The sequence below is a fragment of the Camelus bactrianus genome, chromosome 13 (assembly GCF_048773025.1).
Source record: "Camelus bactrianus isolate YW-2024 breed Bactrian camel chromosome 13, ASM4877302v1, whole genome shotgun sequence".
Lineage (NCBI taxonomy): Eukaryota > Metazoa > Chordata > Mammalia > Artiodactyla > Camelidae > Camelus > Camelus bactrianus.
Genome location: NC_133551.1, coordinates 52,899,080 through 52,969,640, shown reverse-complemented (window position 1 = coordinate 52,969,640; position 70,561 = coordinate 52,899,080). Strand labels below are relative to the sequence as shown.

Sequence of the window (70,561 nt, the reverse complement as noted above, 5' to 3'; positions counted from 1 at the left end):
TTTCTGGAATGGTCTTCCCAGAAGAAGCCAGGCCCAGAGTCCCTCCCCAGCCAGCAGTTCTAGAGCTGTGGCTTCTTTCACTCCCTTCTTAATTCTTCTGACAAGAACAGATGCCACTGCAGCTGACAGCCAGCCTGTCGGTGTGACCGGGAAGGCAGATGCAGCCCCTCATTTGTCTGGTAAGAAAATAGAATTGGACAAGGAGGCAAGTGAGCTCTGGGGAGACCTGGAGGCTCCAGGGGTAGTGGCGGGAACTGGAGGTCTCCCAACAGGCAGGGAAAGGATGCAGGGATGGGACGGCAGTTCTGAGATGCCTGCAGACCCTTGGGACCAGCCCTGCCCCTCATTCTGTCTTCCTCCCCGCCTCCCTCCCGTCCTCCCATCCAGACTTGGTGAACAGCTACCGCTCTGCCGGCTACTGGGAGCACAAGGACAAAGTGGTCACTATCGCCTTCAAGGAGGACAGTCTGGGGAATGGGCAAGGACAGACCATCAAGTCCTGGCATGGGGAGCACTTTGATGAGGCAGGACTCCGAGGCCCAGTTGTTGGGGTTCCCATCAGCCTTCGCCACGTCTAAGGGATCTGAATTACACGAGGTCCTGCAGTTCCACATCTGTCGAATGGGATGCTAACGACATGTGCTTCATTGTGTGCTAGAAGGATGAAGCAAGTTCACACCTGCAACTCATTTCCAACAGTGCCCAGCCCACAGCAAGCCCTTCTCCCACCTTCGGCACCCCTCACCAAACCCCAGGAGCCTCTTTGCTCTTCTGTTGTTCCCATACCCCTTCACAATCCAAAAGTGTCCCCAGAGCCCTAACCACCATCCGTCCTGTTACAAGTCTCTTCTTATCACCCAGGGCAGATACTTGCATGCACCACGCATAGTGCTCCCCTCTGAGCTCATCTCCTCTGCCTACGCCCACTAGAGGAGGGTCCCAGTGATTCTGAGACCCTCGTCTTGGAAGAGGGTAAGAATTCTGCTTGGGAGTGAAATAGCTCCCCGCTCCAAACCAGGTATGTCTGCCTCACCAAGGGCTGAGGACTGGGGTGGCGAATAGCACCCCTGACTAGAGAAAGCTGGCTTCTCCTGTGGACAGTTCTTCCTGACAGCTGACCTCAGGCTCTCCAGCTGCAGGGCTAAGGGTCATGTTCTGGCAGGTGACCTGCGGAGGACATTCTCCCTGACTCAGCCCCAGCCCTGCAGCCCACAGCCCCCAGAGTAGCAAGGCGGAGGAGTTGGGGCACACCTCTGGCCTGAGCAGGCCCTCCAAGGTGAGGCACTTCGGTGGATCTGGTGTGGTGGGTGTGTCCAGAGGTGCTCTTTGCCAGCCCGTTTCTGAGTGTACATGACTGTGTGTTTCTGTACATGGCTGAGGGAGGGGAGCAGTAACTGCATATGCTTCATGTGACTGTAGCTCACGCATCTGTGTATACCTGTGTCTCCAAGAACCTGCATGAGTGTGTCTGTCTGTCCCTGGGGCACTGTTCCTGGCTGAGCACTTTTTTTTCACCACCAATACCGGCATTGCCATCATCCACTGAATCTTTAACTCCCCATAAAAAATACTTCTTGACTCCAACCCTTTCCCAAGCCACATGCATAGGGGTCTCAGAGGCTAGGTCAAGCCCAGATTCCATGGTGTGATTTTTGAGCCCCTCACAATTTAGCCCAAAGTGATTTCTCTAGCTGTATCTTCCACCCTCCCTTCTCAGCCTAGACTCCTCCCTCCCCTCACATCCAGGAAACTACTACTCACCTTACAAGACCCAGAAAACATCGCTTCCTCTTGGAAGTCCTCCCTGATCACCCTGCCACCTCCTCTAGGAAGCCTTCCCAGACTTCCCAAGAGTTGGCACCTTTGGCCTGAGTGCTGCTCCTCTGATGCCCTCCTGGGGATGGTCATTACTTCTTACACATCCAGGTCTCAGTCTGACCAGGAGCCTGATTCCCCAGTGAATCTCCAGCCGGGCACACAGTAGGTGCTCAGGAAATGTTGGCAGAGGGTGTGATGCTTGGCGGGCTAGGGGGAAGGGAAGCAGGCAGGTGGCCCAGTTTCCATTCCCTGAGGCTCCTGCCAGCTTCACTCAAGGATGCAGCTCCGCTCTCTCCCCGGCTCAGCTGTAAGGGTCAAGGAGTTTGGTCCAAAGCAGACGGCGTGAAGCTGCCCACCTGGGAGCTCCACAGGACTGAGCCCAGAGCAGCCCAGTCCTCTGCTTGGGATCGAACTCTCCTCTGCTTTCCCCAGCTACTCCCTCTGCCCCCGAAGCCAAACTGAAGCCGATGCCTGAGATCAGCCAGGCCACTGCCCACCCCACCCCCATCCCTGCAGTCACTGCATTTGCATCAGAGGGGTTGGTGCAGAGGGAAGAGGAGGGAAGTGGGATGGGGGAAGGGGGGCAGTGGGTGAAAGGCCAAAGGAACCTTGCAATAGCCTATAATGAAAAAGAATATGAAAAGGAATATATGGGAGGAGGGTATAGCTCAGTGACAGAGTGCATGCTTAGCATGCACAAAGTTCTGGGTTCAATCCCCAGTATTTCCTCTAAAAATACAGGAATAAATAAACCTAATAACCTACTCCCCCCAAAAAACTAAAAAATTTTAAGTAAATCACTCTTAAAAAAATTTTTTAACAATCTGTTAAAAAAAATAATAAAAGGAATATACACACACACACGTATGTATAACTGAACCGCTGTGCCGTGTACCAGAGACTAACAAAACATTGTAAACTGACTATACTTCAAGTAAAAAAAAAATTTTTTTTCAGTCCAAAAGAGTAGAAGGGAAGGGAGGGAAAGAGGGGAGAGAGGAGGAAGGGGGACTGACCATTTGTTTCTCTCTGTCTTTGCAGCCTGCTGCTTCCCCCTAGTTAACAATTGCTGTCCAAGCACGGGCCCCAGCCCCTCCTAATTACCATGATTAGCACTGAGCAAACTGCCACATTTTATGACTCTCCGAAACAAAAAAAATAATTGAAGCAATTACTGTCATTAGCACGGTGCCCTCTGCACCACCTTCTCTGGGAATGAGCAACGAGCATGCCTCAGGGAGTCAGGACTGGGTGCCTTCCTCTCCCGGCTCCATTCTGCACCCTCAGCACCATCACTGCTACCTGCCACCTCCAGGGGCACCAGCCTGGACAGCTCAAGCCACCAGCAAGGCTGAGGCCTCAGGAAGAGCTTCAGTGGGACCCCTGGCAGACCCCCAGCATGCCTGGAAAAGCCAGAACCAGGTCTCCAGGAAACTGCAGAGAGGGGGCCACTCCTGGGTCAGGAGCCCGCCAGGCTGTCACCCTAAGACCTGGCCTTGTCCCTCTGCAACTCCTCTATGCCGGGCCCCCAAACCCACCAGCAGAACACCCCAAGCCCTGCTCTCTCTGGCTCCCCGACTTCCCATCACAGCCCAGACCTATGTTCTGCCACTCCCCAGCTAAAGGACCTGGTCACCTAAACCTCAGGCTTCAGTTTCCTTGTCTGTAAAATGGGCCGTCTTAGCTTGGGCTGCTGTAACAAAATACCACCGAGTCGGTGGCTTAAACAGCAGACATTTATTTCTCACATTTCCAGTGGCTGGAAGTCCAAGATCAGATGCCATTCCTGGGGAGAATCCTCTTCCTGGCTTGCAGTGTGTGCTCACATATCTTTCCTTGGTTCATCCTGGGGGGTGAGGGGGTTGAGGGAGTGGAGAAGAGAGAGGGAAAGAGAAAGGAAAGCAATTTCCCTGGTGTGTTTTCTTCTAAGGGCACCAGTCACATCCTGGGAGCCCCACCCTCACATCCTCACCTAATCCTAATTATCTCCCAAAGTCTCCATCTACAGATACCACTACATTGGGGCTTAGAACTTCAACACATGAATTTGGGGTTGGGAAGACACATTTCAGTCCAGAGCATGAGCTTTGAAGTATCTGTGGAGCAATCCCTTCCTCATGAGTGCCTTTGAAGATTGAGTGAGACAATCACCAGGAAGCACCTTAAGCCAAGCCGGCCCTCAATAGTAGGCCCTCAATCACCAGTGGGTCTCTCTTTTTTTTTTTAATTGAAGTATAGTCAGTTTACAATGTTGTGTCAATTTCTGGTGTACATAGAGCATAATGTTTCAGTCATACATGTACATACATATATTCCTTTTCATATTTTTTCATTATAGGTTACTACAAGATATTGAATAGAGTTCCCTGTGCTATACAGAAGAAACTTGTTTATCTATTTTATATATAGTCCCTAGTATCTGCAAATCTCGAACTCCCAATTTATCTCTTCCCACCCCCTTCTCCCCCTGATAACCATAAGTTTGTTTTCTATGTCTGAGTCTTTCTGATTTGTGAATAAGTTCCTTTGTGTCTGTTTGTTTGTTTGTTTGTTTTAGATTCCACGTATTAGTGATATCATATGGTATTTTTCTTTCTCTTTCCAGCTTACTTCACCAGTGTTTCTCTTCAATGCTGCCTTGAAGCGGAAAGAGGACTGGGGTCGAGCAAGAGGATTCGCTGAGGAGGCTGGGGAGAGGGCCAGGCTCTGGGCTGTGATGATTTTGTAAACCACAATGCCTGTGACCCAGGATGATTGCCATGGCCTCCTAACTGGTCTCCCTACTTCTGTCCCTGCCCCTTACCCTTCAATTTATTCTCAACACATAAACCAAAGAGAATCTTTTAAAACATAAGTCACAGAGCACAGAGGATTTTCAGGGCAGTGAAAATGCTCTGTGTGGTCCTATAAAGATGGATATCCATCATTATACACCTGTTCAGACCCATCGAACGTGCAACACCAAGAGTGAACCGTAACGTGAACCACGGACTCTGGGTGATAATGACGTGTCACTGTAGGTTCATCAGTTGTAATGAATGTACCACTCTAGGGGGGATGTTGATAGTGGGGGAGGCTGTGCATGCGTGGGGACAGAGGTATGTGAGAAATCTCTGTACCTTCCTTTCAAATTTGCTGTGAACCTAAAACTGCTCTAAAAAATAGTCTTTAAATCGTCCCCTAAAAGATAATAAATACTTATTAAAAAAAAAAAAAAGTATGAGTCAGATCATGTCACATCTCTGCTCAGAAGCCTGCAATGGATCCTCATCTTACTCAAGAGTGAAAACCAAAGTCCTTACGATGGTCTCCAAGGCCATGTGCCTCTCCTGCTCCTGTCCCCCTCACTCGCTCTGACCTCAAACCTATCCTGCATACTCCGGCCTTAGGCTGGCCATCTACCTGGAACTCTTCCTCCAGGAACAACTCACCTCATTCAAGTCTTCACAGTGATGGAGCTCTCACTCACATCCCAGCACATATCCCAGCCCCCACACCCTCTTTTAGTCTTTCATCCTCCCATTGTGCTTAACATCTTTTAACATGCTTTGTAATTTACTGATGTACTGTGGTCGTTGTTCACTGTCTAGCCCCCAAAGGGCCAGGGATCGTTGTCTACTTTGTTCTGATGTTTTCCCAGGACCCTAGATCAACGCCTGGCACATAGTAGGGACTCAGTCAATATCTGTCTAATTTAGTTGAGGTACTGTAATTGTAGCCAAGGTCTCTTGTTTCCTCTGGAAGATCCAATAGCACCTTCAGAAGAACCGCAACCAACAGAGACGTCAGTATAGCCACAGATGAGCGATGTCCATCAGACTGTGCAGGGTAAGTCTTTCAACAGCGACACCATGTGGCAGGAAGAAGCAACAGCAGCAGCGGGCTTTCTTACCTCTTGGAGGAGAGGTCCTGGAAGCGAGCGGGATTGACCTCATTGTGACCGCATTACCACGGAGATCCCCGGTCAGTTGGAGAGGGAGAGAATCTCAATCAGACTTTCTTCTAATAACCACTGACACCGAGCAATTATTTAAAAACTAAAAGTTTTCACTTCACATCCATTAGGATGGCTATTATTTAAAACAACAACAAAGTAAGTGTTGGCAAGGATGTGGAGAAATTAGAACCTTGTGCATTGCTGGTGGAAGTGTAAAATGATGCAGCTGTGGAAATCAGTATGGTGGTTTCTCAAAAAATTAAACACAGAATTCCCATATGATCCAGTAATTCCACCTCTAGGTATGTGCCCCAAAGAACTGAAAGCAGGGATTTAAACAGATATTTATGTTCATAGCAGCATTACTCACAATTGTCAAAAGATGGAAGTAACCCAAGTGTCCATCAATGGATGAAACAATAAGCAAAATAGGGTATATACGTACAATAGAATATTACTCAGCCTTACAAAGGAGTGAAGTCCTGATACATTGCCACAATAGGGATGAACCTTGACACTACACTAAGTGAAATAAATCACTCACAAAAAGACAAATACTCTATGATTCCATTTAAATCAGGTGTCTAGAATCGTCAAATTCAGAGAGACAAAAAGTAGAAGAGTCGTCGCCAGGAAGTTGGAGGAGGAGACAACAGGGAGTTGGTGTTTAACAGGTACAGAGTTTGGGGTGATGAAAAAGTCCTGGAGATGGAGGGTGGTGATGGTTGTACCACAGCATGAATGTACTTAATGCCACTGACCTGTACACTTTTTTATTTTTTTTAATTTTATTACTTTTTTGTTTAGGGTTTTTTTTATTTTTGGTTGCGGGGGGGTAATTAGGTTTGTTTATTTATTTGTTTATTTTTAACAGAGGTGCTGGAGATTGAACCCAGGACCTTGTGCATGCTAAGCACATGCTCTACCACTGAGCTATATACCCTCCCCACCTTAAATGATTGAAATGGGAATTTTATGTTATGTATATGCATGTTTTACCACAATTTTAAAAATTTTAATTAAAAAAAAAAAAAAACAGGAAAAAACCTCCAGAAAATAAAAAGGTTAGTGTAACTCTGAGTCCAAGGAGAGTTGCTTTAAAGCACAGCACAGACAGCACAGGAGTGGGTACAGGCCATCTTCCCACCCCCACATGGAGCCCACCACGCCACTGGCCCTCCTCTTACATGCCCCACTTCACCATATTGGAATCCAAGTTGGGCTCATATTTCTTTTCAGGGTCCAGCTATAATAACTCTGAGCCCTCGAAACTCAAACTCAAACTGTACAAAGCACGTTCCTCTGTGAGGCTCCCTTCCGCCAGTCCTATTCACAGCTTGGAAATAGGCAAAAAGATGGCTGAGTCCTCTCCCCGTCCTGAGACCTGGCCAACAAGCCCATGTAGACTCAGCTGACACTCAAGGGCCTACAGTTTGTTTGACATCCTAATGACTATTGATCAGGGCCCCCGCTCTGGGAAATCAGATGTTCATTTGTAGAAAACTGATAAGGTGCGAATGATTTCCATCCAGAAGAGAAAATAATTGCAAAGGTTATGGTTCTATTGCCTTACAGGATATTAACTAATTTTGTATCTAATTGAGTCATCATATTCCATCATGGTTTTTCATGGTTCCTCACATCCTCCTTTGAATCAGCTTTGCTCAACTCTCATTGAGTTAAATAATATTTTGATGGTGCTCACTATATATTGCCTGAGAATTACATTTATAACATTTTAAGAATTGTACCTCGGCACCTGGGGAAGCTAGATAGGAGCTCACATGCTCCACACACAGACCCAGGGGGCTGTTTGTCACTTCACTGTCTGACTGCTCCTTCCCCTGGCTCCCCTGCCATCTTTCCTCTTCCTCTTCCTCTTCCTCCTTTTCTTTTTTCTCGTCTTCTTCTCCTCCTCCTCCTTTTTTTTCCCTCTCCCTCCCTCCCTCCCTCCTCTCTCTCTGCCCACCCCCTTCTCTCTCTCTTTCTGTCTCCATCTGAAAATCCTTAGTGTCCTCTGCTCCCACCCCAGGCAATAAACCCAGGTCACATCTATAGCAAACTGCTTAAATGCAGTCATCACAAAACAGAATATTTACCATCTCAATTTGCCTTCTTGCACCTAGATTCCTTCTTCCAGGCCTCCTCCTAGAAAAACAAGTAGTGTTTGCTTGTTTGTCTACAGGACACATCCTGGGTGGGGGAGGGATCTAATTCAAGGTCATATGTATCTCCATCTCTGGAAACCAACAGTTTCCAGAAACCAACGATCCCCAAGTGAGCATCTTCATTAAGTTAAAAAAAAAAAAAAAAAAAGCAAAAACCCTCTTCTCCAGATAACCTACCACAATAGTTTAAAACTGAATTATTGTTGTTACAGAAGAGAACTTTTTTCTTTTTATTATTTTGTTTCTGACACCTCACTAAACTCCTTTATTTGCCATAATTAATTGTTTTGAGTTAATTTTATTGGGTTTTCTGGTGATAAAATTGGGTCTCTGGAAAACGATGATAATCTTCCCATAGCTAAATTTTGCAATCATGCTTTCTGTCTTATCACAACGGCTGTAATATGTGTTCTTTGTATGATTAAAAGTGTCGAGCTTTTGAGCAGCTACCAAGAAAAATTCACTGGCAAGCAAAGAGGCTAGGGACTGAGTAAGCATCTGAAAAAAAAAAACCAAAAACCCTGCAATGTGGGGTGATGGGACAAGGCCTGGACCAGCATCTTGCCTGCAAAGGAAGAGGTGCAGGGAAGAGAGAGTTTAGATGCTGAAATCAGCAATGAGGCCAGAAACTGACCACGACTCCAGGTCTGCATGCCTGGAGCCCAGTGGTCCACAGGAGTGACCAGGGGTGATGGGTGCCCGTGCTTGTACCACAATGATTGTTTTAGGGATGGACACTTGATCCAGACCTAAGCCAAACAAGCCCTGGCATTCCCCATCCACATGACCTAAGTTACTCCAATCAGAAGTGAAGCTCAGGAATTCTGTTGGATGGTTGGCCAAAGGGAACCCCAAGATCTGGAGGAGCTTTTGGCATCCGACATAGAGAAGCAGGCCTGAGCGTCAGAGTAATGAACTCTAGATCCAGCCTACCTTGAGGTTTATGCTACCTTTGGACTTTCAAATCACATAAAAACTACACGTTCCTTTTACTGGGCAAGCCAGTTGGCGCTCGGTCTTCTGCTACTTGTTATATAAAGAGTCCCAACTGATCTACCAGGAAATTGACAATATTTTTAATAGCTACTATAACTCTCTTACAGTGTACTCATCTGAAAAGAGGTGCGAGGGACAAAAGTAATTAGAATTCTCAGTTTATAAACATTTCCTAAAATGTGAATTCAAGAGAGAAATTAGCAGATATTTTAATTGTCTACTCCATCTCCACATCCTCACGCTTAATCTACCTACTCTCTAAATACATTAACATTTTCATAAATACTTTCCAGTTTACAATGCAACTTCACACGCTTCGACTCATTTGGTTCCCGTGACAAAAGACGAGAGATGGGTGGTAACAGCAATGCCTCATTTTGTGTAGCACTCTACAGTTTGCAAAGCCCTCTCTCTTAATTTATTTTGTGTGATACTGGTCGGCCTATCTCTTGCAAGGAAAACTGACATACTTGTAGCTCTCTTGGCCTACAGAGAACTGTTTCACATTTCTGTGTCTTCACCAATGTCACTCAGCCGATATGGTCCTTACCACTTGGTTCATTCATACTCAAAAACCCATTTTAGATAGGACACATGCTGTCTTTCTCCCCAGTAAGAAAGACAGGTGGTGTGATGCTCAAGCACTGTGTTGCTTTTGCCAGATTGGTCAAAGTCAGCCTGCTGGTTGTTGGGATAGAGTGGGGGCTCTGGCCAAGTGTTTTGTGGTTTGGGTAAACTTCATCTATCATTAAAGAAAAGACACCAGCCTCTCCACCAGCCTCTCCACCAGCCTCTCCACCAGCCCCCTGGCCATAAGAACCTACTTCAAGCTTGGCCAGGTTTACTCTGTTATCCAGAGGGAGAAGGTCAATGTCAGACTTAGCCTTGGGCCATTTTTCTGGTTTTATGCTATTGGCCCTCGGGCCAACCCAGTCTTTAGGCCTTCAAACAGGCCTCAAAGAGACTTACAAATAAACCAGAGACATCTCAAATTGGTCTCAAAGAGACCTTCACCAGGATCCTCAGACTGGACCCAGGGGAACCCTTCGACGGGCACAGGTCAGAGCACTGACTCACACCAGGAAAGCCCTTCCTCCGACCTCAGATGTTCCCTCAAAGATACCCTCCCAAGAGAGCCAGGATTCGGTACCCACTGTCCACACCCCTCCTGGAGGACTGTCTGGGGCCTGCAGGACTCTGTCCAGGAGTTCATTTGTGGGTCTGAAGCCCTGACTGGGGAAGACTAAGGATGCTGGCGGTGGCCATGGAAACTAGCTGGATTTCTTGACTCCAAGCAGGTGGGGACACTCAGTTTTCCCCATAGCTCTGGGGATTCCAGTAACCAGAGTGACCCTCGCCACAGACTCAGGGATCAGAGGGCAGAAAGGGTGGGGAGAAAGCTGCCCCAGGGGAGGAGGGAGATGAAGGGAGCCAAAGAGTTGGCCCAGGCCCTTTCTCTGAAGCTGTAAATCCTGTTTTCCTGGGGGTTTCCTGGACGCTGTGGCATCAGGGCCCAGTACTAACAGGACTGGGCTGTAACTGTCAGTGTGAATCTACTTCCTGGGTCCTCAGCACAATCAGGTCCACATTCAGAGTGGGCGTTTGTGGCCACACTGAATACTTCCACTTTTTTAACCTGCTCCTCTGCCAGGACTCCCCAGCTTAGAGTAGGGCCCCACCATTCCCTGGGCCCCCAGCCTGAGGTCCTCAGCTCAGCCTGGACCAAGTCTACCACACCAGGCTGGATTCTTCCCTCCCCTCCCACAGGCCACCAGAAGCAGTCTCCCGGAAACCACCTCTGAGCACATACCAATCTGCTTTGGAACCTGCAAGGGAGCCCTACTGCCCACAAGATAAAGTAAAATGAACTTCCTCATCCCACACATCACAACCTGGCTGCCTCCGACCTCCCCGGATTCCTCGGCTTGCACACATCCTACTTTCTAGCCAGATTCAGCCACATCCACGTCTCACCTCTAGTCCTTTGCTCCTGCCAGACCACTGGCCTGGCTGCCTTCTTCTCTGGTGCAATTCACTCTGCCTTTGCTGGTTTCACAAAATCCTTCCCACACGGTGGTCCCACCATGACTGGCCCCTCCCTCCCCAGAACCTGTGACATTTTCATCTTTTCTACCCACCCCCCACCAAAAAAGAAAGATCTGCGCTGGGCGATAAGAATTCTGAGTGATTCACTGCTGAGCTCCCTTAATACTGTTTGCCCAAATGAAGTCATTCGTTCAGTCATCGTGTGTGTTTGGAGCACCTACCACTCCTGGTTCTGTCTGGGCCCTGGGGCACAGCCATGATCAAGACAGGATAGGACTCATATTGTCCCCGGGGGGCGGTTAATTCCCTAGTGATTCCTGGCCTTTGCAGAAGTCTTAGCTACTTTCACGGATGCCTCTCCAGACTCCAGTGTCCAGGACCCCAGGAATCCAAAGCAGCTATCCCTCTGTTTGCTCCTCGCCGTGATCTCCTGCCATCTGAATGTACAGAGCAGGTGTCCGGGCAAGGAGTGGAGGGGGCGAGGTCTTCACGTACGTGTGCAGATCCATCCCCAGTGCACAGAGGTGCTGGGAGGCCACCACCCTCCAGGCCACCTGTGTGCGTACCTCCCCCAGCCCCCCACAAACGGCTGGCTCACAGCACACCGCGCTCCTGCTGCTTAATTTTGCTGAACACCAAGTCCCAACCCCGTGTTAATTGGTTTTACTCCAGCCTTTTGTGCCTCCCATTAAATGAGGAAATGCCACCCATAAAATTTTAATTTTAAAAGCCAACTTGTTTGTTTTATATTGAAATTCCCCAGGCAGCTCCAGCAGAGGGAAACAGACACATTTTCGTTTCATTAAAGCAACTTGAGTGAAGATAAAAAAGCAGCTGAAAAATTAGATTTAAAAACAGAGCAAGAAGCATTTAAAGAAAATGAATGAAAATGAGCTGCCGCAGAGGGCGGCGGCGATCAGGTTCCTTCTCTGCCCGCCTGCGCCCCCTGCAGGGAGACGGCGGAGCAGCAGGGGGAATCGGTGGACCCTGATGGCTAGTAACCCAAGAAGGCTGGACCTTGGACTCTCTCTTCCCTGAAAGTTGTAAAGTGTTACTCACTGTCTGAGAGTACCCTTAGGAGGTCAGTGACATCTGCTTCAGCCACCAAAGCAGAATTTGCTGGTTCTGTTTTAGAGGAAGTAGGCTGGAGGGACTCCACCACTGGTCTAGCAGCTTCCTCTTCCTCAAGGACAAACTGCATGATGGTGAAGCCACCTGGGTGGTCCTGGCTCTCCCACTGACCAGCTGTGAAATGGAGAGCAAGTGGCCTCAGTTTTTTCATCTATAAAGTGGGAATCATGTTACTTAGTTTAGAGAGTCGTTGTCAGGAGTAAGTAGGTTAATACCTTGACATGGTTTAAAAGAGTGTGGTATACAGTAAGTGCCTAATTAATGTTAGCTTTTACTACTCTCATCCTGCCACTACTCTTCTACTCCCTGCTCCTAACACATTGCCTTCTGCTGAGTGCACCTGACTCCCTCCTTCATCTATACATCCCCTCACCACTCAGAAGGCCTTTTAATGATGTCCCTGAGCTAAGACAGCTAAGAGAGACTGAGGGGGAGGTCTGATGAAAGACTGGGGAACCCTCATTCCATGGTACAATTCTTGTGGGCCAAACCAATTCATTAAAATTTTATTATAATCCTCCCCAAGAAAGCCAGACCCCCTGGATTCAAATCCCAGCTCCACGACTTACCAGCTGCCTGTTCTTGGGCAAGAGTCTTCCGGGCCTCAGTCTCCCCACTAATAAAATGGGAACAGTAAGTGGATCTGCCACCCGTTGCCATGGAGATCTAATACAACAAGCCCGGCTCCACTCAGTGCCCAGTGAATGGCCACTGATCGGCACCAGGTCTAGGGGTCTGAGGCTGTGGAGGCGGAGAAGGGGCTGGGCAGGTGGGACCATAACAGAGTGACCTCAGCTCCCTGTTCACGGCTGTTGCCATGGAGTAATTATTAATAGCGCTTTCATTCTCAAAAGTGTCCTAATCTGGATGACTAATTATGTGCTCATCCTACTTCAAATCCCCCTTTCCAATGAGGGGACCTCAGAGCTTGCCCCCAGGTTTTGAGGAAAATGTCCTGACCCCTTGACTTGTTTTCTGCCTGACTACAGAGTCCTAACCCTAAGCCCTAACCTCAAGCTTGGCTTGGGCTAAAGAAGCTCATTACCTCAAACAGCGTGATGAAGAGACGGGGTGGGGAGAGACCGGGAAAGGCCAAGGGTGCCCAGAAGGTGCTGGGAAAGGAGTCTGGGATTCCGGGCCTCCTCTTTGCCTCTGAGGGCAATTTACGTAACTCCTGATCCTTAACTTCCTCTTCTCTCTGGGGAAGTGGGGGGGCAGAGGGATTAGCAACAATACTATCTTACTAACAGTTGCAAAGATCAAGTCAAACCAGCGAATGGATGTGAAACTGCTCTGTAAACTGTAAAGTGTTGCTCATATTCTGGTGAGTACCCTCAAGAGGTCAAGTGACATCTGCTTCAGCCACCAAAGTAGAATTTCCAGAATCTATTCCTGGAGGTGACCAGGGTTGGGGACACAGAGAGTCACCAAGGGGCCCGGATGGGGAAAGGATGGTCTGCCCTGTGCCTCGGAACACAAAAGTCCTATAACTCACAGCCTGTGTCCTGCAGACCCTGAACCTCTTCCCACAGGCCCCCAACACCTGCCCAGCAGCTACGGCTGCCCCCAGGCTCCATCCCTCCGTCTGTGGGAGCTACCTTCTCAGAAAAGCTCAGAGAGGGCATCTTAGTGGCTGCAAAGCGGCACCCTTTTTATTCGAGGCAGAATTCTTTACCAGGTTCCCAAATTGTACACCAATGAACCTCCCTGTCCCCAAGATTTAGCGACAGTTCTGAGAAAGTGGGACCAAGTGGGTGGGGCACTCTCACCCCTCCCCCTCCACACCCTCTCCCTTCTCTCTTCAGCCAGAGCAGCTCTATTTTTTTTTTAATTTTGGAGAGGAGGTAATTAGGTTTATTCACTTATTTATTTTTAGAGGAGGTGCTGAGAATTGAACCCAGGACTTCGTGCATGCTAAGAATGCACTCTACCACTTGAGCTATACCCTTCCCCACCCAGAGCAGTTCTATTTTATATATTCTTTTCAAAGTTTTACTTGCACAAGAACTTCTACCGTCAAAATATTTTTCCTGCTTCTCCTCTCTTCCTTTCTTCCTGAACCATTCAGTTCTAAAACCATCAGGGCAGCAGAGCAAGGGAGACATCTGCGTTGGGGAGGGGGAACCACGGAGGACAAGAGGGGGCGTCACAGCGTGTGAGAAGGGGTCCGTGGAGGGGAGGTCAGGGTGAGAGCCCCCGCAGAGTGAGGAGTGCGTCTATTACAGGGGGACAGCCTGGCCTGGGATGTCGGAGCACAAACGGTGTGAAGTGGCATCCGCACGTGAGGGCAGCCCGGTGCGGGTGTCAGAGCTGGATCAGGGTGAGTAGGGCAGCCACGATGGGGAATGGGCTCAGCGTGGGAAATCAGAGGCCAAGCTGGATGAAGATGGGGCCAGGCTGAGAGATGGGTGTGGGAGCCTAAGGTGGAGTCAAGAGGGGGTCTAAATGGAGGGAGGGAGTACCCTGCCTGGGGAATCAGAGCCTCAGAGGAGCCGGAGCAGAGAAAGGAAGGGTGACCCAGATTGCCTGCCACTCAAACCGGTGGAGGTGGCAGGGGGCAGGGAGGGGAGCGGGTGCTCGGCCTCCTTCGCCTGCCAGATCCTTCCTAAAGCCAAGGAGGACCTGGAGCCCTTCCCAAATCAATTGAAGTCATCAGATATTCACTAAGCACCAGTGATGTGCTGGGCAGCATGCTGGGCGCTAAGAAGAGAACTGGGATGGAGCACAACAGCCCAGTGGGGAGAACCGCCCGGAGCCAAGGGAGCACCTTGGGGACAGCATGACCTCTTAGAGCGTATCAGGAACTATCCAGAGAAGAGGCAAGCTGAGAGGTGAAGGAAGATGAGTTTGCCAAGGGTGGCAGGATGGGGGCAGCAATGACTCTGGACCTCGATTTCTCCCCCTGCCCAGCCTCACCTGCCCAGGGGCACCCCATCCCTGAAGGCCAGAGCCACCAAGAGCCTCCTCAGAGGCCTTTCCATCCTGGGACCCCAGGGACTATCTCCTAGACCGGACCACTCAGGACAGACAGGGAGCTTCAGGGGCCACCTCACTTTTGTCCAGACCCCACTCCACCTGGGGGCTTGTCCAGATAGCAAGGCCTCCTCCGCTTCCCTTTCTGAGGTTCAGCATCTCTCATCATCAAGATATTCTGTTTGGCATTTAACTCGAATCCCTCTTGCATTTTCTTTTTCTTTTTTTATTTCTTGGGGGGGGTTGGGTTTGTTTGTTTATTTCACGGAGGTACTGGGGATTGAACCATGCTAAGCATGCACTCTACCACTGAGCTATACCCTCCCCACCCCTCGCTTTTCCTATTAAAAGAAATGGCTAGCTAGGCCCTTCCCCAGTAACCCTGAGCCAATTAAAATCTATCCCAGGAGGAGGTTGGGGGAAGCTGACGAGGCCAGTGAGTTGGGGGCCATACCAAAACCCTGCTTCAGGCAGAAGCTCCCCTCCCAGTCCTTATTTTTTTTTCTCACAAGCCCTAACCTACAATCCTTCCTTTGGTGGCCCCTCTGCCCTTCCCACACCCAGGTGAGAACCCTACTCATGCACATACACACACACCCCACACCCCAGCATGACAGTCCTCTGTCTTACTCCCCAAAGAGCCCTTTCAGCAGAGAAATGCTGGCCGGGTCCCACTCCAGGTGGTCCCTTCTATTCGGGCTTCAAGATGGCCCAGCCCAGCCTCGAAAAGGAACTGTTGGACTCCATACGACCTGACTTTCATGCTTCAAAGAGCCCCAGGAGAGGTCGAGGCTAGACCCCAGAAAGGACTTCCTTTGGTTGAGATGTGGCAATGGTGTCCCTGTGCCCCGCCTCTCTGCGGTCACCAGGAGGGGGCGCCACAGCCCATTCCAAGGGCAGTGTTTTCAGAGGCCGGGCCGTGTCGCCGAGGGGCGAGGGAGGGTCTGTGGGCCCCGGTAGCGATGGGGTGCGGGACAGTAGGGAAGCTGCCGGAGCAGCCAGGGCCACCTGGTAGGGGGCGACACGCCCGCGCGGCCGGGACACGGGAAAGGGAGTGGCATCGCGTTCTGCTTAGTCATCGCCTGCGAAGGCTCGCGTCACCTCTGATGTCAGGGCTTCCAGGGGCTTCGTTCCAGTTCCGGGCTCATGGAAAAGGCGTCGCGGGGCTCAGAGGTTACACAACTTCCCCTTAGGTCGCGTCGCAAGGGACCAATAGGGCCGGGATTCGAATCCGTGTCCATGGGTGCCTGCCCGCCAGCCTGGTCCGCAGGTGGCCAGGCTCCACGTAGCATCCTTCCCAAAACCACAGCATAGCCGGACCGGCCTTGGCCTGGCTTCCTTCTTTCTTGTCTCTAAAATGGTCTTTCATGGGAATATCTTGGCAGCTTTATTTAAAAAAAAAAAAGGGGGGGGGGGGCTCCTGAAACCACAAATGTTTTTAAATGAATTCAGGTCCCAAATTCCCGGAGTAGGGTGGGGAGGCGGAAGATGATGTAAAGCCTTTCAGTGTCAAAGTTAGACGCCAAGGGCGCGGGGAGCCCTCCCCCGACCTCCAGAACCCGCGCCGGCGGGGACCCAAGGGCCCTCGCGCTTCTCTGAAAGTGTCTCCTTTTGAAAAAGTACGAGTCCTTGTGCTCTGAGTGTTTTGAGTCCGGTCCATTATGAGAAATCTCCTTTTGAGGATGGACATATTCAAATCCAGATGTTGTCCTCGCAGAACAAAAAGCGCCCTCCAAACTCTCTTTATGAAGGTTCTCATCCTTTGAAGGAAAAACATCTCTTGATAAGTGGAATTCCCACCCACCCCCCACCTGCAGCCAAGAACCTGCTGCTCTGTATTTGTTAAAACCGGTTTAATAGCCTGTCTCTGTTCCATTTCTGAGCCAGGATGGCAGTGACAAGGTGGAATGTCACTGGCTGCTGAATTCAATAGCTTGAATATGGCTTGACTAAGAAGAGAATGTTGGATTTTTTAAAATATACGTCATTTCTTTAGATAGAGTTAATTCAAGACATACATTCTAATGGGGCAGATGTAAGATGAAATACCGATTGTCAGAAAAAATTTCCCAAATTGTACACTTCATTTTGCTGATTCAAAAATGCTTGAATAAAAAAATTAAAATAAACCAAAAAAACAAAAACACACACAAAAATGCTTGAATAACAAGTTTTCGGAAAGAAGGATGCATTAAGGGTACACATTGATTGTAAGACAGTTCCAGTTTCACTAATATTCATTTCTTAAAGTACACCTTAAAATAGGGGAAATATGGATTGCATACTTGTTGACTATAATATGAGTATATATAGCCGAGGATTTTTATTATTAGGGTCTAGTATTTTTGCTGACACTGAGAGCTCAAAGCAGGAATCCTTTTCTCACTCTACTTACATACCACTGGTGACGGGGTGTTCACTACCTATGGATGCAATCCTTTTCATTGTGGGACGATTCTGACTGTCACAGAGTTGGTTCTCAGCCCCTTGTTATCTCCATGTTCTGCCCTTGGAGCCAGGCAGGGTTACTACTGCTCCTGCCTTTGCCCCTCTGAGTCTCTCTTCTCCAAAGTCAGTATCCCAATTCCTCATTATTCTTTGCCCTCCACAAACTGGATTCTGGTCTCTCCCTGTCCCTGTAAAAGTATGGTAACCAGAATTGAACACAACCCTCCAGCTATCACCTCCTTCATCCTCAACCCTATACCTCAATAGATGTGGCCTGAAATCACATTAACTGGGCGCAGCTATCTTAACATGGGGTTATACTGAATCTTCAGCCAAAATCTTTTTCATGCAAAATCTTTTCATTTTACATCCATCCCTATTCCCTTTCACTGTAGGGGGTTTGGTCTATCATTTCATCTGCTTTAGGTGCTTTCCAGCCCCGGTTTGGTTATTTAAAATACCAACCGCCACACCTAGTTTTAGGTCATCTGCAAATCAAGTCAGCATGCCTTCTGTACCTTTACCCCAGCTGTTTGTAGACATGTTGCGTGACCTTACCCAGCCAGCCAGTGTCTCTGGGACTTAGTTTCCCCATGTAATAATAAACAGTGAAGAGAAGAACTCTACCACTAGAGCTCATGTACTGTGCGGCAGACGCTATGCCAAGCACTTTACAAACCTCACGACATTCAATACTCACGCCAGTTCTCTGAGGGAGGCACTGTTGTCATCCTCCCCATTCTACAGATGCAGACAACGAGGCCTTGCACATTTGAACCCAATTCTGTCTGGCACGCAGTCCGAGGATTTTAGCCACAGTGGTTCATTGTCCCCTCAGAGAACAGGATCTTCAATATGACCTAGAATACGGCCACTGGGTCCCCAACAGCAATCTTCTTACAAGCTGCTCAACAGCACTCCTGGGGCACCCCTCAAAGATGCCCAAGTTCCACACATGGATCAGAAGCAGGAGAGCTGAAGGTTTAAGAGGACTTCAGAAAGCGATACCAGATGCTTCAACCATGACATATATATCTGTCTGTCTGTGTCTGTGTAGGTGTCTCTGTGTGTACAAATGATCAAAGGCAAATAAATGATGATCACAGAAAAAAGGACCCCTCCCCCCACTGATTCGACTTCAGAGCAAGGTGGACTAGAAACTTCAAGAATGACTGAATGTCAGCCAGCTCTATGGAATTGGGGGCTAGGCATCAGAACTCCAGGTAAGTTTTCATACATAAAGAAAGTGATGCTTCTTACACAACTGAGTTAGCAGACTGGGAGTCAGGACCACCACACCCCAGAGCCAGATGATTTCAACACATCACTTCATTCCATATTTTCAACAGCCCTTGAAGAAGATCCTATTTTCAGAGGTTCATCTGTGGTGAAGCTAATGAGGTTTAATCTACAGGTGAGAGGCCCTCCCAGGATCCTACAGGAACAGCACTTAACTTTATTTACATCTGCAATGTTTAAGAGGCGCCCCCCCCAAAACTACAGGAACTTCAGGCCCTACAGAACCTCCTCTTATTATTTTCCCCACTTTATAGATGAAGAAAAATGTGGTACAGAGAAATCAAGCAAGTCACCCAAGGTGGCAGGGCTGGGAGGTCGTGAAGTCTGGATTCAAACTCTTCACCCCCTCAGGTGAACCAACAAAGGTTTGAGGAGTTTTCCCAGGAAATTCATGTCTTTAAATGCATACTAGCTTCTGTTTCAATTTCTATATTTTTGTTTTGGGGGGGGTGATTAGGCTTGTTTATTTATTTATTTGTTTTTTAATGGAGGTACTGGGGATTGAACCCAGGACTTCATGTATGCTAAGCACACTGAGCTACCCCCTTCCCTCTTCAATTTCTCTTTTAATCAATTAATAAATACTTTCTAGTAATTTTTTAAAGGGAATTGTTCGAGAGACTCTGGGTGCTTGTCACACTGTGACTCACAGTTACTCAGTCCTCTTATCACTTGGATAGACACTGCCAGCCTCTGGGGTAGCTTTGCCTATGAAACAATTTTACATTATTTTTACAAATTTAAAAACAAATTTACAGTCTATACCCATAAGAGATCACTAGTTAAAGATAAAAATTCTAAAAACAAAATTTGATGCTGAAAAAGAAGTTAATAGGGAAGAAAAAAATAGTTGATGAAAATATTTCTGGAAATCTCTCCTATCTGTACACTACTTACATCTGATCATAATTTTCACACATTATTTGATGAATTTTGTTGGGACCACCAAGTACCCACCAGGATAACTAGATAACTAAATTGGGTCCCTACCTTACACCTGTGCCAAAATTAATGCCAACAGATTTACAAAAAACTGTATATAAAAAAATGAAATCATAAATGTGTTAGAAAAAAAATGGGCGAATTTGTGTCATAGTATTAGAGTGGAAAAAGCCTTCTTACACATCACAGAAAACCCCATTAGAGAAAATGATCTGTTTCTCTACATAATTGAAAACATTTTCCTGGGTAAAGGAAAAAGAAAAGAAAAGAAAAAAAGAAACCCATATACAAAGGCAAATAACAACTGACTAGCACGAAAAGAAAATATTTGAAATGTATCACAAAGAACTAAATTCCCTTATCTTTAAAGAGCTCCTATGAATCAGTAAGGATAAAAGACTAACAATTCAACAGAAAAATAGGCAAAGGATGTAAACAATTGTTCACTCCAAAAATGCAAATCGGCCTTAAATGTAAGGAAAAAGGACCTCCGTCTTCACTTATAAGTGAAATACAGTGCGATATCCTTTTTCATCTACTAGCCTGGCAAAGAAGAAGATGTGTAGTGACCACTGTGCTGGCAAAGATACAGGGACATGGGCCGTTTTCATCATTGCTGATGGGAAGGTGATGGTATGATTTCTATGAAGAGAAATGCAGCAATATTCTTCTAAAGGTCAGTGCTCTTATACCCTTTGTTATGGGCTGATTTCTGTCCCTCCTACCAAATTTACACGTTGAAGTCCTCACCCCCAGTACCTGAATGTGACCCTGTTTGGAAATCAGGACATTACAGACGGAGCTAGCTGAGATCATACCGGAGGGGGAGGGGCTCATCCAACATGTCCTTTATCCTTATAAAAAGGGGAAGTTTGGACCCACCCACAGGGAGAATGCTACATGAACGTCACGGCAGAGATGAGGTGAAGCGTCTACGAGCCAAAGAAATACCAAAAAGTGCCAGCAAACAACCCACGGGAGAGACCTGGAAGGTTCTCAGATTCTCCCTCAAGGCTCTCAGAAGGAGCCAACCCCACCCTGACCTGATCTCAGACCCCCAGCCCCCAGAACTCTGAAGTAATACATTTCCATTATTTAATCATCCAGTCTGTAGCACTTTGTTACAACAGTTCTAGTAAACTAATGCACTCTTTGACCCAGCTGAGGAATTCATCCCACTACGGATTTGCACAGCTGCAAAGTGATGAACAGACGAGAGGGGGCGCTCTACACGGAAGTGCTGACCGTACTAGCTAAAGGGTAGAAACAACCTAAATGTCTGTCTGTCACAAACTGCCTAAATAAATCACGGTACATCCTTACAATGGGATCTTTTTCAGCTAAATATTTTTCAATAATGAGACAGAATAACACATAGTGATTGGAATTATCTCAAAGGTCTATTATAAAGTGAGAAAAGCAAGGTGCAGTTGGTTGTACAAAAGGTCCCATTTGTATAAAAATAAAGAGAAATAAAGTAGAAAATAAATGTGCAAATATTTGCTTGTAGATCCATAGATTCTATATGGAAAGATACGTAAGAAACTGCTGCCTTCAGTTGTTCCTAGAGAGCAGAATCACTTTGAGGACCACGGAAAGGCTATTTTGGTTCTGCTATAAACACACCTGTACTTTTTGCACTTTTTGAACTTTTTACATTGTTTATGTATCACCTGTTCAAAAAAAAAATCTACATAGAACATCAAGATGTCTCTAACACTTCAAAAACCAACAGTGAAAAAAAAAAGAAAATACAGCCATTTTAGCTTTTCATCTTTTGGAAATAACAGCTATTCAGACCTGAAATGGGTTATTTGAGAAGATGGTATCTTCTCTCTTATCTCTTCGTTTAGAAGCAAAGCACGGAAATGTGTTTTTAAATAACTAAATAAATCACAAAAATGAAGCACAAGCTGCAAAAGTTCTAAACTCCCATGTATTGAAAGTAAATGTATCTATTTTTAATTCATAGCATGTAGTTACATTTCAATCTGTAATGATAATTTCAGCATTCAGCCCCCAAACCAAGCCTAACAAAATACTTTCAATTCATTTGTCTATAAATCTTGCTTTTGCTCATAAAATTAATTTAAATTCTATTAAACGGTAGGCATCATTTATTAAATAGGGGAGAGTCAAAAAGTAGCTTTTAAAAGAACAAATCATGTTACATATAAACTTTCTAGTACAATCTTTGAAATCAGACTGATCTAAAATAGAATATATTTTCTCAAAATAGCTTCATCTCGCAAAAAAACGAAATCATCGTTTTTATTCAAAAAAGGGTTTGCAAGGTCATTGATCCCTGTGAAAATATGAGTGTTCAAACATGCTGAGAAATGCAACCTGGGCTCACCATGTACTGTTGTGCAAGCTGTGAACTGTACAACTCCAGGAGGAGCCATTCAGATCATAATCCAAATTGTGCAGTGCACTGCCTGGGCAGCCAGTCATATCAATCCTGTAACTACTAAAAATGTTGGGGACTGTGGAAGGCTTTTGGGCAGGGGAGGGTAGGTGTCAGAAATGAGGTTACATAGATTGGGAGGCCAGAATTTCATGCATCCAGTCACCCATCTCTCCAGGTTGGCCTGCCTATTGGAGGCTTTGGCAACAGAAATATCTTAAGTGTTTCTCTGATCCTCATAGCCATGGTTTTCCTAAGGTTGAGCGGGAAGAACCATCTGCTGGGGCCTACAGTCACCTCCTTGGCCTGAGCAACTCAAAGTCCTCTTTAATCACGTGGCAGCCAAAAAAGGTACCCTGCCACGCCCCTCATCTTTACTCCCACCCTAACGGAGCCAGAGGTGGCTAGCACAAGGGGAAAGGTGGAGGCGGCTGAACCTTAAGAGACATTTGGCCTCCAGGACTAGCTGTACCACTATCTCTCTGTGTGACCCTGGCAAATCTTTAAGCCTCTCTGGGCTCCTGCCTCCCTTTTTGCAAAAGGAAGAGGCTTATTGCCACTCTTTCTCTGCCTCTTGGAAAAGCAGACAGAAGAAGAGAGAAAAACACAAAGTGATGATCTCGCAGGGAATGCATAAGAATTCAAGCGTCCCAATGATTATCATTAAACTTCAAGAATTAGTGGACTCAGATTCAGGAGTCTCTGCTGATCAGCTATAAAGCCTCAAGCAAATCTCATCACTTCTCTGGGCCTTCCTTTTACCATGTGCCAAATGGCAAAGCTTGAATTAGATCAGCCATTGACTGACCTGTTAACCATTAAGAATCTATTTTATTATTTCTAAACCACCCCCACAGACTTCATATTTTGTAAGATTTTATCCCCTAAGCTATATTTAGATAATTACTATATACTTAATAATTACTAAGTAATTATTGTTACCGTTATAAAGGATATTTTTAGTTGTGAGTGACAAGTTTATGGGCTTATATAGGCAAAAAGTCTAGAACTAGGAATAGCTTCAGGCAAGGCTTGATCCAGCAGCTGTTACCAAGGACAAATATTCTTTCAGTCTCTTGGCTCTGCCTTCTCTGATGTGTCACAGGGTGGCTTCCAGGAGCTCTTGGGACTACTTGCTTTTTTCATTTCTGACTGGCAAGAAACAGAGAGCTTACTGCCCAGCAAGCACAAAGACACAGAACTGAGACTTATTAACCTGGTTGGCTTGATGGGGGTCATGTGCCTTTTCCTGACCAATTACCATAGCCTGCAGGATGAGATACATTGATTTGCTTAAGCCAGTTAGGCCCCACTGCTGGAATGGGGTCATTTCTGACCAGGTCACATGACTGGGAAATTCCCAGTGCTATTAGGAAGAGAGAATCGGATGAAGGATGCCAGAGAGACACCAGCAAGTTTCCTGTGCCATGTTTATCAGCCAGAGATATCTCAAACAGCCCATCAGAACCTCTGACACGCATGTGAGTTGCACAGTAGTGACCTCCAGAATCTTGTGAGCTGATCCCGATGACAACCCCAGCCGTGGGCGGCCACATGGATCATGTGAGCTGACATCAGCCCAGGTGCAGTTAGACCTGGCCAAGGTGCAAGTCCATCCATACTAGTTCTCCACTCCCATCCAGCCCTCCAGAGATGGCTCTGCTGGAGACACAGGTGAACCTGGAACTCCCCAGCTCCCAGGCCTATGCCTGCCCTTTTCAGATCCATGAGCTGAACAAGGCAAAGAGGAAGCAACAGAGCTGTCTGCAGCAAAACATACCCCGTTCACTGACTCACCACAGATTTACCCACATCAGTGCCAGGTTCTGTCCTGGGAACCCATCTTCAAAGAGCCACAGTGAGGTGGGGAGGCAGTGGGCCCCAGTTCAGTGTGGAAACACAGAGAGCTGGGCAGCAGCGGGCCAGAGGCAGGCCTCTCCCCATCCCAGGCCAGAGGGCATGAATGTCCAGCCCAGCATGCTCAGCAGCAGGGCCACTTCATCCTAGCCGGTACTCTCCTGGCCCTAGGGAAGGCCAGGGGCCTCTCTGGTAGCTTCAAGGATATCATCAAAGTTGTGCCCCCCAGTACAGACTGGGGAGTGTCCCAAACCTCTGCATAGCATCAGGGCCACGCAGAATTCTCTCTGGCCCGTTCACTATAGTGGCTTTGGGGCAGCAGAGGAACTGGGGGTGAGAGGCAATCCAACTCACTTTTTGCCTGCCTTCAGACTCCACTTCTTCCTGAATCTTCAAAGCCAGGTGGGATTCCACTGGTTAAGCAAGCATACAGTGAGGCCAAGGGTAAAATTCCATGGCAACCGCTCTGAGATTCTACCACTTCTTTGAATAAGGCATTGCCTTTCTCAGGTCCTCAAGTAGGTAAGTCACCAGTACCTCTGAGCACCTGTGTGGGTCTGATTCCCCTGTCTCCAGCAATGGGGGCCAGGGATGCCTGGGACGGAAAAAGCCTCGCTAGTCCCATTCTCCGTTTTGCCTAAATTAACTTGCCTTGTGGCCAGAGGCAAGTCCCTTTCCTGATTTCTGTCTCCCCATCTATAAAACAAAGATTCTGGGCTAATCAGTCTCTGTGGGGCTTTCCAGCTCTAACAGACGAGAAAGTGAGCATTCAAGGTTCAGAAAAGAGGGAGCAGGGGTGGCTGAACTGGGGGGAGAGGGGAGGTGGCAGGACCGTCTGGCCAGAGCCTCATAGACCCAAAGGCCCTAAGTTTAGACTTCGGACACTCTCTCCAAATAGTTAACTGCAGTCACCAGAGATATATATATATACACCAACAGACATGCACAAAGACATTGGGCCTTCTTACCAAAACATACCACCTACAAGGCCCATGAAATTATATATATTTAAATAAACTTATAAATCTTGGAATTGATTTTCAATTTACAAAAGAGTTGCAAAGATAGTACAGAGTTCCCACATACCCCTCACCCAGCTTCAGTTTCCCCTAACGTTATCATCTCACACCATCTGTCAAAACTAAAAACAAACAAAAAACCCCACCAAAAAAAAAGAAAGCAACGTTGGTACATCTGTTAAAGTCCAGACCCTATTTAGATTTCACCAGTTTTTTCATTAATGCTCTCTCTGTTCCAGGATCCAGCCAGGAACCATAATGCATCCACTGGGTATGTCTCCTAGTGTCCTCTGGTCTGTGCCTGTTTCTGTCTTTCTATGCCTTTCATGACCCTTTTCAGTTTTGTGCAGTCCTGCTCAAGTATTCTGTAGAATGTCCTTCAACTGGGGTTTGCCCAAAGTTTTCCTTCCGGGCTCACGGGTTTGAAGAATGCCACAGAAGTGAGATGCCTTCCTCACCGCCTACTACTGGGGGGCACACGATATCCACCTGACTTACCACAGGAGGTGTTAACCTTGACCACTTTGGTCAGGGTGGTATCTGCCACGTTTCTCCACTGTCAAGTTACTACTGTTCCCTTTCCCTCTTCTACCATTTAGAAGCCAGTCTCTAAGTCTCGTGCACATTCAAAGGAAAAGGAGAGGATAATTAACATGGAGGAGGGAGAACCTACATATGTTATTTGGAAGATTTGTCTCTTCTTTCCCAGCTAGTTAGTCAATCACTTATGTCTACCAGTACGGACTCAGGGAGATGGATTTTATACTTTGGGTTATAATCTAATAGTACATTATTTATTTTATTTTTCTAATTGTTGCAGTTTTGGCCATTGGGAGCTTTTTGCTCCTGAGTCCCTTTGAAACCCCCCCTATCCTTTTCAGTTTGAGGCATTTCCTAACTCTGGAATCATAAGGTGCTCTAGGCTCACCTTTCTGTGCCTCAGCCCTAGAATCAGCTATTTCGCCAAGGAAATAATACATTTTTTAAACCCAATCCTCCAATTATCTTCTCAATAGTCCAGATATTTTGCGCTGCATTTGAATACATGATGAAAAGAGTTAATTTGTTCAATACTTCAATTTTTGTAGCTCTATTGTGACAAGACTTTTTAAAATATACCAGGAGCCTCAAGACATGGGAGGGACCTGGCCCTTTCTCCATTTCCAGGACATCTCGTGGAATTGAACCTCTGCAGCCACTCTGCTAAGGCTTGGGGGGCAGCCTCCTCACCCTTCCTACAGAGGTGACCTAGGTCTTGTGTCCTCCCCAGTCTGAGCTGCCTGGTGGAGCTACCAGAGGCCAAGGTAATTCCTAGGATCATTCCCTCTTCAGCCTCTCCTGCACCCTCCACCCTGCCACCCAGGTGGTGACCAGTCCTGGAGCTCTGCAGACCCCACCCAGCCTAGCCAGGTGCAGGCAGGTGGCAGGAGAGCAGGAAGGCTCCAGCAAGGAAGTTGGCAAGCCCAGCGACTAAGACAGTCGTGCAAGAAGGGGTGGAGGCTAGGCGGCAGGGGGCGGGGGCTGGGCATATTAGATCCAGAGGGCTCCTGGGGAATGGGGACAAGGTTTGCAAAATCCAGCTATATGTGGAGCAGGGTTTCCCCATAGCAGCCCTGGCTTCTGCAGAAGAGAGTCAACTTCTCGGGAAAGAGCCGCCTTCAAAAGCCGGAAGAGAGCGAGACTGCGGCTCACTCTGGGAGGACACGGAGCTGTGTGACTCATCGCCCAGTTCTGCCGGCTCCCGCTGCAACAGTGCTGGGCAGCACCGGGCCTGGGAGTACGGGTGGAGTCTCAACCCCATCCTGGCCCCGGAGGAGGTCCCAAGCAGGCAATCACAATCCAGCACGTAGGGACCCGGGCAGGGTGCTGTGGGAGCATTGAGGAGGAAGCAACTCAGCATCGAGGGAGTCTGGGCAGGCCTCACAGAGGAGGTGACATCATCAAAAAGAGGAATGGAATTGGCCATGCAGCAGTAGGGAGGGAAGAAGGGGAGGGCACTCCCTGAGCAGAGGAAGGAGATGCAAAGGCACGTAAGTGTCTGCAAGAAGCTGGCACAGTGCCTGCCGCCCAGTGAGTACTCCATCAATGTGAGGCATTACCGCTGTGATTGGCTTATCATCATGATTATTAGCCCGGACTCATTACTTAATATGTTTACTATCTTAAAGGTGGTTACTACAATGAATAAATGCCTAAATAGATCGCACTTTTCACTGAACTATTCACAACGCTAGAAAGAGCTGTTGTGAAGATTAGGGCTACAGCACACACAGCGCTGGGCAGCGTGTGGTGAGTACGGGAGGAGCATAGCACTGGGTGTGAGCTGACACACCGGAGTGGGGCTCATTTTCTCTCTCCTGGAGGCCAGTCCCTGGGGTTGCTGTGCCCAGGGCGCACAGATGAAGAGATACTTTAGTGTCCTCAAAGATGACCAGGCAATAAAGCAGGGACTTGGCTAGGTGGGGGTCACTGGTGGTTTCAAAACTGACAAAGGTGGCACCTCGTGCCCTGGAATGGGACCTCCTGGTCCTGGTCGCAAGTCTTTCCAGCTGGGACAAGGCAAGATGTACCTGCCTTTCTATCCTGGCAATGTCCTATTTCAGGAAAAAAAAAAAGTTCCTGGCCCTGGGTGGGGCCCCACTTCTGTGTACCTACTCCAGTCATGATGTACCTATTGAGTGTTCCTGCCTCAATCCGAAAAGTGCCTGCCTGGGTGTACCTAGCTTTGTAACTATGGCTCTGCCTCCAATGGTGTGTGGACCAGCCTTCGTGTACCCGATTCCCGTGATGCGTCCCGGACTGTACCTTCAGCATGCTTAGTTCTGAACGTACGTGGCTATACCTGTGCTTGTATCTCCATACGCTGCCTGACTAGGTGCGCGTACCTGGTTCAGCCTGGCCTTACCTGACGCCTGCGGACCGTGCACTCCTGCCCTGCGGAACTCCTCGCCGCTGGAGCCTCCAGGCTCACGGAAGGGGCTGCGGCCCCGTATCCCCCCCATTCTGGGCCCGGCCCGGCTCTCTGGGGCTGCGGGGGCGGGGCCGGAGGCCGGGTGGGGCGGGGCGGCGCGGGGGCGGAGCAGGAAGGGGCGGTGGCCGCTCCGCCCCCTGCCGCCCGGACCGGCTCTCGCCTGCCCTGCCCGGCTTCCGCGTCACGGGCCCAAGCGCCACCTGCCCGCCCACCCGCCCCGTATAAAGGCGCCGCCGGCCTGGCCCCCAACGACTCGGCCCCATGGAGAAGCCGCCGGCTGTGGCTGGCCCACGGCGGGGTGAGGCGCGCCCGGCAGGTCGGGGTCGCGAGGCTCCCGGGCGGGCGGAGGAGGGGGTGGGGAGGGCTCTGGTTAGGACCGACCGCAAAGGGAGAGACGTGAGGGCCGGTCCCCTTCGGCCTCGCCGGTCCCCGGGACCCCCTCCAACTTAGCGCAAGTTAGGCGATCCTGGAGGTAGGAAGACCTAGGTTCGGAGGGGAAGCCGAGCGAGAGCGGGGCTCTGGGCCGGGACAGCCGCCGCGTCACCGAGCCCGGAGGCCAACCAGAGTTTCCCAGCAACTTTTCTCGCTGGTGGGTCAGCCGGAAACTTCCCCTCCCCCAGTCCGGGAGTCCGGGCCACGGACCCTGCGCCTCCTGGGCCTGGGCTCCGGGCACGGGGCAGGCGGGCGAGAGGTGGCAATGGCTTCAACGGGGAAGCCCCCGCCCCACCACCTCACTTCCAACCCCGTGGGTTTCCATGGAGAGCTCCGCCCAGCAGTGGTGGGGGCGCGGCGAAGTCCTCTGAGGCGCCTCCCACGACTTCTGGGTCCTCTGAGTTGGCGGGGCCGCTGGGGGTGGGGTGGGAGGAGGAGTCATACTGCCTGAGTTCAAATCCGTGCGCTACCAGCTAACAGCTGGATGACCTTGAGCAAGTTCTGAATTGTCTATGGCTCAGGCTCCTCCCTTACATAATGGGAATGACGATCCCTAGCTGGGAGGGCTGTTGAGAGGGTAACAGAGGTAACACTCAAAAATGGCTTTGCCTACTGCCACCACTCAGTGTGGCCTTCTCCCGTTCGAGGGGCGGGGCAGGAGAGGGGTGAGAGAGCCATTCCCCATCCCTAACCCTCTCTGTTGGCCTACAGGAGCTGTGACAGGTACCTTCCAGTGGTCTGAGCTGTGAGTGGCCAGTGGAAAGAGGCCCACTCAGGAAGCCAGCCCCGCCATGAGTCTGTGGGAACTTGAAGATTGCCACAGCTGCCAAGGGACCCCCAGGCCGGCCCAGGAGCCCACCGCGGAGGAGGCGACAACTGCGGAGCTGCAGATGAAAGTTGACTTCTTCCGGAAGCTGGGCTACTCCTCTGCTGAGATCCACAGCGTTCTACAGAAGCTGGGGGTCCAGGCGGACACCAACACAGTGCTGGGCGAGCTGGTGAAACATGGGTCAGCGGCGGAACGGGAGCGCCAGGTGTCACCAGACCCCAGCCCTCAGCTTCCTCTGGTGCCCCGGGGTGGAGGCACCCCCAAGGCTCCCATCCTGGAGCCCTCACCCCCCGAGGAGGACAAGGAGGGCAGTGACCTGAGGCCCGTGGTCATCGATGGGAGCAACGTGGCCATGAGGTACATGTCACTTCTGTGGCCAAGACTGTGGCCAGGAATCGTGGCTGTGTGTCTCTGCACCTCTGGTAGAGTGGACTTCAGGAAGGAGTTTGACCTCTTCTCAGAGACTGGTATAGAGGAAGGGAAAGCCCTTTCTGGAGGCCCTACTGTATGCCAGGAGGCTCTTGAATCCTCATGGCTTCTTGGAAGTGGGTTTTTAGGGATATTTGGGGAGCTCAAAAGAGTTGATCAGGTCACACTCCTGGTAAGTGCTGGAGCAAGGATTTGAACTTGGGTCCTTCTGTCTCCAGAGCTCCTTTATGGTCTTCATGAAGGCCAGCAGTCTCAGTCTCAGTTCCTCCTCTGTGACGTGAGGCTGTGTGGTGTGAGGGATCAGACCGTGGGCTCCAGCTTACTCATACTGGAGGCTTCATTCCTCATCCATGAGGTGGGGCCAGCCCACCCCTCAGGTGGTGGTTGTGAGGGGTGAATGCCCAGAACCTGGAAAGAAGTAAGGGCTCAGGAATCAGCAGTCCTGATTGTTATTACTGTTAACAGTTATTATTACTGTTATCCAGGATCTGGGACTTCTGAGGCCTTATTGTTCCCAGACCTGGGCTCCCATGGAAGCAGGCCTAGCCCCTGAGGCCTGTGTAGCCATGACCAAAAGTAACCTCAAGGGTCTGACTCTACATCAGGGGTGTAGGCAGGTGGCCTGATGCTTTGGCTTCAGATGAGCTGTGACTTGGGTCCCCTCTGCTTCAGCTTGAGCCACCTGGGCTGGACTGGGCTCTGGGGGCTCCCAGGACTTGGCCCAGGTAGCCGTCCCCCCTTCTCCTCTAGGTTCTCATGATTCTCGTGGTAGGGGGGTGGGCAGGGCTGCCACTGATCCCAGGTTGCCCAGACCTCCCTTCCATCCAAGCTCTGCCCTCTGGCCCCACTTTCTCCCAGTCCCTTCAAGGCAGGCTGGTGAGTCAGGGTTGGGTGGATGGTTCACAAGGAAAATTTCCTGTGGGTGTGGGCAGGGAGACCCCAGGCACAGGTGTGGAGTGGGAAGGGATTCCTGGCTTCCCTGAAGGATCTCCTGAATGGTTGCCTCTGTGCCTCTGTGTCTGTGGCGCCTCTGCCTCTCCCACACCTGGCCCACCTGGGCCAGGCCAGCTGTCAGGCTGGTCCTGCCTAGCCTAGGTCAGCGGAGGTCCAGGTAGCCTCTTTCTGGCCATCTTTGGATCAGTCTTCCCACCTCTGAAATGAGCTGAGCCTGGATGGAAATTGAGGAAAGCTGGCTCCTACAGGCCAGTGGCAGCTGGTCACACGTGTTTTGAGAGTTAGGGGACCTGTCTCGGGTTCCAGCAGCTTTTGGCTGGGTAAGGAGCTGGGACTGGTGGGTGACTCCGTCCTCCAGGGACGTGGGCTGGGCCCGAATGCCGTGGCGCCCCAGGGGCAGCCATGTGCCCTGTGTGTTTGTATCCCAGCCGAAGGAGGAGGGGCCAGGACAGGAGGAGGGGCAGGTGGCGCTGGGGGTGACCGAGCCACAGGGGTTTTCTGAGCCGGGGCAGCAGCAAGAGGGGAATTCCAGCCTCAGACTTCCTGTCTCAGCTGCTACTGGGTTCCTGCCCTTCTGCCCCCTCCCCGCCAGGGGCAGGCGGGCCAGCCCCTACTATATGCAAATCGTGGGGAAATTCACCTCTGTTTCCTTCTAAGGGAATTTTTCTCCACTAGCTGGGCCCAGCTGGGGTAGATCTTTTCACCTGGGTATCCTGGCTCAGCCCTGCCCTCTGCCCTGGGGCGGGAGCCACTGAGCTGGAGTTGCCTGTGGGATCACACCAGTGAGTCTCACCAGTGTCTCCTTAGCCAGGCTGGGGGGCCCTGACTTTCTGGGGAACAGGACTGCGGTGAGGGTGGGAGGATGTCTGGTTTTCCTATGCCAGCAGAGCTTCCTCCATTGCAGCAAGAGGGACTAAAGTTAGTCGTAGGGAGGCACTCCTGGCTTGGGAGGGCAGTATCTGGGCTTGGCAGGAGGGACTAGAACATGTGTTCTACTACTGCCAAGAGTAAGGCTCTGACTACCTGCTTGGGGAGTGCTCTGTGGGCCAGGACAGCTGACAGCAGACTAGTCCACAGCCAAGGTTTCTGATGCCCAGAAGCAGTACACTGTCCTGGAAGACCTGGTGTCCCACTGTCCCAGGGCTTGAAGATGCTGGCCTGGGATGGGGCATAGCCATTCACACGTGTGTACAAGGAGGTAGATACATGCATGTACAGACTGTACCTAAGACAGGGACAAGCCAGAGATGGTCATACCCCCACTCTTGGGGAAACAGCAGAAGGCTGAGGGCAGGGGGAAGCCCTGGGCGTTGTGAAGACAGACCAGGGACCTGACCCATCCTGCCAAGTCAGGGAAGGCTTCTCAGAGGCAGTGACACCACCTGGGTCCTGACGGAGCAGGAGTTTGCCAGATGCATGATTTAACCTGTTCCCAGCCTGCCCCACCCTCTTAACACTTTGTTCAGACTCAAGCTTGGGAGCTTTTTCTCCCTCCTAAACAAACTCCAACTCTTCTGTTGGGGCAGGAAGGCAGTCCAGTGCCCCCAGACATGAGTTCAAGTTCTGTCCCTTACCAGTAGCCAGAGAACCTTAGATGAGCCTCGTAAGGATGAAGCAAGGGGATGGGTGATGTGCGTGGTCTCCAGTACGAACTGGGCACCCGCTAATCCCCGCTCCAGTCCGCTGTCAGGGTTGGCACTTGTCTTTGTACCTGTCTGAGCATCAGCACTCGTGGTCGTGAGCACAGTCTCTATTTGTATCTGTTCCACCAATGCTGCTGTGATGCTGGCAACCAGTTGCCCTCTGTTGACCAACTTCCTAGTCTGAATAAAGGGGCAAGGGGCCTTTCATGATAGTACCACCCTCAGAGGCTTGCTTGATCAGGGCCTGGCTCACAGCTCTCAGTAGTAAATGTTATCTTTTATTACAAGCATGCTGGTGGATGGCAGGGGGGCTCCACCTGGCAGGGATGAGCACTGTCTTTGGGCTGGACTTTGCCTCCCCTACAATTTACAGAGACCTTCAGTCCTGGGAACCCCAACCTCACTCCCAGAGCCTCCATGCCCCCCAGCTGCCCCACCTCCCTTGCTATGTTCCCTCGGGGCTCCCGCTATCACCCCCCTCAAAGCCACCCACAGGATGTGGTCGGCCATGGAGTTGCCTCTTTTGCGTAACGTTTATTGTTTTATTTGCCAAATACATGAGTCTGAGTTGCTCACTGAGAGGTTAGCGAGGGGCATCGGCTGTGGGGAAGGGGGCCCCCTCAGCTGGTCCTGGAGTGCACCCATGACACCTAGTGTTACCTGGGAGCCCCTGCGCCCTCCCACTCTCCCAGGAAGCTAGCTGGAACTTCCACGGTGTTGGACTGTCTTTGGCCTCAAGCAAACAGGAACATCGTCCCACTGACATGGACCCTTCCTAGGGAAGCAGCAGACTCCCAGGCCCATTTTTCAGATAGAGAAACTGAGCCAGAGCAACGTCAGCACTTGCTTCTGGGTCCAGCCACCTTTGGATGGGGCGAGGTCTGGTCATTAGACTGCAGCAGGGCAATGTCCCATCTCCAGGCCCTCCTGCTGGCAGAGGCCCCACTGTCTTTCAGAACATCTTCTGGCCTTGGGTCATGCCCTCCCTGGAAGGGCGAGGAGAGGAAGGCAGGCTGGGGTTTTTGGGAATTGGCAGTCTTGGGAGGAAAAGCAGCATCCTTTCACTTTCAGGCTTAAAAGGCCCCACCACAGCCTTCTGCCCCAAGTTGAAGGTTGAATCGAGGCTCCTTCTCCTCAGCCCCAGCCCTGAGGTCTGGGTCTATTCAGGACTGAACTTTAATCCAACTTTAATCCGGAACAATCTGGTTTCTCTTCCCCTGCCCCCACCCGGAGCCCTGCTGAGCAGGCGAGGGAGGGATGGTGACTCAGTCGGCCTGTGTACATCTGTGTCCCCGTGGTCCCAGCGCCTTTCCCCCACCCCCAGGTGTGTTGTAAGTGGCCTGACCCTCCCCCACTTGGGGAGCGGGTGCTGCCAGATTCCTGGGCGTCTCCTCACTGTCAGGAGACACTTCAGGGAAAGTCCCGGGGCTGGCCATCCCCGGCGCTGTGGGAACCAGCAGGGAATACAGGCCCTGGGTCCCCAGCCAGGGCAGGGGCTGGAGTGCAGCCCGCCTCCTTCTGTGCAGGCCTGGGGCAAGGACCACAGGCTGATCCGGCCCTCCTCTCCTCCCCAGCCACGGAAACAAGGAGGTCTTCTCCTGCCGGGGTATCCTGCTGGCGGTGAACTGGTTTCTGGAGCGGGGCCACACAGACATCACGGTGTTTGTACCATCCTGGAGGAAGGAGCAGCCTCGGCCTGACATGCCCATCACAGGTGAGTGGCACCTCTGGAAGAGGGGTGGTCTCACTGCCCCAGGAGCCCTGGTTCCCTTCAAGAGAGACCCTTGGGTTATGCAGCAGCTTTGAGGCCCCAAGGAGGGACTAGCGTTCAGTCCCTACTTTTCCCAGCTTTGGCTGTCCTCAGCATTCCTGCTCTGAACAGTGATCCTTGGAGCAGCCTCTGCCTCCGAGTACCAGGCACCTCCCTCACCCAGTGGTTGCATGCTGTCTCCACAGCCTTGTGGTACAGGGGCAGTGCGGCGTAGTGGCTGAGCCACCTGCTCCTCATCTGAGACGTGGGATGAGGTGAGGGTTTGATAACCTTGCAGGGTTGACCGCGTGACTTAATACGTGGAAGTGCTCAGAAGAACGCCTGGCACACAGCAAATGCTCAGCCAGTGCCACCTCTTAACATTGCTCTTACACAAGTACCCACCTTTGGGATGAAAACCCAAGTTTATTTCCCTAGAAGTCTTGAGATCTGGAGGCAAGCTGGCTGGGGCCACTCACTCCAGGAAAAGCGGCCCCTTCTGTCCTAGCTCTGTAGGAGACAGAGTTGAGACACTGCTCTGGTCCCAGCTTAAGCGGGGGCTCCTTTCTAACCTCTCAGGGACAGGCTGGGTGAGTACCAAAGCCAAGCTCACCTTGGGCACACCCGAGCCTGGTGTCCAGGACGGGGAGGGAGGTGGCCCAGCTCTACTTTGGAGCTTTTGCGGAGTGGGACCTGCTGACCTGTTTTCAGGGGTTCTTGGTCTTTGGCCATAAACTCCGCACCAGGCCCAGTGAGGGACTGGGATGTGGCGGTGGCCTTCGCAGAGTTGACCCTGGAGTTCAGAACCCAGTGCCTGGCCACCACGGGGTCAGGGAGCCCTGAGGGCTGGCTCTAGGTCCGGGCTGGACCCTGACCTCTGCCCCTGACACCTCCCAGACCAGCACATCCTGCGGGAACTGGAGAAGAAAAAGATCCTGGTGTTCACCCCGTCGCGGCGTGTGGGCGGCAAGCGAGTGGTGTGCTATGACGACCGCTTCATCGTGAAGCTAGCCTTCGAGTCCGATGGCATTGTGGTGTCCAATGACACTTACCGGGACCTCCAGAGTGAGCGGCAGGAGTGGAAGCGCTTCATCGAGGAGCGGCTTCTCATGTACTCCTTCGTCAATGACAAGTACGTCCCCACCAGGAAGGGACCCGATGGCCAGAGACGCTCCCAGGAGGGCCAGGGCTGGGGGAGCTCTGCTGGGGGACCACGGCCTTGGGTCCTGGCAGCTCTGAGAGCAAGATGGACGTGGCTCCACATAGGAAGGGTCAGGCTTTATAATTTGTGGGATGGAGCAGTAGCATTTGAGACAGGATGTGGTCAGTGGTTCCAAGAGGACCTCTCCAGTTCCCAGCACTGAAGCTCTGACCAGAGGCCAGTGGATGCAGCCTTAGATTCAGAGAGCTCCCAGCAGGAGAGTTGCCCTAAAGGCGCCCATGGCTGTGGCCTTCTGGACTGGGACGTCCCTTCCTTGAAGCCATCCCGCCCAGGATGTCCTGCTGGGCAGACGCCAGTTTTAGGAGCTGCCTTCCTACTCTTCCTAGCGAGGCTCTCTGTGCAGCCCCGTCCCTGGCACTGGGAAGTCCCCCTTCATGCCTCCTACCTCCTCTGCAGGTTCATGCCCCCTGATGACCCCTTGGGCCGGCACGGGCCGAGCCTGGACAACTTCCTGCGTAAGAAGCCGCTCACGGCGGAGCACAGGAAGCAGCCGTGTCCCTACGGTAAGAACTCCACGCTCCAGGGCCCTCCTCACTCTGTCATCCCCTTCCTCTCTCCCCTAAGTCAGCGTGCACCCCGAGTTCTTCCTCTTGAGGATCCCCAACCCCAGCTATGGGCGCCCCTGCTGAGGGCCTTCTTCATTCTCTCGCAGGGAGGAAGTGCACCTACGGAATCAAGTGCCGGTTCTTCCACCCGGAGCGGCCGAGCCGCCCCCAGCGCTCTGTAGCTGATGAGCTCCGGGCCAATGCCCTCCTCTCACCCCCCAGGCCCCCGAGCAAGGACAGAAGTGGCCGGCGGCCTTCACCTTCATCTCAGCCTGGCTCTCTGCCGACAGAACGTGAGCAGCGCAGCCTGGACGGGAAGAAGCTGGGGGCCCAGGCATCCCTGGGAACCCACCGGGAGGGTCCGCCACAGACCTTCGCCCCAACGGGCAGGAGCCTCCCACCTAGTGGGGGCAGTGGCGGCAGCTTTGGGCCCTCTGACTGGTTCTCGCAGACCCTGGACTCCCTCCCATACACCTCCCAGGAGTGCCTGGACTCGGGCATCGGCTCCCTGGAGAGCCAGATGTCAGAACTGTGGGGGGTTCGAGGAGGCGGCCCTGGTGAGCCAGGCCCACCTCGGGGCCCGTACGCTGGCTACCGCCCCTACGGGGCCGAGCTCCCAGCCACTCCAGCCTTCTCTGCCTTTGGCCGAGCCATGGGTGCCGGCCACTTCAGCGTCCCTGCTGACTATGCACCCCCGCCAGCCGCCTATCCACCTCGAGAGTACTGGTCTGAGCCATACCAGCTGCCCCAACCCACCCCAGTCCTGCAGGAGCCTCGGGTGCCGGGCTCAGGGACTGACAGGGGCCCCTGGGGTGGGGCGGGCAGCCTGGCCAAGGAGCGAGCCAGCGTGTATACCAAGCTGTGTGGCGTCTTCCCCCCACACCTTGTGGAGGCCGTGATGGGGCGCTTCCCACAGCTCCTGGACCCCCAGCAGCTGGCCGCCGAGATCCTCTCCTACAAGTCCCAGCACCTCAGCGAGTAAGCCAGCCCACCTGCACGGGCAGCGCCTCCGGCCTCCAAGGGCTGCCAGGCCGGGCTTCAGGCCTTCGAGCAGCCCAGCCCCAGCCCTGAGGCCCACCCCAGAGGCTGGACAGAGGGAGGATTAAAGTAGGAAAGGGAACCTACAAACCAAAGATACTGTAGGATTGGTTCTGGCCCCTCGGCACCTCTTGCCGTCTGCCCGAGGGGTCAGAAGCGATCACCCTGTTGATGCACATTGTATCTCTGTAGTTTAAAGAGACGCTGCCAGTAACGGCCATCGGTCCATGGCTGAGGCCCAAACCCTCCTTTCTCTCAGAGGGCGGGGAGGGAGGCAGGGGGGAGCAGAGGCCTGGGCTGGGGGCCCTGTGCACAGCCCCCCACCTCCGCCCTGTCCCTGGGATGCTGGCCTTGGCTGGCTAGTTGGGCACCGTGTGCCCGCCCTCATGGGCCCTCCTCTAAGCCAATGAGGCCTCATTTGTGCTCTCAAAGGCACGAGGCTTCATGTTAGTAAGCAAGATGCTTCTTAATAACCCACCTTCCGTCCCACTCTGTTCACCTGTCCCATTGTCCCCTCAGGGGTCAAGGGCATTCTGGCCCCCATTTTCTCATCCTCCCCCTTTCTCTGTACTTGGAGCAGTCTCACCTGTCCCCCAGGAGATGTGTGTATTTGTTGTACGGATGTAAACATTTTAAGTGTTTCAAGTGGAAAGTCCTTGCGTCCCTTAACACCAATAAAGTACAACCCCTCTAAGAGGTGATGGTCTTTGTTGCGCTCGGGGATGGAGCTGGCCTCTGGGTGATGGAAGGTCAGCAGGTGGGCACTGCCCTATCTCCCTCCTCAACAATTCCCTGACTCTTCACTGGAAGGAAGGTTTCTGAGTTCCACTGAGAGTGCTCCATCCCCTAGGGGCAGAGGCATCCTTCCTGAGGCCTTGGGTCAGACCTTGAAAAGAGGTGGCTGTGGACACATGGATGGATGGGGTGTCAGGAAGCATCCTGTTGTCCTGAGGCTGCGGTGTGGGGACGGGTTGCTTTTGGAGGGGAGTGTCCCCTTTCTTTACCCTGAGGTCAGGGACGAGCATGGGAACCACCTGGCTGGCTTCTGGGAGAGCTTGTGGAGTAGGGGTGTGGTGGGGAGGCCCCTGTGGGCTCAGCTCTCCCCTGTCCACCCAAGTCTTACCCTGCACCAGGCCCAGAGCAGAGTAGGGGCCACGGGCGGAATCAGCCTAGAGAGGCCCTGCCAAGGTAACCCCCAAGCAGGAGGTTAGGGTTCCTGGCCCCAAACTCAAGAACTGGCTTTGTCACCAATTGTGTCACCTGGGGCAAGTGACTACCCCTCTCAGGGTCTCTATCAAGTGGGGATGATGATGGTACCTACCCTACAGGGTCGTACCTTCTGAGAGAACACAAGATTGTCCATGCTGGGTGCTCGTTAAAGGGCCTCCGTCATCTCAACCTTCCCATCTGCCCCTGGAGGGGAAGAAGACAGGCAGGAATACATAGCTTTGTTTTATTTTTTAAGATAAAAAATGAGGTATAAATGTTACATATGTTAAATGAAACCTGGGCTGTCAGATGATCGCCAAACACTATCAGCAGGAAAATGGAAAAAATACAGTTTTAATCATTGTATCTTTGAACATCTCACCTAATCTGTACTTACTGTTTGTGAAGCTTTTATAGTACCTACTGTTTTCTAGACACTGCTTTACCCCAGAACAGCTATGCAGCATGTTGAAGGAAATGCCACCCCAGCCATCTCTCTGCACATTAGGCCCCCGCTCACTCTTTGCCCCAAACTCTCTGTAGAAGCCTGCCCTTCAGTCAGGGGTCCTCCCACAATATGGGAGTGATTTCAGCAAACGTTACTTCCAAGCCCCCACGTCAGGCTCTTCTAGGGTCCCTGGGCCTGCTGCATCCAGCCGCCCCGGGAGGTTCTATCTGCACAAAGAAATGTTGCCAGGGGGAGGGTGTAGAGCTCAGTGGGTAGAGCACATGCTTAGCATGAACGAGGCTCAGTTCCATCCCCAGGACTGCCATAAAAAAGAAAAAAAATTAACCTTGACACAACATTGTAAACTAACTATACCTAAATTTTTTTTAAAGCAGGTAATAGAACTGACAATAAGTAAATAAATAAACCTATTACCTCCCCCCCAAAAAATGAAAAAATTAAAATAAAATTAAAAAAAAGAATGTCATTGAATTTTTTTTCCAGTCAAGAACTGTATTCCAGATTAAAGGCTATTTATGGGCCTTTGTTTTCATGGACAGAAAGCTAAAATACCAGACTGTCCAGTTCATTATCAGCCACTGACACAGCTGAGTGACTTGCCCAAGGTCCCATGGAGGAAGAGAGACTAGAGGAGGGCCTCGAATTGGGGTCCCCTAGCCAAATAGACCTGAGAAAGGGAGGGCCGCAGACACTAATCTGTGGTGACTCTCAAGCCCCTGAGACGGATGGAGATGGTGGGGGTGCCCCAGCCCCCCACCTCACAACCACGTAGGTTTACAACATCTGCATGGGGACCCTCCAGCATAACAGCTGGCCTGACCACCCCACCCCCCTGCTTGGCAGCAGGTGCCCCAGCAGCCCCAGCCATCCAGCCCCCTCTCTGCACACCGCAGTGGGGCCTGAAGGCCGTGAGGCCCAGAGGGAGGCCTGGAAAGCGTGGTAGGGTGCCTCCACCCCTCTGCCCATCCCACCAGCCTACTGTCTATATAGACTTGAAGGCTCACACTTCGTCCTCGACCAGAGCTGAACTCTTTGTCATTTGCTGCTTCAGCTCTGTGGGGAAGGGAGAGGGAGGCTGATTGTACAGGCAGGTGGGCTGTGGGCCTTGGGCAGCAGGTCTAGGCTGGCTGTGGGACCATCTGGAGGCCATGTCTGGCCTTGCTGGCCCACTGGCAGACAGGGACCAGGGCAGCAGAGCCCGCACGGCAGGTGCTGGGGCCAGGCTCCCGGAGGACTGAGTCAGTTCAGTGCCTTGTCATCTGTGCCTTCCCGGCAGCCCTGGCCTGGCTGGGCTGGCTGTCCAGGGTTTGGAGCCTCCCCTCCAGGCCTCTTTCTCAATCTGGCTTCCAGGCAGAGCCACTCAGAGGCGGCCAGGCCCAATGCCCAGGATTTTCCTTTCCCACGACTTGGGTTTTAACTGCAAAGTTCTCCCCACCACCTTCAGCCCCACGCACTGAAGCATCTTTCTTCACAAGGCCTCAGCATCCCCACCTGTGAAAGGAACACGATGATTCCACTTCTCCCTGGAGTTGACAAGCGGACACCTCAGTTTGTGTGGTGGCAGGATGAGAGAAAGAAGCCCTGGGTCTGGGTCCCCCTCACTGGCAGGGTGGCCCTGGGCAGCTCACTTCCCCTCCAGAGGCTCATGGCGGGGTTGTAAAGTGTGAAGGAGAGGATGGCCGGCCCGAACGTGACCCTGAGACTGGAGCCACTGCCACAGAGGTGCTGGAGGTCATGCCCTGCCTGCTCTTTCCTCCTTTTGTTTTCCTGGTTCCAGGAGCTGAGATGCCAAAGGGGAAAGCAAAGCATATGCAAATCATGCCCGGTTGGGAAAGGATCCTGGGGCACTCACGGAGGAGGGCCTCCTGCCAGCCCTTCCTGGAACCTCCACAGGCCCCCCAACCCCACCCCAGGGCCCTCACCAGCAGGGGCCTGACACTGAGTCTTCTCACAAGTTCTGTCCTGCACGCGGGTTAACCACGCTCTGGGTGCGGGATGACTGTGGAAACTTCGGCCTCCCTGGAAGAGAATGAACTGGGTGAAATTCCCTGCCTTGGGTGTCCATGCCCACTCTGTCCCCATCCCACTGCACCAGCCTGAGGAAACCCTTAAAGACCTGGGGAACTAACCTAGGAGGAGGAGGGCTTTGGGGGCCCCAGAGGAGCAGCTCCCAGACCAGCCTCCACCCCCACCCAGTGCTGCTAACACCCCAAACAACGCTAGTCTCTGGCAGGGTTGTGTTGGGGAGGGGCTGGGAGAGGCCACCAGTCACTGCACAGCTCTCTCCATCCTCCTCCTAAGCCTCCTGGAAAAGCCACAGTTTGTCTCCCTGACTCAGAAGGGCAAGCCCCCTGCCCTGAAGGAGGGGCTGGACAGCTCTCTATGGAGACAGTGAGTGAGCCCCAGAGAAACTGGGATTCAAAGGGACTCAAATCTAGAGTTGGGGGGAGGGGTGGAGTCCCCAGCGCAAGCCCTGGGCCCAGTTGGTCCCCAGGAGCTCCTGCCCCTAACGAAGTCAGTCCTGGACCCTAACACTTTTGCCTCAGGGCTTCTCAAACCTCTGGCTCATTTTTTTTTTCTAGACCATCTAGCAGAGTGGGTGGAGGGTGGTGAGTAAGAGCCTGTTCTGGGGACCTCCTAGTTCATGGAAAGGGTGTGGAAGAGTTGGCAGAAAGGGACAGGAAGTAGGGCCCTGCGATTAAGGAAACCAGAGCCATCCCAGGCCATGGTATGTAAATCCTTCCGGCTAGTTTCTGGAGCAGGGGGAGGCCCCAGGCTGTCATCCCGGGGTGTGGCCTCTTGAAGCCCAATTCAAGGCAGCTGCTGCTGCTCTTAAACTGCTCACCCACGTAAGAAATGGCTGCAAAACTAGAATTGGGCAACCCACCCCAACCCCCAGCTAGGCTTGTTGCTGGGAGGCAGGTCACTGGGAAGGGCCCAAAGGCTCTGATTGTGGCTGCTCACCAGCAAAGAGCCTCGCTAAAGGCCAGGGGCGCTGCGGTGCTCTGCCTGCCACCTGCTGACACCTTCTGGTATGACTGTCAGGGGAACAGGGGGCTGGCTTAACTCCCAGGCCTGAGCGCAGGGTCTAAGGACCAGAATGTTCTGCAGGATCTGAACAATATGGAAAGTGATAGCAAGCAGAAACTGGGAATTCTCAATGGCATTTGCAGCTCCACCTGGAAAGCAACACCAGAGGTGCCTGCTCCAAAGTTTAGAGTTCCAGGAAACTGCAAGTGTTCTGGGTAACACATGACCCTAGAAAAACTCTCAGGAACTGGAGGGATGGAGAGGAAAGGAAAAGGAGAAAAGAAAGTACACATATTCCTATTTTTAATGTGATCTGGAAGATAGTCATGAGGAGACCCCATGTATTTTTAACCCTTTGGCTCAGCAATCCCACTGCTAAGAATTATATTTGCAAAATGATGTGTGTAAGGCACCACAACACTGTCCAGAACAGCAAAGATGGGAAACAACATAAGAACCATCAACAGAGGACTGGGTAGATGGATCCTGGTACCAATGGATTAGGCGGCCAATAGAAATCAGGCCACGGCACTTACAGAACATTTCCTAAGCTGTATTTCTAGTTGAAAAAAGTATGCTACCATACATGCGCGTACTGCTCATACACGTCCAAGGTTCATCTGGAAGGCCGCACAAGAAACCGTCCCTGAGGACAACTGGGAGCAGAAGGGCAAAGGGACTGAATTTTCATTGACCACACTTCAGTACCATTTGAATGTACGTCATGTGCATGTATTTCTTATTCAAATTTGCTATTTTAAAGCCTCCTTGGCTATAGAAATAAGTTATGAGGGTGGGGTTGGGGATCAGAGGAGGGCTGTGTTGGCCAGGGGTATCTAAAGTTTAAACTTGTACAGGAACAGTAAAAACTTGGGGCATACCGACCCACAGTGTGTCCATGCTGTTCAATCATCCTAACTGCCGTTTGAGGATCAAAATGGTTGACTGTTAGGGGTTCAACCCAGTGTCATCTATAAATTACCTGCATGTACTAATGAGCTAATATTTTTGTCCATTATATAACACAAAGTGAGGAAGTCAGTAAGCTTGAGCCTGAAAGTAAATATAACAAAGGCCTGGTCTGTTCTTCCCACCTGCCCGCCCCTTCCCCCTTGGGGACCACTACCTTTGGAAGCGAGGGTCAGAATCCACTCCACCACAGCCCATCTCAGTGCGGAAAACTGTAGTTTGTCAACTGGAAAACTGTTTCAAATCACGAAGCTTACTGCTTATAAAATTTAGGCCTGATAACATTAATTTAGGTGAACATGGAAATGAGAAGCCCAGTCTCTTCTTCTTGTCTCTGCATCTTCCATGCACATCGCCCTCGCAGGCACTGACCACCACCCCAGCCTGGAGAAGTAAACATGTACACAGCACAGTCCCGCTCCCTCTCCACACTGCACCCCAACCAGGGCAGCACTCCCCGAGTCGGGCCTCAGAGGTGAGTTTTTAAGCATAATATTGCCTCCTGTAATTTGGAGTAAGGCTAAGGGACAGAGGAGTCAAAATAAAAGCAAAAACTAAGTCACAGAGTTTCAGAACAGCAAACTTACTGCTTTTAACCTTAGGCCATTTAGTATTTGATTTAATTCCCTCATTTAGCACAAGGGTCCCGATGTCAATACCCCTAGGATACGTACAGAGGACTCACGTCACCCCAGCACCCAAAGGCTCAACCTCACAGTCAGAAATAACGCTGATGCCTGCTTCCTCCTCTCACAGGAAGGGATTTTCTTCTAAGAAAAGAGTGTAAACTCTGTTACAGGGAAAACTAAACTACTTACGGATCAATTTCCTAAAGTGCTCCGAGGGCCCCAAGATGGGGAGACAGCAGCTTCGACAGTCTGTGCCAACTCAGCCCACACTGGCCGTGTCCAAGGGCACGACCCTTCCCTCAGGCCCTCCCCAAGGCCCCCGAAAGCTTCTTATCTTCTACTTGTGGGTTGTTCCTGTGGGTTCTCCATGTTCAACTCTCAGGGTCTGATAGTGTTTCGAACACTCTGAGTTTGAACAGAATAAACTATTTCCTCAGCCCCTGGAAAGTGTACTTGAAACTCCTCATGAGGCTCTATATAGGCACCATCCTCCCAAAATAAGACATAAAGGGCTGGCCTTTTTTAAGATGTCTTATAATGACCAAAAGGAGCAACGAACAACCCATTCCCATCTTAGAGATGAGAAGGTTAAAGACCGGAAGCCAAGTACTACTCCAAACCCTAGCAACCTGGGGAGGGCTTCACCTCCTCAGTGCCCCGGCAGTCCTTCCAGGTCAGGGTTGCGAGTGAGGGCTGCTAAGACGGGAGGACGCTGGCCACCCAGCAGACCACCTCCACCAAGAGTTACCATGGGAACTGCAAGGGCAACTGTCACCTAAGTAAGTGTGTCCCTCCGTCAGTCCGGTTGTTCTTCTAGTCAATAACTTGACCAAAGTCATGACCTTGTCCTCTTTTAAAGTTAAGCAAAAGTAAACTTAGTTTATAACCAAAGTTATAAATATCACAAGCATGGTAAGCAGGGTCCCTTGGCCATTTCTTCCTCAAACCACCCCAATGTAGGGAACCTAAGCAACATTTCAAGACTCTCGAGACTTGAGGATCTCCAGTACACCTGGCCAACTCACAGGAAACTGGGGGGAGGGCCCCTAAGCAATGATTACACTTTATACAGAAAATAAGTATAAAGCAAGGAGCCTGTCTCTAATCGTGAGTATATATACACACAGGTATTCACACACATAGATATGCTTTTAAATAATACCTGAGTAGTCCTAACACAGCTCTAGCAAATGTCAAACTATGAGAGTCAGAAATAGTTTCAGATTTGCCGTATGCTTTCCTCAGAGTTAAGGAAACTGCAGGGATCCTACCTCCCTCTCCCAGGAAAGGAGACAAACTAACAAAAAAGTATACAGAAAGCTCGTTTTCACTGTTTTTAGTTTATAGTTTTGTTGTTGCTGTCTTAAGGAACAATCTATACGTAAGAAATCATTTCCTTAAAAATCCTTGACATTGAAGCTCTGCTACCAAAGACACAGCCAAAAACATCTAAATAGGCACAGAGTCCAAAAAAAAGTTTATTTGAGAACAAGAGTGAAAGCTTTTGCACATCTGACAAGGTAGATGTGTTCTGATAATAGACACCATCCATATTTCAGTTCTACCAATACTATCACAAACGGAACGTATTTTTTCTATCAAAGATATGGGCATAAGTAAAGGACTACGACTAAGCAGAATCAAAGGAAAGTTGAGGCCCCAAATCTTATCCCTTAGACGGATTCACGACATAGGATTTAAATTGAACCACCCAGTCTCCTAATGCAACGGTTCTCGACTTGGCTTCTTACCAGAATCCCAGGGACTCCTTGAAAGAATGCCCCCCAATACTAGACTGTACCCAAGTCACAATCTCAGGGGGTGGGACCCAGGCATCGGTACTTTCTTAAGCATCCCAGGTGATTCCAATGTGCAGCCGAGGTGAATCACCACTGCTCCAGAGGCAGGTAACAACCATCAGCAGGTTCGTAGCCCATTCACCCCTGTAAGGAAAGGGCATCCGTGGGCATCGCAGCCTCTCGGTGATCCTGTCACTCACTCTGCTCAAGAACTCCAGACATTATCGGCTTCGAGGACAATTTGGGGCCTTTCCATGTGTCTTAGTGATTTTTAGAGCAATTTTTAATCAGGCAAATACCAGCAAAGAGAGAAAAGATGGAAAAAGGGAAATTTCCATAAGGCATGATACGAATAAATAAGTGAAAAAACAATCTCAGGTTTAAAAGTAAAGCATGAGAAGACAAAGCCTGTGAAATTTTATTTATACAAAAGAATAAAAATATCTATTTTAAAAAGACTGATTTAAACTTATGTTTTTCGGCTTTTCCTGTTCCTTGAACACGAAACTGCTTCCAACTCAGAAAGATTTAAGATAGGTAAATATTAAATAAACATTCTTTACCTTCCCCCTGCAGAAAAACAAAAAGCCAAGTCCCCATTTTACTTATGGTAGACCAGATTGTTTTCAGTTAAGAGTATTGGCAACTGCACGAAACAGATGATCAGATATGTCAGCAGGAAGATATGAGCTATACAATGGCATTACAAAAAGTCCCAGAAGAAAGTAAGATGATAAAAACAATAATAGAAAAATGATAAAACACGAACAAAATAAGAAAACGCCAGATATTTACAGCCTCCCTCTGAAATGTGACCTGCGTTCTAGTTTCAGCATGAAGGAAGCCCAGAGAACACTGCCTGATGCGTATCACAGACGGAGCTGGTGCCAGCCAGTTTTAGGGGGGAGACATTCATTCATTCTAAGAAGGGAGAAGCGCACGGTTAGCAACTTGCCGGGATTATAACCATGTCTCGGGCCTTTCTGCAGTTCTGTTACTAAAAATGACACAAAGTAAATGATCCGATGTGGTCTTACAGAAATGACTTGTTTGTCACCACATTTCAGAAGAAACTACTCAGAGTCACAGGCGCCGGGTCTGGGGAAGCAGCGGTGGACGGTCACGCACTCGGGTGAGGGAAGCTTCTCTCTGCGAGGTCGGAGGAGGGGAGCAGGGCTCTACGGCCGGGGAGCTCGGGCACTAGCAGTCTTCTAATAGTCCTGGAGAGAGAGAGACGAGGTCCCAGCTTACCCTCAGCAGAACACTGGTTTGAATCTAAGAACAAAATTCTCATGAACAACTCTGCCAGGGGATTGCTCTGTAGCCAAAGATTCTATTTCAAAATATAACAGACAATATTTCACATCTGAAAGTGGCCTGTCTTCTGAGTCCACAAAGGTACTGAAACCTGAGTTCTGCCCTTAGGAGACCTTCTGAGAGCTCACCAGTCGGGGGCTGGGGGTAGGGGAGAAGCTAGTATTAACAGTTTATTATTTAATCAAAGGGAATTTTTCTTCAGGAAAAATGAGTGACCCCTTTCTTGCTCCAAAATATAAAGAAAAGAAACCCAAAAGTTGAAGTGTATCCAGATGGACACCCCAGACTTTAAAATGAGAGCTGGGACCCCAGATCAGGAACACTCAAGCTCTGAAGACAAATACATTTTTCTAACCATCTACAAAAATTACCAGCTTTCTGAAAAGGTTTGGCTGATACTTACAGCTCGTGGTTTTTTGTTTAACTTCAGATCAATCCTGTGATAGGAAAGATAAAAGATATTTGCATTTTAATTTACAGAAAAGGGGTCCAAGAATCAGCTACTGCATAGGGCACAAGCTATAACAAAGACTACCTGGTTAAGTAGAATCCACATTCTTCATTAGACTATGTCATGTGTATTTGTTTACCCAGATATTATTAAGCAAGTATTTATTAAAAACATGAGCAGATACTCTTGCCACAAGGTAAACTTAAATGACTCAAAAAGAAACATACTACAGCAGTTATGCAAGCCATGTCATTTTTAAAAGTTACTCCAAAATTACACGTTAAAGAGATTGGATTAAGAGGGCATGCTCTACGTTAACAAACGTGTTAGCTCTACAACTGGATCGCTGATAATCACTGAGACCCAGAGCGATTATGAACAGGAAAGAGGCTAGAAGTCTGTGTTTCTGGACATGAAACACAAAAGAAATCACACAAACTTCAATTTTTAAATTTTCCAAAGCACAGTATCACGCTCTTCAACTATTAACCTCCTTATAAAGCAAAGCCAGGAAATCAATTTAAATATGAATTAAAGTAAAGGTTATCTATTTTTAAAGAAATTAAAATGCATAAAAGTGAAGTTTACTTAATTTTGCTTAAGTTATTAAATAAAATGTTACCTCCATCACGTTTTTCTGTTTTTAAAAAAAACTTCCCAGCCTAACCTAATATACATACCTACAATTAAACAGATAAACTATGGGTTAGAAAGGTCTCAAAAAGGCATATTGGTCTCTACACACTAAACAACACAGCACAAATACTAATTCAAATCAAACTTACTCAAAGTCATAATCAAACATGCCAGACGGGCTGAGGGGCAGCATTTGAAAGGAAGAAAGCAGTAGAAATTAATACACTAATTCAACAAATTAGTCGATTAGCCACCCTAGCAAGATTTGTAGAAACAAAATCAGTTTTAAGAATCTTAAGCCATAAAGTTTCAAACATCAAAGCACCAAAGATTTTGTGGTTGGGAGATTCCCTTCCCTCAATGGAGTTCGTATCAGAAGAACAGGCTATAAAACGACAAGTTATTTCATTAGAAAACTAGATACCTGCAGGCCTTCTATTAGCTGCCAGATTCAGAGTTAGAACTTTTAAAATATTTAATTGTAATGAAAAGTAAACAGGGCATTAGAAGAAATAGAGAAAGCAGGGTTTAGTTGTGTAATGAAAGGTGCTCTGAAGGCAGTACTAACAACTCAGCATAACATACTTGCACTAAAATGAAGGATTAAAACATCATAAGTTTCTGAAAAAGAAAACATTTGGCAATTTCTAACTCAAGTTTTATGTTTTAAGTATGTCCAAACATGGTCCCCTTTTTCTCAGCATTCCTACTAGAAGCCAAAGGTCGAATCAGTCTTGTCCCAGAAACCACAGGGCCATGTTACTCTGCCCCTGAACTGGTGAGGGCAGTTAACTGCTTATGTCAGGGCTAGGGTTATGGAACACCAAAAGCCACAGTGCCCCTGTTAAAACAAGGGGGAGCTGACATCCAAGAGCACGCACGCCTCAGGGGTCAGGAAGGGAGCGGCCCAGGGGAGGAGGCGATTTCAGGCCGGCAGTGCTGACAGACCCTGGTCTGGGCAGACCTCCAAAGCATCACTGACCCGGAGCGTGACGTTCGCTCCTTAGCTGGCTCCAACACCTTTCCGACTGCAGGCAGGTGGTAAAATATGCAAAGATGGCTGTTACTTCCTCGTAGCCAATGTTTGCAAGAGTGAGGCTGGAAGAAAGCTTAACGTCAATGTTCCTTATGTAACAGTGTCACTTAAGACATGTGGGAAAAGTATACAGCAAGTGTACAAACCGGGAACTATCAAAACTTTAACTTTCAGCCTACTTTAACTTTGTTCAAGAATTAAAGTGGACTGTACCTACTTAATGAAAACTTCACAAACCACCTTAAAGAACTAGAGTCTGACGTAATAGTAAAAACCTGTAAGAGCAGCTACAGGTTATGATTTTAACTTTTTTCTTTAAAGACACTGGGACTTATGGCTCAGATACCATGTAAAACACAAGAATTTAGAACACTGTGATCATTTATGAATGCTAGAAATCATGTGATCAATTGCCATAGTCCTGAAGAGGACAAATTCAAAGTTATTCCTTCTTGCTAAAGTACCGTATATATTTCCACTTTGCTTTAGTCACCACTGCTCAGTGCCTGGCACATGGTGGGTATTCAGACTTCTGTTGAAATAATTTACTGTTGACTTCATCTGACTAGACAGGGTGGGGCACGCTGGAGGGGAAACAATACTGTAGCAGGAGCGACTTTACAAACAAATGCTTCATCCCTACCTCCAACCTATCAGACCCACTTAGATACCAGTCAGGGAGCGAGGGGTCTGGGCCAGAAACAATTCCTGACTAAAGACAGCAGGAATCTGAGCAGGTGCACTAAACCTGTTTCCTTTGGAAAGAAGGCAAATCAGCTCCAATCTCCTCCCCTAGGGCAGGTGAGTCCCTAAGGCCAAAGAAGGTGACCAGCCAAGTATCAAACCAGGGGGATGGCGAAAGGCTCCTACTTATCAAAGAGAAAGCCCATCTGTGAAAGCAGTAACTAACACCAAAGGTCTTTATAAACCCGAGGATTTTTTTGGAAGGCGTTAGCGCCCAGGGTCAGGAAAAGAGGAGGAAGTGCGTTCCTATGGAAATCTAGCAACCTGCGAGAGGAAAGTTAAGGTCAATGCCTAATTCCCTTTTATCAGCTGATCGTATCACTAGGGAAAATAAGGTATTACCTGAAATAAATAGCTGTCTAGAGTCTGCTGCCCCAGGAATGGGAAAATATAATTTCCCAGAAACTTTCAAGGAATTTATCCCCTACTCTAGATACTCTGAAATAGTAAATAATTATTACTTTAAAATGACACTGGAACAAACTTAATAAAGCACAATGGAGCATGACCTTTTTATCTTGACAATTAAAAACAAATTTTTCCCCCAGTAGATAAAAAAATATTAAGAGTATGATTTTCTGCCGTTTGAGATAAGTTAGCATCAGTCCTTTTTCTGTTTTTTTTGGGGGGGGGCAGGGGGAGTAATTAATTTATTTATTTATTATGGGGATTGAACCCAGGACTTCATGCATGCTAAGCACATACTCTACCACTGAGCTACACCCTCCCCTGTAAGCTGGCATCAGCCCTATCACAGTGATCAAATAACCTGTAGACTTAGCACCAAAAAAAAAAAAAAAAAAGGCAACTTTTGCTACTTTTTACTGTACTTGTGAGATTGGCATGGTGATTTCTGGTTTGCAGAAAAATGTTAAACAACAGTCCTTAGTCACTATCTGGAAATATCATTCTGCAGTCTAAAAACCACCACCACTCACAAGAAAAACTCTAACAAGAATTAAAGAAATCAGCTGATGCCAAGGAGGCTTAACCCCATCAGAGTTAATTCTATGCAATCCCTGTGTGCCACAGCCACAAAGCTAACAATTTTAATACACAGAGTGCGTGAAGGAATGTTCTAGGGCACAGCGAGGCCCAGGAGCAAACTGGGGGACAGGGAACCCCACCCATTCCTTGCCTGCCCCCTTTCATCTCCTCAGCATGCAGGCTCCTAAGAGGAACAGGAAAAAAGCCAGCCTTTCGGATACCTGGTGTGCACGCCTCCCAGAAGAAGGTTTGAGGCCAGGGCAAGGTTCCTTCCTCTAGAAATATGCATTACCCTCTCTTAGTGCAGCTGTATAATTTCCAGTTATCTGAGGGAAGAGGCCCTGGCATTATCATACAAACCCCAAGCAGAGTGAATGCTAAAATCCTCTCTGGGTATCACCTGACCCCTCTGGCTACTGATGTGATTCCTATCTCATTATGCACTGCAAAAAAAAACAGTGGACAAACACAGTCGAAGAAGGCACTCTCGTATCTTACAGCTTTTACACTGTTTCTCTGATACTGAAAATCAGCATACTGCAGAGATATATAAACATAGAGAAATCATAAGCAATTGAAAAACTTGAATTTAAAAAGAAAAAAAGGCATGTCAGATCAGTTCTCTCTGTCCTCAAGGGAATAAGAACAGGAAGGAATCAGGGATTAAGAGCAAAAGAATTAAGCAGCTTCCCAAAATGTCCCAGAGGCATTTTCCAAATACTAGTACACAGATTCCATTTCTATTTCCCTCTTCCTCTTCTAAAGGGATTTCAAATTCACTGTATTCCATAAAACAAAGGTTTTATGGAATCAAATTCTTTTGTACTAGAAACAGTGAGAAGGATGTCCTTCACAGTTATTCTAATGCCCACCAATTCCTCCCTTAGAGAGAGAAAAATCAGCCTGCTTCATTTGGGCCAAATGAATTTCTTCCCATCAGCAACCGAAAGACTGCACCAATCCTGAAGAACGTTTACTCTAGCAAAGTCCCTTCACAGCACTGGTCACGGAGGCTCTGGGTGGGTGGGGACAGGGTGGGGGAAAGCAGGGTGGGGAAAGGTGGTCCCTGCCACTGACCTGTGCCGGTTTTTATTCTTTCGTTTTTTGTGGCTGCTGTGATGACTCCCTGAGGAAGTAGAAGAAGCAGCCTTCTGAGGTTTCACTCCCTGCACAGATCCATCCAGATCCTCGGGGTCCTCCTGGCTGGGCTCATTTTCCTGATTGTGGAAGTCTGGAGAAGTATCACTTTCCGTCCCACTTCCTGGCTCCCCTGGAGGGAATAAACACAAGTCCCCCAAGGCATCGTCAGTACCCCACTGGCAGTCTCCATCAGTCAGGAAAGACTGTTTTGAGCACTAATATATAGAAAAAGACCATTTCCTATCCTCAAGGGCCATACACTCTAAATGACAGGATGACACATGCAGTCAAAGCATCAAAGTCACCAGAGTTCCTGAAAAATGCGTAATCTGAAACAGTGTAACCAGAGGCAGCAGACCTAAGGACAGTGGGAGACTGGACCATATAACCAGGATAACCTCATTGCATAAAGGTTATTTTAACATAGATTACACTAATGGGATTAATAATTACACGAGAAGCATTACCGAAAACATTACATAGGTCTTCGGGAGATAAGCAACAACCTTAGGAAAACATCCTACAGCTGGCCCTGGTTCCTTCCCCAAACCACACAGGAATCCTGACTTTCCATCAAGAAAAGTGGCCCAAGAGGAGAGAAGCCCTATTACTCTGAGAAGCCTTAAGAATATTATTTTAAAAGTGGTGTAATAATTCCCTTCAGCTGACACACGTTCCTGATTTTAAAACATCCCTTCAATGTATTAAATAAGCAAGTTCAAGAACAATCTGTACAAGCATGTTTTTAAGAAAAATTACATATATTTTGGTAAATGTATACTTTTTCTTCCTGAATGTCTTGAAACTCTTAAGGGGATGCAGGAAGACTTTCACTTTACTGAACTGTTGAAGAATCCTTAATATGTACATTAGCTGTTTCTAAAAATAATCAAAAGGCATGATGTGGACAGCAGGACCAGGGGACCAGCTTCCTTCTTTTTATGTCTTTGTATTATAAACTGCTGGGAAGAGATTTCAAGTTGAGTAGCACGTGGATATGAGAACAAAAAGAAAGAGGTGGTCCCAAAAAAGCAGAAGAGAGAATTAGCATCAGACCTCCCTCAGCAATCAGGAAACCCTACTTTTGAACACTTTGTGAAAGCAACAGAAGAGGGCGCTCCAGGATTATGATGCTAGAAAAAGTATATTGACTAACTCTGTCCTTCTGAAGTTTAGGAAAACTGATTTCATATAAAAGTGAACAGAAGAACTTCAAAACTTACTACACGAAGCTAGAATAACCAAAACCACGTGGTCCTGGCATTAAGAGTAGATACACAAGTCAAAGGAACAGAATTCAGAGTCCAGCTATAAATCCTTACATTTATGATCAAATGATTTTCAACAAGGGTGACAAAACAATTCAATGAAAAAAGAACAGTCTTTTTGATAAGTAGAGGTAATTGGATACATCCACACACAAAAGAATGAAGGTGGACCCCAATCTCACACCATACACAAAAATTAACTCGAAATGGATCAGAGACCTAAAATGTAGAAGCTATAAAACTCAGAGGACCCCCTGGATTAGGTAATGGTTTCTTAGATAAGGCCACAAAAGCAAGCATGAAGAAAGAAAAAATGTGTACAGTGAACTATCTCATTTATATAAAATGCCTGGGCTGCAAATATCACCAAAAAAGTAAATGAACAATCCACATGGGTGGGGTAAAGGCAAAATGGGTAAAGGGGGTCAACTGTATGACGATGGATAGAAACTAAACTTTTGGTAGTTAGCCCGCTGTAGTATACATGGAAGTCAAAATATAATGTACATATGAAACTTACATGTTATAAATCAATGTTACCTTCAAAAAGAAAAAAAAAAAACACAACCTACAAAATAGGAGAAAACATTTATTTGCAAATCATACAAATACTTGTATACTGATAAAGACTTGTATCCAGAATATACAAAGCTCTTAGAATTCAATAATAAAAAAAAAGTTTTAATCATAAGAGAATTTGAATAGACACGTCTCAAAAGAAGATACACAAACAGCCAATGAGCACATGAAAAGATGCTCAACATCATTAGTCATTAGGGAAATACAACCAAAACTGCGATGAGGTAGGACTTCCTACCTACTGGAGTGGCTTTAATGGAAAGACGAGCAGTAACAAGTGTTGGTCAGGATGTGGAGAAATTGTAACCCTCATACATTGCTGATGAGAATGTAAAATGGTACAGCCACCTCGGGAAACAGTTTGGTGGTTTCTCAAAAGGTTCAATATTGAGTTAGCAAATCACCAGCAATTCTGCTCCTGAGTATAAATCCAGGAGAAACAGGACGTTCACACAAAACCTGTCACAAATGTTCACAGCAGTACTAGTCACAGTAGCCAAATGTCCATCAACTGATGAACGCATAAATAAAATGTGGTATATCCAGGCAACGGAACAGGCATACCTCAGAGATACCAGGGATTCGGTTCCAGACTACCACAATAAAGTGAGTATCAAAAAAAGCGAGTTACTCAGTTTTTTGGTTTCCTAGTGCATATAAAAGTTATGCTTACACTATACTATTAAGTGTGCAATAGAATTATGTCTAAAAAAAAGTACGTATCTTAATTTAAAAATATTTTATTGCTAAAAGATGCTAACCATCATCTGACAGCACAGGGTTGCCACAAACCTGCAATTTGTTAAAAAAAAAAAAAAATGCAGTATCTGCACAGTGCAGTACAGCCAAGTGCAATAAAACAAAGTATGCCTGTATTGTTCAGCACTGAAAAGAAATGCAGGTCCAATGTACATTCTGTTTAGGGTTTTTTAAGTGTGATTATAGTGTAAAGGGCATTTACATAACCACCATATGATCCAACAATCCCATTTTCTGGTATTAAATCCAAAATAACTGAAATCAGGATCTTGAAGAGAGATCTGCACTCCTATGTTCACCGCAGCATAATTCAACAGCCCACATGTGGAAACAGATTTCCATCAACAAATGCATAAAGAAAATGTGGTGTACACTACAACGGAATACAGTATTCAGCCTTAGAAAGAAGAAAACCCTGTCATATGCCACAACACAGATGAACCTGGAGGACATGATGCTGAGTGAAATAAGCCAGTCACAGGAAAACAAATACTGCACGATTCCACTTCCATGCAGCATTGAAAACAGTCAAATTCACAGAAGCAGAGAGAACGGTGGTTGCCAGTGGCTGAGGGGAGGGGGAAATGGGGAGGTGCTGTTCAATGAGTATAAAGTTTCAGTTATGCAAGATGATTAAGATCTAGAGGTCTGCAGTGCAACACTGTACCATTAACAATACTGTATTGTGCTCTTAAAAATCTGTACATCTCATGTTTAGCATTGTGGATGAAAAATGTCACCTGCCGTATCAGTCAACAAAGGACGCTGCAGCCAGCAAGCCTTCAGCCACTGGAGCCACCCCCTCTGAGGGGGTCAGGATGGAAAAAAGCAAGATGCTGGCCCTAGAGAGTTAAGATGGGCATCAAAGGAATGATTTCGGTGAGCCTGGACTCTTGCATCTTTCCATATATAGAAAAGAGCTAAAGTAATTAACTTCAGAGATCTGGTCTTTTTTAATTAACAGTAATCTCTTGATGTTCCAACTACCTGGTTTTTGTTGCAAAACTCCCTAAATATCCTGGCTCCTCCCTTATCTCTTGGGAGCATTCCCTCAGAGATTTCTGAGATGCTGTCTTCTGGGCTTAAGTCCTCAGTTTTGTCTGCCAAAAAAACATAATTCTCAACTTTTAGGTTGTGCTTTTTTTTTCAATCAACAGTGTTCTTACCACAATTAAAAAAAAAAAACTATCACTTGGAGATACATAGTGAAATATGTATACAGGAAACAGTGGTATGATGCCTGGGATTTTCAATATAATAAGGGGGGGTGGTGAGAGTAGGCAGGGTGTGGACAGGACAGGATCTGACCCCGGGTTGTGGTGAAGGAAAGTGCAGCGTTTAATACAAGGAGGATGGGTGGCTCCTGCTCTGAAACTCCCAGAAGGGTTTCAGCAAAGCATCTTTTAAGGCCAGGTGAGGTGGGGGTCCCAGGGTATATGATCTGCTCGTGCACAGTTCTGAATGGCTGATGGCGAGGTAACAGGGAGGTGTCACGGGGGTTAACATTATCAATCCTTAGGCTCCAGTGGGCCTGGGGGCTTTGGGGGTAAGGGTCTGCCCTGGGAAGGCCCCATAGGGCCCTGCTCAGCTACAGATGGCCATGATGTGATGGTTTGGGGGCAGTGCAGTATGTACACAGGGAATTAATTACTTTGTCTGTATTTGTGTAGATTCAAATTCATTCTAATAAAGAGTTTTAAAGTAATCTTTTCCCCACTTATTTTATCCCAATTGTTAGGTAGTTAGATAAGTGGGGGCACTGGGTACATAGGTGGAGGAGGGAGGGGATGGTCCAGATGACATTATGCCTACCCGCAGCATAAAGGGACTTCACTTCTAAATGAACCCGACAGCCACAACTCCACAGTAGCACAAAGAACTTAACTGGACAGACACACTGTTCATTGTATTATAATTAACACTGCAGTTTAGGGCTCCCATGGGATTTTCTGTGTACATTTTGGGTAAGGACATGTGCAAAGGGGCCAAACATGCCTAAACACTCCAGAGACAGGAAATGTCAATCAAAAGACCACCTCTAAATAAGGGTACAAGAGAAAGGGGAGACAAAAAAAAATGCCGCTTTTTGTCCCTTGGATCAGCCTGCCTCCCTGTTCTTGGAGGTGTACTTTTCCTTTTTTTAAATAAATCTTTTAAATTTTTGCTACACAATGCACCGTGTCCCAACTGTAAACTTACCTTCGCAGTATGACAAGAACTGGGGTCTTTTCCTTTTGGGGGAACACAGTGGTATCTGTAACAGGCCTTTTTCCAAGGTCTGCCTTTAAGAATGGGAATGGCAAGACTGTCTGGAAAGCCCAGGGTGTATTCCAGCACCAACAGCCAATTCTCTGATTCCCCAGACACCAACAATTCAATTTATTCTGACACTAACTATTGGAGTCAGGGTAGACCCCGCAGTTTAAGGGCTCAGTCCTACAAGAGCTCCCCCCTCTCCAGACGCCAGCTGTCACAAGTCCTGGGCCTCCCATACTTCTGACAGATTAGCTGTACGTCAGGCGTGCCCACAACCCCCTCCTCGGGTTCAATCACTTGCTAGACTAGCTCACAGAACTCAGGAACACACTCTACTTACTGTTACGGGTCTGCTATAAAGGATGCAACTCAGAAACAGGCAAATGGAAGAGGCGCTCAGGGCAAGTTATCGGGGAGGGGAGGGGTGCAGAGTTTCCCACCCTCTCTGGGCTGTGGAACCTTCCCAGCACCCGCCGTGTTCTCCATCGATTAGGGGCTTTTATGGAGGTTTCGTTATGCAGGTATGATTAAGTCAGCAGCCACTGGTGATTAGCTCAAGCTGCAGCCCCTCGCCCCACCTTGGAGGCCTGGGGGGAGGGGTAAGGCTGAAAGTTCCAAGCTTCCAATCAAGGATTGGTCTTTCGGGTGACCAGCCCCCATCTGAAGCTATTGGGAGGGCCAGGCAGCCACCAGTCATCTCACTACTCTTTTGTGTGCTAGTCTTTCTTATCATTCTGGAGATTCCAAGGGTTTTAGGAGCTGAGTGCCGGGAAAGGAAACAAAGACCAAATATGCATTCCCCATTATACCACAGAAAGTAACTGGGTTATATTTATGAAAATCACTCTTTGACACTGTAACAGCACTGTCATACAGAAATTAAACCTCCACTACAAAAAACCACGTGCATACAAGGAAGTTTACTGCTGTTCAGAGTGGGAAAAATGGAGACAATGTGAATATTTATCAACAGAAGGCTCACAACCAGAGCAGGGGGTATTTTTTTCACTTTTAAAAAGAACACCACGGGGGAGGATCTAGCTCAGTGGTAGAGCTCATGCTTAACATGCACACGGTCATGGGTTCAATCCTCAGTACCTACATTAAAGTAAAAAAATAATAGTAATAAGTAAATAAACCTGATCACCTCCCCCTCATAAATAAATAAATAAAAACAGGAGGTGCTAATAACCCTACTATAACCCAGGCCCTATTCTACACACTTCAAATATATTAATACATACAACCCTCCTAATATGACCTCCATTTCACAGAGAAAGGAACTGAGGGCTAGAGAAGTTAAGGGACCCGCCCAAGGTCACACAGCTAATAAGCAGTAGAGTTGGGATTCAAACCAGACGGGCTGGCTCCGAAGTCCATACTCTTAATCACTGCTCTACACTGCCCCTCCCCGTATGCACCGAACTGGCAGGGGTATGTGTGCTGCAGCAAGTGAAAAGCAGGTAATATGCACAGATCCAATTTCTCTATTAAAAAAACCCTCCAGCTGTGTGTGTGTGTCCCCAGAAATATGTTAGGATAATACCAAACTATTAATGTTGGCTACCTCTGGAAGTAACTAACCTTTTTCATATTCACCTCTGAATAGTTTGACTTGTAATGAAAATATATTATTCTTCTTGTTAAAAAGTCTAATGAAATGTAAAAAGATGAGTCTAAGATGGAGAGGTGTGGTCAGGATAGCCTTCCTCTCCCACACCCAGTCTTATTTATTTAGGTAAAAATATCATCTCTGAAAATGCAAATGATGGAGGCACTGGTGGCAGGGGTGGTGGAGGGGGACAGGCTGACAGGCATGTGGTCACAAAAGCTTTGGATCGCAGGACGACAGAAGGGACACAGGACTAACGGAGGAGGGGCTGGGCACAGGAGGAGACAAGGGCTAACTAAAAAGGTGAGAAACAAATAAGAAAGGCAAGTTCGATATGGCAAATTTTGTCTCTGTTGCCATTCTATTAAAATATATTGATGAGCTAAAAGAACTGTTGACTCGTTTGGGGGCAGCTGGCGTGGGAGTACTGAGTAAATAGATGAGCCAGTAATATTCCATCAGGTAGGTACCCAGGTACATGCACACACGTGCAAACACATACAAAGCAGTGTAAATCAAATCAAAGCCCTAAGAATAGAGTCCAGGAAGTAACTGATGTCCCAAAGGGCTGATGTGGACACTAAGAATTATGGGAGTCAGAGAAGGAAGAGCGGATTATTCAGGAAAAGCTTCACTGAGGGCATGGAATTTAAACTGGACTTTGAAACATGAGAAGCCAAAGTCAGTACAAAAAAATAGCACAGGCAAAAGTGCAGAGGTGAGAAAAAAAAAGGTGTATTTTGAGACAAACAAATCAAACATCTCAAACAGAGAGCTTGAGAAATGACAGGTGAAATGGAAAGACACAACTGTCCAATTAAGGGATCTAATCTAGGGAGACAACACGAGGTGATGTGAGAAGAACTGACTTGTTGCTTAACCTTTCTGAGCCTGTTTCCTCATCTGTAAAATAGCAATTCTTTCTCTCATGTGTTGAGTTATCTCTTATGGACGAGACATTGGCCTGGATACTTGGGGCTCCAGCCATGTTCCCCACTTTCAAGGAGTTTATAATCTATGCCTGTCCTCAAGTAGTAGCTTTAAGGATTAAATAAGACAACGCAAGAAAAGAGTGTTTGCTTAGTGTCCAGAACAAGTTAAGTGTTCAAATCTCAACATCCTTGAGATCTATGAACACACAAGTCAAATTCCAAATAACCAGTTGAGGTTATTTGCAGTCAAACAGCTGCCAGCAGGACATAACGAGACGAAGTCAGCCTGAGATTCTGAACAGAAAGGCAACACCAGACAATTAATATGTACTGAGTTCCCTGTGCAAATGCATGTTTTAGGACTATTAGGCTCGAAGTGCTTTACAAGAGGGGCTGGAGCCGGGGAGCCTAGATTAAACACTGTGAAAATACAAAGGGAGACCACAAAGTAACAATCATTTTCTTCCTCGGCTCATGGAAGGAGAAGAGAAGTGACTGCAAGAGGGCTGAGTCACACCACCTCCAAGAACAGCAGCAAGCGGGTCACTCGTATGACACCGCAGCACCATGAAAAGACACACGAGTCTGCGTCTCATGGACGTAAAAGTGATCAACTCATTCTCAGAGCAAAGAATATCAGATTTGAAGTTAAATAAATCTACAGATGAGACACTCTGCTTATTACAAGGAAGAATCAGCTGTTGAACACTGCCGAGGCAGGAACTGCTGATGGGCGTAAAAAGTTTAAAGGCAGAAAGGAAGACACCCAGTACAATGCTCACGCAGCCAGTCACCTACCTGTGCAATGCTGTGGCTGCCAGAGAGGTCTGCTTTGGTGAGAACTGCAGACGACTCCAGTAAACAAACAGGAGAGACTGCTGACCCTTCACCGGAAACTGGAGAAAATCTGCCTATTTTTCTTTTTACTTCATTCTTCTTACAAAAATATACAATGCTTCACTAATTAGCATAGAACCCCCCTTTGGGGACCATGCTAATCCACTCCTGTTATAGTGCAGGCACATCAGAAGCCAAAGGAAGCAAAAGTAACACATTTTTGAGGAAATTTTTCAGAACAGTTTGAAAATAAACACAGACCGTGCAAAGCTCCAAAGCCCCTGAGATCTAGGAATATACAAGTCCAAATTCTAAGGGAAAAGGATATTTCTTTCATTGCCACCAACAATCAAAAACATAGAAGTCATTCCACAAGATTTGCTGTACAAAAATTCTGAGACAAGGGAGAGATTCTGTACAAAGGAAAAAAAGAGTGAAAGGCAAAGCGGATCGTTCCTCTCTTGGAACTAAAGCTTGGTGTGAATCATCTGCATCTCTGGGGGACCCTCAAGTCTTGAACTTGGTCCAAGCAGTCCTAGCAGAAGTAAACACAGGTCTTCTCTGGAAGACAACACCTGCATCCTAGCGCTCAAATTATTCTACAAATACTTTCAATTACAGTGAGCAGTGCACCGTCAAAGACAACCATGCACTTAGGGAGATTAGATTTCATAAGTAATAACCAGAAGAAACAACAGACACAAAGAGGTCTGTAAAGACTTTAGAAATTGAAATTAAATACAGAGTACAGAAAAACTATGCTTACTAAAAGAAGTAAAAAATGTGAAGTTTGAAAATAGCTGCCAAGAAAGCTACTGAAAAATTACATAGCCAATCCTTAAAATAGTTAAGTAGAATTTCTAGGAATTAAAAATTTAACAATAAAAGGTTTAACAGTAAATCAAGACTCAATTGAAAAGCAAATTAATGAACTGGTAGATCAGAAAAAAATTACTCATAATGCAGTACAGAGACAAGAAGATATAAAAGAGATAATAAAAGACACAAAAGATGAAATGAGAAGGTTTAACATACATCTCACCAGAAGAAGAGAATAAGGAGCAAATGCAGTATCCAAAGAGGTAACAGCTGGGAATTTTCCAGAGCTGATTAAAAAACACCAAACCACAGTTTCATAAAGTCCAATGAAACCCAAGCCAAATAAACAAAAAGGATGAAATCCAATAAAATAAATTTAAAATGAGAAACAGAAATAGGAGGAAGTAAGCTGGACGCAGTACTAAGATTCACTCCCAAAATGCATGCTATAAATTCCTATTTGCTTTCTAAAAAGGACAAATTTGACTTTAAGCATATTAGCATCCATACAAAGAGGGAAACTGTCAATTACCAGATTTTCAGTAAAAACCAAATAGTTGTTCAGGGAAAACTACTCCTCCTGAAGGAAATAATGGTAATGATAACAACAACACTTACAACATCCTCTTCCAATAATAGTGACACCTTGTGCAGGACCAAAGTGCAACCGAGCAAATGAAACTTTATGGGGAAGACTGAGGAATATCAATATGATGTATTCCAGAGGTGGGGCTTAATCCAGGGGGAAGATCTTAGGGGCATGGATGGCCTGCATACACTTTAGAGAATCTTTGATACAGAAATGTGTGCCTCAGTCAAGCTGCTGAAAGCAGTGGCTTTAAGATCCTTCCTGACAAGTGCCTGGGCCCACCCCTCCTATGTGGGTAATTGGGTACAGAACCATATACTAAACTATCTCCTAAGCCTGGGGCAGGATAACAGGCTTTTGTGAAAATTAAAAAGTCAGACATCACTCCATCTCAACTCATAGGAATGAGGTCCAGAATGCTCCTTAACCGGTCCTGTTACTCCACAAAGCAGACGAAATGGCTCCATAATCTAGAAGTGATATTAACTGAGAACAAAAAAGATTTAACTGACAGTCATAGTGAAAGAAAAATCAAAAGGACTTGGTCCAACTGATCAGGTTGGCAGAAAGCAATCAGAGATGCCTACCAACTTTTGAATGAAGGAGAACAGAAGTACTGTAACAAAACAACTGGGCAGATGCATTTTGAAGGAAATAGAACAGCTCAGTGTTAGACAAATGCTTGAGTCTGACTATCTGAGTGGAAATGTCTGAAAGACATTTTCTAGAATTTTCTAGAAATGCATGAGTAAAACTCAGGACAGGAGTTAGGAATAGGGCTAAAAACTCAGAAATCTGTACACAGAGATAATAATTGAAGTCACTGAGTAGTCTGAATTTCCAAGCTACCAAAATCCTTTTTCCCCAAACCACTGCCCCAATGCAAACAAGAAGAACTGGATCCCACAAGATCCGCCATCTGCAGGTACACAGCCACAGCACAAAAAGCAGGGTGTATTTCAAAGTGACCGAACACACAGGGAGAGCACCCGATAACAGCTCCACAGAGCCTGACTCAGAAAGATAAACTTGCAGATCTATGTCTCATCACTAGAAATTAGAAAGGAATTGAGAGTACAGCTTACACACAGAGAACAATACAATTTCTCTACAAAGTAAATACTATCTGCTCTCCAGTTTACATTTAAGAACACACAGGTACATTCTGTTCACGAGATCAGAATTTCCTAAGAATTATTAAGCTGGGCACACGGGGATATATTAAATATGTCTGAAATTTTCCATGATAAAAGGTTTTTTGTTTTTTTTTAATTCTCTAAGACCGATCAGGAGTAGACATCTCTCTGTGTCCTCGAGCAGCTAAAGTCAACCTTCATGTAACTGAAAAGGCAAGAAGGACAGGTCGTTTCTTCCTCAAAAGAAAGACATGATTAAGGATACCCAAAAGGATTCCTGACTTCTAAAAAGAAGAGGCAAAAATATAACAGACACAGTCCTCAGATACACAGCTGATAGGAATTAAAACATAGGGGCTATGGTGGCTTAAAAATAAACTGATGCAAAAGTGAAAAATAAATAAATAAATAAACTTACTCTTTTCAATGAGCTGGTCCTGAACTCCTGCCAATGCACTTACTGCCTAAAAGAAAAAAACCACTAGTTACTAGGAAAATGATCACAGACCCGAGGAGAGCACTCCCCGACAGAAAGGAAAGAGAAAACTCACAGAACTTTAACTCAGGTCTTCCTGCACAAAGGGCCACAGAAAGATCTCCCCACCCCACTTACAGCTGCTGAAGTCACTGAGGATTTACTGAAGAGCCGCTCCGCTTCCTTGAACTTCCGGTTCCTCCGATCGTTTTTGCTGTTGGAGTTTCTAAAACACATACAAGAAACTCATTATAAGCACCAAGCTATGTCTAGGGCTCAGGCTGAGGACGCAGACGCCCCAGGACAAATGTAAGGAACTCTTGTTTATTTTTTTATGATCAATTTCCATACAGAAATGCCTCCTTACCTACTTGGATGGACCACAGTGACCTTTACGCTGAATGCCTATGCAGACAGCGAAGCTCTCCAAAGGACGGTATGTGCTCCATGGTGGCACAGGGGATGACTTTAGTTAGTTCACAATTGGTTTCATTTTAATATGTATTTATTTTAATACCTATTATTAAAAACACCTAGCACAGACTAGTGATATGAAGTCTCTCTGTTAAATAACCTTAATTAAAAAATTTTTAAAGAACCAGGGCTCCTTAGAGAACTGACGGATATCAGGTCTGGAACAAGAAAAGGACAAGGTGACAGAACGCAATCAAGTGCCCAAACAAGCGGGTCATGTCAAAAGGACAAAGGAGTCAGCCTGAGGAGGCTCCCTCTGGCCACATTTTGGGACAAATTAAACATCAAAAAGAAAATGATGGGTGTGTTAGCTTTGTGAAAAGTCAGGGAGCTATATATTTATGAGTTGTGCACTTCTCTGAGTAGATTTCAGTAAGTTAATTTTTACAAAAAATTAAAACTTTACAATAAGCGATAGTTCTAGATCTCAATATACTGATTTAAAAAAAAAAATCCAAGTGTCTACAGTGATACTAAAGAAAGAAAGAGAATGAAAGGGAGGGAAGGAAAGAAAGACTTCCTTTAGAATGCCAGTACTAAATGTAAAAGGAATGGTAAAATTAGAATCACTGTTTTGCAACTCCCATTTTAATAACTGACTGAGATAAGTATCAACAATGGATACCAAAACCAGTGATTAAAAACTGAGGGGAGGAGCAGCATAGTCACACTGCCAAAAAGGATAACCTCCGAAATTCCTTGTTAATTACAAAGAGAAAAAAATGAACTTTCACAATGGTGAAATCACATGATCAAATTTAGCAGCACCAATAAGGGGGCAATCTGACACCACATGCCTCCTGATAAAACAGAGCTGAACAACAAGAGGTACACAAATCACCAACGCAACATTTTCGCCAAAAATGTTTAAAGGATCGCTCATGAGGTCACAGTAAGAAAAACCTGGAAATTGGGACATTCTACAAGACAATGAACGTCATAAACAACAACCTCACCACCAAAAAGAGTGTGACGCTCCTAAACTAAGAGAATAAAGAGACATAACAGTTAAAAGCAAGGCCCGAACACTGACTGGATCAAAAGGTAGCAATGCATTTGGGGACAATTAGAGAACCGTGAATAAAGACTCTATTAGATAATACTATTAACGTCGTGCTAATTTTCTGGGCATAATAACTGCGGTTTCGTAAGAAAGATGTACTTATTCTTAGGAGGGAATTGCTGACATAATTGGGGGAAAGTGTCATGATATCTGCTTTTAACTTTTAAATGGTTTAGCAAAAAATATATATATATGTGAGGGAAAGGGGAGATATAACTACAAAGGAGGTATGAGAAGTATTCCTCTATGAGGAAGATCTTTGTGGTGAACAGTTCTGTATCTGATTGCAGTGGTGGTTACAGGAGTCTACACACATGATAAAATGGCAAACTACACATACACATTGTACCAACATCAATTTACTGCTTTTGCTATTGTACTATATGGTTACAAAAAACCCAACCATTGGGGAAAACTGGGTGAAGGGTACATGGGCCCCCTCTGTATTATTTTCGCAACTTCCTATGTATCTATAATTATACCTGTAGATACAGGGGTGTGTGTTAACATATATTTTAGAGAGAGAAAGAGAAGAGAGAGAGAAATTAAATGTGGCAACAAGTTAACAACTGGTCAATGTGGTGAAGGGTATCAAGAGATCATGAACTAATCTTTCAATTTTTCTAAAAATTTCAAAAATTTCAAAAAGTTAAGAAAGTTTTCAAGAATACCACTAAACAAACTGTGGCACAGCTGGCACACAGGTATTGTAAATCTTGTGAGGATGGAACTCGTGACAAATTAAAATGTGTAAAACACTGACAGGAGTCCTGGTATGTAAGGTATTGTATGCTGTACTTCATTTAAGCCTCACACAACCCTGCTGCATTGGCCAGACTTCCCCTACTGTACAGACGCAGGATTTGTCCAGGATAACTCAGTGAGGCAGTGGCTGAGCCAGGGTCCAAGCTCAAGTCTAGACTTCTTTCCACCTGACTTTACTACTGCCTCCCTGCAAAGTCACAAAGTCACTACCAAGAACATACATAGCCCTAAACACAAATATTACTAGGGCAAATACTACAGGCTTCTGACACTCACTTTTGGTTGGTCAGATACCGATCCCAGCCACGAATAATATTGCCATACATCTGAGTGTCTTCCAGGTAGCTTCCTTCAAAAGCATAGATCTGTCTTTCCAAGTTTGCCAGTGTTTCCTGAGGATGAAAACCAAGGTAGTGGTTAATGCCTTTTACATGCCAGCATTAAGTCTGACCAAATTGAAACCCTGATATCAGACTTACAAACTCAAGCTCAACTACACCAAACCAGACTTGTGCAGAGAAGGATGACATGGGCAGGGGTGGGCTGTTTCAGACTAAAGACAGTCTAGACCTGTCTTGTTGGATCCCTCTGAGAATAGAATGGAATAGAGAGAGCCTGTCCCCAGAAACATGTACACCCATGCAAAAGTTTGCATATACTCGGAGGCTTCGTGGAAACCCAGCTGTCAAAATCGCCGGCAGAGGCAGAACGTGAGCAGTCTCCACTCCCACGCATAAAAGGTACAGCTACAGGGAGGGTAGGGTGAGCCGCCTTCCAGCGCCAACTCGCTCCTCTCCCCGCAGGCTCGGAAAAACAGCCTGCACAGTCAGTTGCTATGGAAACCTGGAAGGGCAGCGTCAGGTGAGATGGGCCTCCCGTGCCCAAGCCAAAACGCAAGGGGAGGGAGGGGTTAGCCACCAGGGTGCACAGGACCCTGGATGCGTGTCGTAATTCCTAATTCCCCAGACTGAGTCCGTTCCCCTCGCCTATTCCCTTCTAAGCTGTTCCCAAACACATCACATCCCTGCCCATCAAAAACCCCATCCAACGGATCTACTCCTAGTCCCAAAAGGACATACGTCCCTCCATCCTCCAAACCAGAATGGATATGCGGGTCTCCCTCCCTTACCCGCCTCCTACCCCACCCTCCGCAAAACCCACGGGCAAACCCGTATCAATCTACAGCCCACGAGACACTCGCTCCCCGCCCCTCAAAAGATCACAGACCCGCCCACCCCCGCCCACCCCCTCCCACCCCGTAAAGCTCGCGGACACTTGCCTTTCCAGGGCTCCCGCACCAACGCACCCACCCCCAGGCGCCATCCTGCTTCCACGCCCCCGCCCACCTAGTCCCCCTCCCCCTCCCCGGCTCCGCGCCCCGCCCCCGGCCCCGGCTCCGGGCTTCCGATCAGCACAGGCCAGCGCCGAAGGGCCGCGCAGTGCGCAGCCGTCCTCAGGCCGCCGGACTCCCGGCCGCCGCGCGCCCGCGGAGTAACCAACGGCCAGGCGCGGCAGGGCTGGAGCCTGGAGGCGGAGGCAGGCGCGGGGCTCCCACCTGGGCGCCCCGGGTGCCAACCCTCACCGCCAGCTCCTGCTTCCTCTTCACGAGCTCCGCCAGCTCCCGCCGGGTGTCCGGGATCTGCGGCGGCGCCGCCTTGTTGTGCATCGCCATGTTGGGCTGAAGCGGGCGGCGGCGGCGCCGGGCTGGGGGCGGTCCCTGTACGCCGCCGCCCGCCAGGGGGCGCCCGCCGCCGCACTGCGCCTGCGCGCGCGGCTTCCGGGGCGCGCGCCTCCGCGCCGAGCTCCCGCCTTCGGGCTCGCGCGCTCCCTGCCAGGAGGACTCAGTGACGGGCTCTTTTCTTGGACCCAGTCAATTTTTTGCACAACAAATATACTGTGCCCAAAATCAGACTTCTCCAAAGTCTCCTCAGTGAATGACTTTCATTGTCCCACGAATTGCCCTAGTCAGAAACCTGGGTACCATCCTCCTCTCCTTCACCCCCTTAGTCCATCCAAAACCCAAATCCTGTGGACCCTGGAAGAGCCCGCAAATCTATTTTCTTTTGTCTGCCACCTCCCTCGCTCATCCAGATCCTCCCTATTCTGGCGTACATTATTCCAACAGCCTCCTATTTCCACCCTTAGCTCCATTTAATCCTTTATCGACAATGATACCAGGATGATTTGTTTTTGGAAAACAAATGTGTCACTCCCCTGATTAAAACATTTCAATGGCCTCTCACTGCCCTTTGGAGAAGAATGTGTGTGATGGTTAAAAACACAAATGAGCCAGAACTACCTTACTCAAAATCTTACCTCTACCATTGATAAACTGTGCCCCTTTGGGCGGGTAACTAAATTTCACTGGTCTCAATTTCCTCATCTACAAAACGGAGGTAATAACAGTACCTGCCAAATACAATCGGTATGAGGATAAATCACTTAATGTAAGGGGCTTGGAAAGTATTAAGGCCTACTTAAATAAAATCGTAAGTCCAATATTGTTAACTTTGTTTTCACCTGCCCCCTGATTACTTCTCCAGCCTCAGCTCTCTCCATTTTTCAGGGTTCTGCAATTTCACTATCATGAATCTAGGCAGGATTTTCTTTCATTTCCTTCCCTCCTTTCCTCCTTCCTCCCTCCTTCCCCACTTCCTTCCTTCCCCCCTTCCCCCCTTCCTTCCTTCCTCCCTCCTTCCTTCTTTTTTTCTCACCTTGCTTTGAAAGTCTTTGTGTTTCTTCAATCTGTGGATTTGCACTTTCATAAGTTCTGGGAAATTCTGAGTTATTTTTCTTCAGATATGCCCCTCTGCCTTGTTTTCGCTCTCCTTTTGGAACTTACATAAGAATCCTTTTATTTTTATTATTATTATTATTATTATTATTATTATTATTATTATTATTATTATTATTATTAAATTTTACCCACTGTTTTTTCCATCCTTTTGTCTCTCTTCTACATTCTGGATAATTTCTTTTATGTGTTGATCTTGTAACCTGGGGTCTTGCTGAACTCCTTTATTTATTTACCTAGGAGTTTTTTTGTAGATTCCTTGGGATTTTTTAGGTAGACAATCATTTCATTTGCAAATAGGGAGTTTTATTTTTTGTTTCCTTTCCAATCTGTGTGCTTTTTATTTCCCCTTCTTGCCTTACTGTGCAGGCTAGACTTCCAGTGCTGTGTTGAATAACAATGGTCAGAGCACAAGGACCTACTGTATAGCACAGGGAACTATATTCAATATGTTGTAATAACCTTTTATGGAAAACAATCTGAAAAAGAATATATATATATATATATATATTTAACTAAATCACTTTGCTGTACACCTGAAACTAACACAACACTGTAAGTCAACTATACCTCAAAAAAAAGAATGGTCAGAGTGGAAATTCTTGACTCGTTCCCTACCTTAAGAGGAAGATATTCAGTCATTCACCATTAAGCATGACGTTAGCTGTGGGTTTTTTGCAGATGCCCTTTATCAAGTTGAGTGAATTCCCTTCTATTCCTGGTTTACTGAGAGTTTTTATCATGAACGAATGTTGAATTTTGTCAACTGCTTTTCCTGCATCAATTGACATGATCATATGATTTTTATTCGTTAGACTCTTGATCTAGTGGATTACATAGATTCATTTTCAAATACTGAAGCAGCTTTGCATATCTGGAATAAACCCCTTGGCTGTGTTGTATAATTCTTTTTATATATTGCTGGATTCAATTTGCTAATATTTTATTGAAGATTTTAGTAGCTAAGTTCATGGGATATTGGTCTGTAGTTTTTTTTTGGTACTGTCCTGTCTGTTTTGGTATTAAAATAATAATGGCCTCATAAAATGAGTTGGGAAGTGTTCCTCACTTTTCTAATTTCTGGAAGAGATGATGTAGAATGGCGCTAATTCTTGAAATGATTGATAGACTTCAATGAAACCATCACCATCTGGGCTTGTATATTTTTTGGAAGTTCTTTTTAATTACAAATTCAAAATTTTTGATAGTTATAGGTCTGTTCAGATGATCTATTTCATATCAGGTGAATTTTGGTAGTTTATGATTTTTGAGGAATTGATCCATTTCCTTTAAGTTGTTCAATTTATATGCATGGATAATTTCTTTTGACCTATTTTCCAGTTCACTAGGTCTCTCTGAAGTTTCTATCCATTGATGGATTTAGTTATTGTCTTTTTCACTTCTGAACGTTCTAGTTGATCTTTTAAATAACTTCCGTTTTACTTATTGCCATTTCTTGTTCCCTATGGGTACTTTCATTAGGCTTTTTTTGGGGGGGGAGATCATTAGGTTTGTTTATTTATTCATTTCCTTTTAGAGGAAGTACTGGGGATTGAACCCAGGACTTCCTGCATGCTAAGCATGTGCTCTACCACTTGAGCTATACCTTCCCCACCCTGCAGGTCTTTTCAAGTTTTGTCACTTATTTCTTTGAAAATAATAACCATGAACATTTTATAGTACCTTGTTTTTGTTTTTGTTTTGTTTTTTAGACATGCAAAGATTTTATTAGGGTAAATGACTGAGTGAAAAGAAGGAAGGAACCAGAGAGTTGTCAGGTGATTCAAGCCTGACCCCAAGTGAAGAACAGTGATGGTGTGAGGGCCTTGTCTTAGACCTCTGTAAAGCCTAAGGTTCTGCAAAGATGTTAGGGAGTTCTTGAGCCTAAGCAGCTACCAAAAACTTTAAACATGGGAAAAGGAAGGGATTGTTAGAATAATCAGAGTTTCGTACACATTAGATTGTTTAGGAGATCGGGCATGGAAGGATGTTTGCTCTTTTCTATAATCAGCAATACTGGCTTTTTTTATGGTATTTCACATGCATATTATAAAACTTAAGAGTTATAAGAAGTTATAGAATAAACATTAGGTGGTCTTCCCTTGTGTTCCAGCCATATGCTGGTGAAGTTTTAGGAGTTAGGAATGACCCAGAGAATGGCGCCCTCACTGTCAGGTGAATCATTTGCATTCTGTCCTGTTCTTACTTCTCCACTGCAAACTCTGTTTCCCTGCTCATCTCTCTTCCCTACCCTCACCCCAGCTGTTCGATTTGATTCCAGGGCCTTGCCCTCTCACACTACATGTTCCCACTCTTCCCATCCCATTAGCCTTCCCCAAGACTCTTAGCATCTTTCCAGGACAGGAACACTCTGCCTGATCTCTTCTTGCCCTTTGGACTGGGATCTTGCACTAAAAGTTTCTGTGCTGCATCTGTAACTTCTGAATGGCCTCCAACTTTGAGAGGGTAATCTCTCCGCGCTGCCTTTATCTGTTGGAAAGTCTTCATATAATCCTGCAGTGAGGTCCATATGGAAGATTTAACTTGTTTGAAACATTTACTTTATATAGTAAGCAACCTTGCTCCACATTACACCAAAGAAATTCAAACTTATAGTATCGTGTAATTCAAGTAAGTATCTGAAGTCTTTGACAATCAGTTTCTGTTACCCATTACTTCTGTTGATGAGAAACTTTTCTTGTGTACTTAAAATAAAATTGTATCTTTGCAGGAAAAAATGTGAAAATAACTGGAGGGGAGATAAAAAGTTCCCTTCCTCCAAAGAGTAATTCATTTATTTCGATCAGACACCTGGAGGCACTGATAGTACAGGGTCACCTTAAATCAAGTTCAAAGCTTGAGGTTTTCTGAGCTCCCAGGCTGCAAATCCCTGGGAGGATTCAATTTTTGATCTACTCTCTTATTCTGAAAGG

General features: G+C 47.6%; 2 protein-coding genes across 6 annotated transcripts; one reads left to right on the top strand and one right to left on the bottom strand.

The window, feature by feature from the left end:
• Nucleotides 1–28,216: 28,216 nt before the first annotated feature.
• ZC3H12A (zinc finger CCCH-type containing 12A) lies at nt 28,217–37,550 on the top strand. Of its 3 annotated transcripts, none has more exons than XM_074376809.1 (6): nt 28,217–28,310; nt 29,156–29,630; nt 33,874–34,013; nt 34,947–35,181; nt 35,668–35,774; nt 35,924–37,550. In XM_074376809.1, exons 2-6 carry the CDS (start codon nt 29,236–29,238, stop codon nt 36,796–36,798), a joined length of 1,752 nt encoding a protein of 583 aa, XP_074232910.1. In that variant the 5' UTR covers nt 28,217–28,310; nt 29,156–29,235; the 3' UTR covers nt 36,799–37,550. The 3 variants fall into 3 exon arrangements, with proteins under 3 accessions (XP_074232910.1, XP_074232909.1, XP_010958177.3); XM_074376808.1 differs by having other exon boundaries at nt 28,218–28,328; XM_010959875.3 differs by lacking the exon at nt 28,217–28,310 and adding an exon at nt 28,903–29,030.
• Nucleotides 37,551–44,620: 7,070 nt separating this feature from the next.
• On the bottom strand, nt 44,621–66,573 carry MEAF6 (MYST/Esa1 associated factor 6). 3 transcript variants are annotated; one of them, XR_012511341.1, is made up of 8 exons: nt 66,390–66,541; nt 65,111–65,226; nt 62,671–62,758; nt 62,476–62,521; nt 51,208–51,400; nt 47,350–47,407; nt 46,680–46,713; nt 44,621–46,179 (listed from the first exon to the last, which is right to left on the bottom strand). XR_012511341.1 is itself a non-coding variant. In XM_074376812.1 (7 exons), exons 1-7 carry the CDS (start codon nt 66,504–66,506, stop codon nt 46,171–46,173), a joined length of 576 nt encoding a protein of 191 aa, XP_074232913.1. In that variant the 5' UTR covers nt 66,507–66,573; the 3' UTR covers nt 44,621–46,170. The 3 variants fall into 3 exon arrangements, 2 of the variants coding, with proteins under 2 accessions (XP_074232913.1, XP_074232912.1); XM_074376812.1 differs by lacking the exon at nt 47,350–47,407 and having other exon boundaries at nt 66,417–66,573; XM_074376811.1 differs by lacking the exon at nt 47,350–47,407 and having other exon boundaries at nt 66,390–66,538.
• Nucleotides 66,574–70,561: the final 3,988 nt, after the last annotated feature.

Bases quoted from the DNA above. Each gene is read 5' to 3' on its own strand.
- MEAF6 (XM_074376811.1), bottom strand. From the start codon at position 66,506: ATGGCGATGCACAACAAGGCGGCGCCGCCGCAGATCCCGGACACCCGG. The intron at 65,227-66,389 runs GTGGGAGCCCCG...TTTCATCCTCAG, and splicing joins TTGGCACCCGGGGCGCCCAG to GAAACACTGGCAAACTTGGA. The intron at 51,401-62,475 runs GTAAGTTTATTT...TATTCCCTCCAG, and splicing joins GGACCAGCTCATTGAAAAGA to GGGAGCCAGGAAGTGGGACG.
- ZC3H12A (XM_074376809.1), top strand. From the start codon at position 29,236: ATGAGTCTGTGGGAACTTGAAGATTGCCACAGCTGCCAAGGGACCCCC. The intron at 29,631-33,873 runs GTACATGTCACT...TCTCCTCCCCAG, and splicing joins GGGAGCAACGTGGCCATGAG to CCACGGAAACAAGGAGGTCT. The intron at 35,182-35,667 runs GTACGTCCCCAC...CCTCCTCTGCAG, and splicing joins TACTCCTTCGTCAATGACAA to GTTCATGCCCCCTGATGACC.